Source organism: Zingiber officinale, chromosome 9B (assembly GCF_018446385.1).
Source record: "Zingiber officinale cultivar Zhangliang chromosome 9B, Zo_v1.1, whole genome shotgun sequence".
Classification (NCBI taxonomy): Eukaryota; Viridiplantae; Streptophyta; class Magnoliopsida; order Zingiberales; family Zingiberaceae; genus Zingiber; species Zingiber officinale.
Window position 1 is genome coordinate 117,449,024 of NC_056003.1, and position 72,089 is coordinate 117,521,112.

The following is a 72,089-nucleotide window of genomic DNA, read 5'->3' on the forward strand; positions in this document are numbered from 1 at the left end:
TGGGCTAGACGGTCTTCAAGCCGGGGCTTTTATAGTCGCCGGTTCGACTCTACGGTTTAACGTCTAGGCTAGACGGTCTTCAAGCCGGGGTTTTTATAGTCGCCGGTTCGACTCTACGGTTTAACGTCTGGGCTAGACGGTCTTCAAGCCGGGGTTTTTATAGTCGCCGGTTCGACTCTACGGTTTAACGTCTGGGCTAGACGGTCCTGAGGGCTAATTCAAACCCGCCTCGCCTGGGCTTCGCCATCGAGCCCGTGGCTCAGATATAATCCGCCCGACCGCTCGGGGTCTTCGCCATCGAGCCTGTGGCTCAGATACAATCCGCCCGACCGACGGCTCGGGGTTCGCCATCGAGCCCGTGGGCTCAGATATAATCCGCCTACCGATCGACTCGGGTTCGCCATCGAGCCCGTGGCTCAGATAATCCGCTCCCGATCGGCTCGGGGTCTTCTCCATCGAGCCCGTGGCTCAGATATAATCCGCCCGACCGCTCGGCGGTCTTCGCCATCGAGCCCGTGGCTCAGATATAATCCGCCCGACGATCGGCCCGGGGTCTTCGCCATCGAGCCAGTGGCAGATACCGGCTCGTATATACCGGGGTCTTCCCATCGAGCCCGTGGCTCATATATAATCCGCCCGACCGATCGGCTCGGGTTCGCCATCGAGCCTGTGGCTCGATATAATCCGCCTACCGATCGGCCGGGGTTCGCCATCGAGACCGTGGCTCGATATAATCCGCCTACCGATCGGCCAGGGTTCGCCATCGAGCCCGTGGCTCAGATATAATCCGCCCGCCGATCGGTTCGGGGTCTTCCATCGCGTGGCTCGATATAATCCGCCTACCGATCGCCGGGTTCGCCATCGAGCCCGTGGCTCAGATATAATCCGCCCGACCGATCGGCCGGTCTTCGCCATCGAGCCCGTGGCTCAGATAATATCCGCCGGCCGATCGGCTCGGGGGTCTTCTCCATCGAGCCTGTGGCTCGTATATAATCCGCCCGGCCGATCGGCTCGGGGGTCTTCGCCATCGAGCCTGTGGCTCGTATATAATCCGCCCGGCCGATCGGCTCGGGGGGTCTTTGCCATCGAGCCTGTGGCTCGTATATAATCCGCCCGGCCGATCGGCTCGGGGGTCTTCTCCCGAGGAACTAATACAAATCATATAACTGACAGAATAAATAACGAGAAAACTGACCGGGGTCATGAGAATGGCAGAACTCTCCGGCATCGTTCATCTTCACGTTCCAGATCAAGCGCGTTCCCACAGGCGGCGCCAAATTGATCCTGTCGGGAAGCTGAGAAGACGAACCTGCCTGAATGATGTGTCTGGAAGGTTGACCGCACCCCCATGACCCGGTTGATGATCTGTCCACTGCGTTGACCGAGTCGTCTGAAGTCCTCCGGGCAACTGTACCTGCAGCCAGTGACCGGGTTGCCCCGGTCTCTGGTACCTCGGTGCTCGAGGAGGATCCCTCAAATGCATAAGCAAACGCATAATAACATGATAATAAAATAAGCATGAAACGAGTGCAATGACGTACCCTGGCCCAGGGGGCGCCCTCGGATGGATGGATGAGCTGATCGGACCACTGATCGAGTCGTAGCGGTCCTGCCTGATGGATGGATATGAGTCAGCAACGGAGCCGGATCTAGGAGCAGCGAAGGGGAATCCGGTATGCAATGTATCCACAAAGAGGCCTCCAAGTCAAAACATATCCTCGGCTCGCAGGTTGGGCCACGACACACACTGACGGCTCATAGACCAGCTGATAAAATGTCTCACCATCATAGCAACAATACAAATAGCATAGCATCGCGGCTCGATGGCCGGAAAACACGACGGAAGTCCGGAGACACCGCGGAGGGCCGGATCTATGCCAAAAGCAGTGGAGACAACTACTATACAGCCAACAGAGTTAACTGTGGGAGTGCCGGAGTCTGCTGTAGGCTCACCGGAAATGGCTGGCGGCCTGCAGATGTGCCGGCCACTGGAGGGGACAGTGCTGACCCCTTGAGATGCTGGGTGCCGGAGATGCTGTAAGGGGCAGTGGCTGCCGCTATAGGCGGCGGTGATCGCGGGACTCAGCGCTAGGAAGGAGTCGCCGGCGCTGTGGAGCGCGGTAGAGAAGAAGTCGATGCTGTTTCGCGGCGGTCGCGGCCCGAAGAACACCAAGCGCCTCCTGTGCTTGACGGCGATGCTCAACCAAAAACCACCCCTCTGTGGAGGGGAGAAGAGATGGAGACCAGCGATATGTGGCGGTCGACGATCAGCATCGGCGCTGGTGCTGAAAGGATGTAGGGGAGAGAAGAAAAGCAGCGTCGGTGGCTGCGTCAGGCGCCGGCGAAGTACGCAAGGAGCAGCTCCCTCCTTGGCTGGCGGCGGTCCCAAAAAAAACCTGCCCCTCCTGTTTCCTCTTTTCTCCCCTCTTAAAACCTAAACCCCCCCTCTTCAAAGACCAAAATGTCCTTCACTCATTCCCTAATTACTCTCATGCCATAAGGACCACATCCGTATCAAGTCTATAGAAATCTTTTATGGAACCAGATTAATAGTCCCAAATTCATATTACCTGACCTGGTAAATTAATAATTATCTTTTGATTTCTTTTTTAATTTTCCCTTTTAGTGCTTTCCCATAAGTTCGCGTTGTATCGCTATCTTTTATAATTCTAATTAATTTAACAAATTGAAGGACTTACTAATGATATGGTATGTTGTTGTGAGCTGATCTAGAGGTGATGTGACACTTAAAGTTAAGATGAGGTGATGGTTAAAATTAGGATGAGGTAATCATCAGAGTCAGAGTATATATAGCTAAACGATTCACTCACACCGGGACTCAGCTACTCACTACTAATTGTTTGAGCATGAGTCCCTCAATATACAGTCGGTCGACCCGAGAGTCGATCGGACTTAGGAAACTTAGCGATTCACTCAGTGCTAAGATAAATAAAATAAATCCGAACTACCCTAAACTTCGATCGAGCATATGGGATCTAGCTCCCCACGGTCACAATGCAACTCAATCTACAATCGGTTGACCTAAGGGTCGATCAAATTTATGCAGTTCAGCCCCCCTTATTCTTCAAGCACAAGCCTCTCAGCATACGGTCGATTGGTCAAAGAGCCGATCAGACTTAAGAGTCTTAGTGCTCCATTCATTGCCAAGATAGATTAAGTACACCTGGTCGGTCCCATCACCAGTCAGATATATCGGGCTCAACTCTCTACTTCTACAATATAACGCCCAGTATATAACCAATGAGACAAAGGGTCAGTCGGACATATGGGGCATAGTTCTCATCTCTCAGCATTAAGACAACTCTCAGCATATAGGCGTTCGACCATAGTGTCGGTTAGACTTAAGGGACTTTGTTCTCCACTTCTCTTGCTAATCTCCCAACATACAGTCGTCAGGCCAGTCTGACTATCTCCAAGAGACAACATTATCAGGGAATCACAATAACTTGATAGAGAATATTCCGCCACCAAGGTGTATATAGGAAATGGAACCTTCCTTTGAGGGTGTCTGTGCAGCTTCCAATTCCGCCACCAAGGTATATACAGGAAATAAAATCTTCCTACGAGGTTGTTCGTATAGCAGCTTCCATTACCTGACGTTACTTAGCATATTCTGACATTTGATATTCTTAGTCGCCTTATTAATACAAAAGTTACAAAAGACGATTCATGTGCATAAAACAGAACCTTTCTCGAAGGTGACTATTGTACATATTCCATTACTCGACATATTTTGACATCAGATATTTTCTGACATCTCATTATTATGAGATTCTGAGAATCATATAAAAAGGGGTCATCTCGTTAGTCAGGTACGTTTTACAATGTTAGAAAACGCACACATCTGTTGTTCATTTTTTTCTCCACTTTTTACTTGATCACCGTACTCACTTGAACATTAGAGTATTTGTGCCAAGGACCTTCTCCCCGATTCTCACTCTAACCCTTCTATTTGCTCTGTTTTACAGTGTACATCAAAAAGAGCGCCCCCAAAAAATATGAGGTGTTATTTATTTTTATTTTTTCTATCTAGTCTTCTCTAAATTAGAGTTATCTGCATAGCGTACCATTTTCATGGTTTCTGTCTGATCCGCCGAAATACATGTCGTTCATAATTATATTCTTGAAATTCTCCGGTCCTTTCAATAATTAAAGAGATCTCCTTTTAATCTTCTGTCCATAATTATTAGCACATTATTTTCGTTAAAGGACTGAGTCTCTGGTTTTTTTTCTTATTGTTACTATAGTTTAGCATCGGTACAAAATTAAATTAATCGAATTGAATAGATCAAAATAAAATAAAATAAAATATTTTATTTTTTACAAATAGGATATAAAATTTATTAATTTAGTAGATTATCAAATTAATTAAAATTTTCTTACCATTACTATACATTAATCAATTGATATGAACAGTTAGTTTATTAATCATCAATTAGGAGTCAAAGCGGTGCGATGATTAAGACATACAATATTGTTATATAAAATTTTAAAGTCGAAATTTGACATGTTCGAACATACCTCCTTCCATATTTTACCATCTATAAAATATGAGAGGAGGGTATGTGCTGAGCTGAGCCTAATCAACTTTTGATACAATGTTTTTTTTAAAAAAAATTTAAACATCAATTCAGTATATCAATGGACCACTCATAGTATGACAATCAACTATTTAGTAGATTTAATTAATTTTTAAATTTTAAAATTAAGATCAAATCCAATAAACTAAAATAATCAGTTTAAAAAAAATCTGAATTAAATATTTTACTCACCCCTCATTATCAAATATAGTTGCATTAATATGGTGAAAAGTGACGGATTCCTTTTGAAATTATAAGCCAAGTGGAGAGTTAAATTTTAACATGTGCTGTTGGTCAGAACTGTAAAAATTTTAATACTTAGATCTTCCATAAGAACCGGTTTGTTTTATTAATGAACAAATCATGCTGTAGGTCAACGCTCGATCTTGTTCACTCCAAAAAAATTTAGTTACTAAATCGGGATAGGGACTATTTTAGCACCATTGTTAAAATACGTCGTCTCAGATCGTGCGAGGACAGAAGTGTAATAAAATAAATAGATAAATTTATTATCGCCACACTCTATAGAAGAGAGTACTGCCGAATTAGCTAGAAGATAGTAGATTTACTACATATTTGGAGCATATACATTCAAAAAATATTCCTCCCACCTCTTAATTATTTGATGATCAATTATAAATTGACTTTATAATTTATGAACGTAATCATATTCCACGAACTGCTACTAAGTCAACGAATCATCACCCAAAAGAAGAGAATATTTTCTTATAATCCAGATAATATTTTAAGAGAAGTCTTAAAACATGATCGACAAAATTATAATACACAGTACGACTATATATAATAATCCTTCCTAAAAATCTCATATTGACATCAACTTATTACACCGAATTACCTTTTATTCAAGACAACATCACTATTACTACCTCACACTAGATAGCATTCCAATTGCATACTTCTGAACTAGAAGACAGCAAATTTACAAAACGTAGCTCCATTAAAAAATAAAAATAGGATGATCTAACGTGGCTCCATGAAGCACCATATGATGGTAATGCATGTTACAAAATTTATTTCCATATACAAAAGTCCATATATTATTTGATATCATTTTGTTTTCGAGTTCTGACCTGTAACTTCGATGCAAGTTCGTTCTCGACATAAACCTATTTCGGTGGCTCTCTTGGAGTTTTTATTCCTTCGATGTACTCAGCGCTCAGAAAGCTTGGTTGATTGGTGGAGGATAGAAGCCTTGCCCACATTCTGTCAGTGATGACCACCTTGTTTCGCTTTTGGGTAACCCTCTGGAGTTGTATTTGTAAAAGTAAGAAAGATCAACATGTTAGAGAACTACAACAGCCGGAAACAGTTTTCGTTGCTCCATGATTTGTGATTGTGAAGCAATTCTTTCGACTATAGCCTTATGTCGCTTAAATAGTGAACTACTTTTACGTTGTGAATGTATAACGAAAAATAAAATAAAATTCTTACATGGAATGGTATGTACGTGTGCCTGCCATTAACTAGGCCAGTTGTAAAACCAGTGTATCCTGCCATTGCCCCATGAACAGCACTTTGTGCCAAAAGAGTGCAGTAGACATTGTCAGAGGCAATACTGGGAATAGCTCGGATCATGTAGGTCGGATCTGGTTATATAGCTGCATGTTAGATTCAGTTTTCTACAAGGACAAAAGGCTAAGCAGTCACTTTACCTATGTACTTGAGATTAATCACCATCTTTTGGTTGCTTGTGAAATAACCCTACACGACACCGACGAAAAACACCAGTCAATATATAGCATTTATTATTCAAGTTTAGATGGATGCTTCATCTTATGTCATGCAAAGCGCCATAACCTTTTTTAAAGCAAGCGAGAGAGTTTTTAAGTCATGTGGCAAAGCATAATGTAAATCAAGAATATTCGTGGTGATTTTGTTGTGAACTTTTACCTTAATCTTTTGAGATAACCATAATCCTATATCAAGAAGCAATTTGTTTCCAGAAGCATCTTCGTGACCTGTGGGTTGAATGCTTTCGGCGACAAGTTCTTGTCCAGCACCCTCGGCAACAACAATAACCATGTGCCCATTGTCTTTCAACCTTTTTTCTATATATTCAAAAAGTCCACCTTTCCCTTCCAAATAAAATGGTGATTCTGGGATTAAGCAGCAATCCTGAGAAAACACAAAGGGGGAAGGGCATTTGAAGACATTGGCAAAGAGGCAAATGAATACGAAGTAATCATTTATTGAGATTGTATATCTATAAAACAGGATAACTGATAACATATTAGAGGCATACCACATCCCTACTGGCAAGAGTAGCATACATAGCAATGAATCCTGCATCATGGAATCTCATTAAATACAACATATGACAGTATCAAGTAGTTGCTAGATCCATCTAAGAAATAGTCTCTTGATACTGGAGAAAGGAGCTTCTTGACGTTTTTAAAAAAAAATCTCTCCCAATTCCTTGGCACGAATAGTAGAGACAAGAATATAAATTGCAATTCGTTACTGTAATTTTCTTTTTTCATTTTCCACTATTTGAGAATTTATTTTTAACATTGGTTGCAAGTAGATGGCATTGCCGCTTTAATTAGGACATACAAACAAAAGTAGAGAATGAATCGTACCACTGTGGCGACCCATAAATTTGACAACTCCTATGCCATTCTCAACACTTTCAGCTTCTACATGTGCAGCATTGATGGCACGCTGGGCCTCTTCGACAGCAGTATCAAAACCAAAAGATTTGTCTATGACCTGAGGAAAAAAAGAGTAACCGTTGAGTAATGCTCTTATGCAATTTAAACAAATAGAAATAATAAAACTAATGAAGTACCATAATATCATTATCTATTGTCTTTGGAATCCCAGCAACAGCAACTTGAAGGTTACGTTTTCGTATTTCCTAAAAGGCAGAACGGGAAGGTTATACTTGCTTGGATTATCTCATAAATTCAAGGGCTTAGCAAGAAAAGGAATTCATATGAGACACAGGACAAGCATTTGCCGACAAAAAACGAAAAGAGGGAACAAGTTGCAGAAATCTTGTCATCAAGGACCAAATGACCCATGAGCTATGCTACTGAAACAAATTACAATAACACACATGACAAATTCTAAGGATGCAAATGAGGGTCTCTAACTTCAGAAATGCTTCAATTAGAAGGCATGGTAGAGTATTTTATGTTTTATTTTATTACCTCAAAAATCAGAGAAGCTCCCTTTTGTGTTCCATCTCCACCTATAATATAAACCTGAAGAAATGACAATAACCCGTGAATCCTTCCAAAAATACAATATAATATTTTTATTAAAAAAGAACATGTATGTTTACCTGATTAATACCACGATCTTGAATGTTGTCAACTATTTTCATAGCATCATGCCCACCTCTTGATGTTCCAAGGACTGTACCACCACGCTTGTGAATATCATTGACAATCTTTGGTGTCAAAGGCATAGTGTTGCGAGCATAGAATCCCCTATAACCACCCTGTATATGCGAACTACTCATAGGTATGTGACAAAAATAATTTGACAAGAAGACAGAATGGATGAGATGAAAAAGATACTTCTAGGTATAACTTGTTTGAAAATGGAGCACATGTTATGTTTGAGAGATGTCATAAGACAATCGCTGTTTGTACTATTTATTTTGATAAATATAGATTCACTATTTGAGCGCACTTTACTTATGTGTTTGAATGGTCTTAAACTCATTTACTGAATGTCCGCAATACGATTCATAATATGAGAGAACTTGTGATTGGATCACAATTAGTGAGAATCCCTACATGTGTAAATTATGAAAGTATTAAATGAGACTAGCACGGGTTATACTCCTTGATCTAACCAAACAGCTGTTACTCATTAGCTGGAGACATTAAGATGTCGAGAGTTAAATGGATGCTAATTATGATAACCAGTTCATTAGAGCGACATGTTATAAGACTTTATATAATACTCTACATATATGGATAGTACTCATGCAACTCGAGTGCAAGTTTTCTCGACTTGAGGTATTCAAGTCACCTTGGTCACGGAGGCTTATACTTTGACATCTTAAACAAAGCATCTTCTTGGAGGTGTGAACCCAAGATGATTGAGAATAAATCGAAGTGTCCGAAGATGTTTTGATAGCCCACAGAGGATTCACCACTCTTTGCGAGGAGACGTATACTCTATGACCACTTGTTAGGATTATTACTCAAAATATTTGCAAAACATCACATATTAAGAGTAGACTCTTAAACACTTGTAGGAGTAATTTGAATTCATATACGAGGAAATATTACTTGAGCTAGGTGTGACGGAGTCAGTCTAGTGGGAACAGACACATAGACTATGTCTTAAACGAAATGGGTATAAGATGAGTGAAAGGAACAAGGCACGACTCACTGTAGCTGCTAAAGGGTTTAGAACTAGTTCAACTGTGATTTTCTGATTAATTGGGAATCATGATATACTACTTGGTATCACTCATGATCGATCCATAATTAAATAGTTAATTATGGACAACTAAGATAAATCGGGAATTTATTGGGTCACACACACTACAAGTATCTAAAAGACATAAAGCAAGTTTGAGAATTCGATTTTCAAATCAAGAGATGAGATGCTTGGTTGGACTAAACAAATGGCAAATATGGAAGATATTTTGTCAGAATGAAAGCGCGGATGGGCCACATCTCTTATGGAAGAGTTAGATCCTATTTGGTTTAGTAATGAACCAAATTGGTTTGGTTTCAACTAAGTTGGTTTGTTTGTGAACCAAACTAAAAGGTTATTGGGCCAAATTTTGGTTAAGAAATTTGGACCAGGTTTGGACTTTTTAATCCAACCCATTAAGAGAACCTATATATTGATATAGTAGGGAGAAATTTGTAAGAGATTTTCATTATTCATTGGTTTAGATTTTTAGAAAAAACCTAGCCTCCCTCTCTCTCTCCTCTCCTCTCTCTGTCGCCGCCCATCTCAAGACAAAAGGAAGAAATTCTTCTTCCTTAAGCTTTTTGCTTCTTTTTCCTTCTCTTGGATCACTTGCCTCTACGCTTGACTAGTATCAATAGGAGGCAAACCTTGTTATTCACCGGAGTTGTCTTGAAGAACTCGACGTGGATATGAATAGAAGCGAGGTTCGTGAACCTCGCTAAAGTTGATGCCCTTTTCCCTACGCATCATTCGTAAGGTACACTTGAATAATTGTTATTCTTAAATTTTTATTTTACGATTTGGCTGCATGATTGTATCCTACATGCATGTAATATGTGTTGTAATAAAACAGTTTTATTATCGTACTTTTGCATATTTTGCAAAACGCGTTAAACACACTACATCAGACATACTCAACAGTGATATAAGAGTCTGATCATGGTTCGACATGATCGTAAAATTGTTTTACTAATCATACTTGGTCATAGATTGATTTCTGAATTCTTTTCTATTTTTTTTTTAAAATTTTTTTGGAAATTTTCCTAATTGGTTAGGAAATTCAAATTTTAGAAAGATTACGAAATAATTTAGAAAACTTCGTTTTGAAACTATTCTAGAAATAATTTAGAAAATTTCAATTTGAATAATTCTGAATTTTTAAGAATTCTTATTTTTGAAAAGTTTCCTAATTTGTTAGGAAAATTCAATTTTAGAAAATTCTGAAATAATTTAGGAAATATCATTTTAGAAATATTCTATAAATTAATTGCTGAAATTTTTCCTATTTTTATTATGAATTTCCATTTTGAAAAGTTTCTTAATTTGTTAGGAAATTCTAATTTTGAAAAATTTTAAAATAATTTAGAAAATTTCATTTTGAAAATATTCTGTAAATTAATTTATGAAATTTTTTCTTTTTTTATTACGAATTTCTATTTTTTTGAAAATTTTCCTAATTTATTAGGAAATTCTGAAATAATTAGAAAATTTTCAATTTAGAAATATTAAGTAATAATTTAGAAAATTTTAATTTGAAAAGATTTTGAATTAATTAAAAAATTTTATTTTTGAAAAGTTTCCTAATTTGTTAGGAAATTCTAATTTTGAAAAGTTTCTAAAATAATTTAGAAAAGATCCACATATAAAAGATTCTGAATTAATTAAGAAATTCTAATAATAAATTTCTTAATTTATTTGGTAATTTAAAATTAGAAAATTGTTTTCTAATTGATTAGATCTAGAATAATTTTCTAGATAAAATATATAATTAAAATTTAAAAATTTATTTCCTAATTTAATTATAGGAATCTTGATTTATTAAAATTAGATTCTTAATCATATTTTATTTACGAATAATATTATGACAATTATGACATAATTTACTGTAGGTCATGTCATATCGTATGTTATATAGATACATTAATTATTAATTAATTTTAATTCTATATCATGATTAGATGTAATTATGTTATGTGTGTGATGTCATCATATTTGTCATGCGTGTGATGGCATATAGATAGATCATGTGCATGATGACGATGAGACCTAAATCCCTTACAAAATATTAATACCTAGAGTTTGATTACTTGTTTGAGTTATTGTGCCAAAGCCAAGTTCAACGTGAAATTAAACATGTTCGAACTAAGGTTTAAAATCTCGACATGTGCCGAGGTTTCGATCCCAGACCGGAACAATATGGTTTCGATATCGTATCGTGTCGTGCCAATACGATTTCAGTATTTTTTATATATATATAGTAATTATTAGATAAATATATTTATCATGTATAATTTAAAAATAAGTTATATATTGATTTTATATAAGTTCTCCATTATTAAACAATTTAATATTGTTAGAAAAATAATTAAATATAATTTTCTTGAAAAAAAAGATCTATCAATCATTCAAATTAAAATTAATACATCATAATATATTACATTACTAATACTAAAAGGAGTGACGTGAATCAAATTGAAGGGTTCTTATAATATTTTACTTAAATAACCTTTATAATTCTCCAATGTCCAGATTAAATAATTATAATTATATAAATTAATATAAAATAATATTTTATATATAATGATCATATAAATTAACTATTTATTTATTTATTTAGTAATTTAAATAATATATATTTAAAATAGTAAAAAAAATTAGAACATCAATTAAACATTAAAATAATAAAAAATACAAAATAATTAAAAAAAATATATAAGAATATAAATTTGATTTATTATAATTTTTATAAATTTCTATAATTTTTTAAAAACTTTTTAGAATATTTAAATAAAATTTAAAATAGTAAAAATAATTTTAGAATATTATTTAATAAAATTTATTAATTTTTTAAAAAATTTAAATATATATTTTATTAGGATAATTTAATTAGGATTTATGAAAGTTTCTTTAAAATATCATAGTTAAGTAGAAATTGCTTAATTTAATTGGGGTTAATTTTGCACAGTAACGCCACGCCCCGCGCCTATGACCACAACCGCGACGCGCCAAAAACCCACGAATGCCTCCGACTACACCGGAGGCGTCCGGCGGCACGAAGGCGTTCGGCGACGCTTCTGGCGCCGCCAGAAACGTCGCGTCGCGACTCCTGCGACGCTTCAAGCGTCCCACGACGCTTTTAGTAGCGCCGGAAGCGTCTGGCGATGCTATCCACGCTATCGCGCACATGCGCGATTCTTCCTAGCGCACGCGATGACGCAACAAAATCGTCGTTGGCCTGGTGCCGATTTTGGTGCACGAGTGGAACGGTAAGTTTCGCTCGTTCTGCCAACGCGGAACAAAATTTTGAGCCGTGGTTCGAACCATTGAGATCTCATGATTAACGGATTGATTTTAACTTGAAGCATTGATTTGTTATGCCAAAGTCAAGGTCAACGTGGATAGAGGACAAGTTGAATTATATGCATATGATGTATACTTGTTAAGGAGTATGTTTATGCAAAGATCAATTGGTTGATAACATAATATGATTGTTGCATATACACAATATATAATCGGTATATTTGATACCTACCACTGCAGCTAAGAATGACTTATTGTGTCAAGCCAAGGTTGTACTTATCTGAAGGGGATATCAACCCACTTGAAGAAAAATTTATCATCTCCTATTATTACAAGGGCTCTTAAAAAAAAAGGGCAGCCCGATGCATGAAGCTCCCACCATGTGGGGTCTCGGGGAATGATTCATTGTACGCAGTCTTACCATACTTTTTGCAAGAGGTTGTTTCTAACATTCGAACCCATGACTTTTAGGTCATAAAGTAAGAACTCTTGAATTCGAAAAATAAACAGAAATTTTATTATATGTAAATCATTTACATAGAAAAATTATCTCTCTCATGTATTCTCATTTTTATATTTCTAGGTTTATCATTTAATAATGACGTCTTTGAATTTGCGTTCATTAATGGATTCGAATAAATTGACTGGACCGGACTTCTTAGACTGATTTTGAAACATAAGAATTGTTCTCAAGACTGAGAAACTAGTATATATCCTTTAAAAGATACTTCCCACAAATATAGCAGATGATGCAACACTAGACCAGATATTAGCCTTTGAAAAGCAAATGGTTGATTTTGAGCTTGCGAGTTGCATCATGCTGGCCACGATGTCTTCTGAACTACAAAAACAACATAAGCATATGGATGCTTATACAATTGTTTTTCATCTACGTGAGCTATTTGATGAGCAAGCTAGATCCGAACGGTTCGAGGTTACCAAACTACTCTTTGCTCCAAGATACAAGAGGATTCATCTGCAGTACAATTTGTGCTGAAGATGAATGGCTATTGAGCGTTTGAGATCACTTAGATTTGCATTGGACATGAATTAAGCATTGACTTAATTTTGTATTGTTTACCCGCTAGCTATTCACAGTCTGTGATGAACTACCAGATGAACCGCATTGACTTAGATTTGCTTTGGCTTCATCTTAGAAAGGTTCTAAGAAGAAATAACCGCATTGAATGGACATTGATGTTAATAGACTCTTTAAAGAAAGGTTCTAAGATGAAGCCAAAGCATCAAGCCACTAGAAAGAAGAAATAAGCCAAGACAATAGAACCGGCAACAAAAAGCCCATGTCATCATTGTGACAAGATGGGACACTGGCAAAGAAATGGTAAGATTTATCTTGAGTCCGTGAAGAATAAAAAGACATCTGATGTCCTATCTGCTTCAGGTATTTTCGTTATTAATTGTCATGTTATTTCCTCCGACACTTGGACATTGGATATCGGATCTGACTCACACATATATATAATGATATACAAGGGCTAAGGAATAGCAGAAGACTCGTCAAGGAGAAATAAATCTGCGAGTTGGCAATGGAGCAAAGGTTGCAACTATCGTCATCGGAACATATTTGTTGAAGCTTCCTAGTGTAGTTGTCTTAGAACTGAATAATTGTTATTTCGTTCATGCACTAATAAAGAACATTGTATTCAATATCGAAACGAGCAATAAGCGTACTCGAAAAGATGATCGATTAACTCCTACTTGTGACATTGTCGCCTTCGCCATATAAACAAGAAACAAATGTCCAAATTGTAAAGACTTGCAATTCTAGAATCATTTGAATTAGATTCATTTGATACATGTGATTCATGTTTAAAAGGCAAGATGACAAAGTTACATACCGATGTATGTGGGTCAATGCCAACTCAAGCACTAGGAGGTTATAGCTACTTCATTACCTTTATCGATGATCATTCACAATTTAGTTATGTGTATCTTACGAAATACAAGTCTGAAGCCTTTAAAGTAGAGAAACAATTTGGTAAAAGTATTAAGATACTTCGATCCGATCGAGGCGGTGAATATTTAAGCCAAGAGTTTTAAGATTATCTAAGAGACAATGAAATATTGTCTCAATGGACTCCACCTTATACGCCATAACATAATGGTATATCTGAAAGGCGAAATCGAACTTTGTTAGACATGATTATATCAATGATAAATATTGCAAGTCTTTCCAAATCCTTTTGGAGTTATGCACTCGAGATAGCTATTTTACTTGTTAAATAGAGTTCCGAATAAGACAATCTTTGCTACTCCATATGAAATATGGACTAGTAAGAAACCTCATTTATAAACTAGACACTAAATCTGATAAGTGTCTATTTGTTGGTTACCCTAAGAAAACAAAGGGCTACCAATTCTATAATTCCTTGGAACAAAAAATATTTGTTTCAAGGCATGCAACATTACTAGAGAAAGAGTTTCCCTTACAAGAAACAAGTGGGAGTATGGTTGAACTTGATGAAGTTCAAAAAACTCCAATAGACACTAAAAAGATGCCTGGTCAAAAACCACAGCCGATTACTCATAGTGATGAACCATCGGTTGAACCTATGATAACACAACTTCCTCGTAGATCTCGTAGGACACGCAATATTCCTGATAGATATGGATCTTTCATAAGTGAATCGAATAATGTGTTACTCATTGAGGATGAGGAACCTACCGATTATAAAGTTCTGTAAAGTTCAGAAAGGGTCAATACCTATAGCCATGAAGTTGGAAATAGATTCCATGTATGAAAATTAAATTTGGAACTTGGTGGATCCACCTGAAGGCATTACGCCTATTGGGTGCAAGTAAGTTTTCAAGAAGAAAATTGACATAGATAGTAATGTAATTACCTACAAAACAAAATTGGTGGCAATAGGCTATTGCCAAAGGCAAGGAATTGATTATAACGAAATCTTCTCACAGTAACTATGCTTAAATCCATTCGGATACTCCTAGCCATATCAACTCATTATGATGATGAGATATGACAGATAGATGTGAAAATAACTTTCCTTAATAGAAATCTGCTCGAGTACGTATATATGATACAACTCAAGTGTTTCACATCTGTTGATAAAAATAAAGTATGCAAGCTTCAATAATCCATTTATGGATTGAAGCAAATATCCCGGAATTGAAATATTCATTTTGATGAGGTAATCAAAGAGTTTGATTTCTCATAAAATCCTTACGAACCTTATGTATACCAAAAGGTTTGTGGGAGTGTAGTCGTATTCCTAATATTATACGATAATGACATATTACTCATAGAAAACAACTTGTCGGTTCTACAGTCAATTAAAGTTTGACTGTCTAAGACATTCTCCATGAAAGATATGGGAGAAGCAACTTACATCCTCGGGATGATTGGTTGGTCTAGAGATAGATCAAAAAGGTTGCTTAGTCTTTCACAGTTTACATATAGACAGAGTGCTAAAATAGTCTAGCATGTTTGAATCCAAGAAAGGTTTTATACCCATGAGGCATGGAATGCACCTTTCAAAATCTATGTGTCTACGCAAAGAAGATGAGAGGAATTGCATGAATAAGATACACTATGCATCGATGATAGGATCTATCGTGTATGTTATGTACAAGGCATGGTGTATCATATGCTTTCAGTGATACCAATTAGATCCAGGAATAGATCATTAGGGCAGCTGTCAAAATAATCCTTAAGTACTTAACAAGAACTAAGGATATGTTCTTGGTAAATGAAAATGGTGATATGGTTATACGCGGGTATACGAATGTCAGCTTCCAGACAAACAAGGATGACTCCAAGTCCCATTCTGGATACATATTCACATTGAACGAATGCACAGTTAACTGGAAAAGTTCCGAACAAGACACCGTAACATATTCTACCTGTGAGGCAAAATACATTGCAGTTTCGGAAGCAACAAAGGAAGCGGTTTGGATAAGAAGTTCATCGCTAAACTAGGAGCGATTCCGACCATTGTTGAAGCATTACCCGCTTACTGCGACAACACTAGAGCTATTGCACAAGGAAAGGAACTCAGGTCTCACCAGCGATCCAAATATGTGATTCGCCACTATCATCTGATCAGGTAGATCATCAGTAGGAAAGAAATACAATTCAAGACAATTCTCACCTAAAGGAACCTAGCGGATCCTTTGACAAAGGCTCTACCACAAAGCAAGCTTGAGAGTCACGTCCAGGCTTACAGTTTAGGACACCATGGCGATTGACATTAGGCCAATTGGGAGTATGTTATGTTTGAAAGGTGTCCTAAGGCAATCACCTTATGGTTTGTACTATTTATTTTGATAAATATAGATTCACTATTTGAGTGCACTTACTTATGTTTTTGAATGATCTTAAACTCATTTACTGAATGTCCGCAATATGATTCATAGTATGAAAGAACTTGTGATTAGATCACAACTAGTGAAAATCTCTACATATGTAAATTATGAAAGTATTGAAACATTCTCTAGTCAGATGTATTCGAACATTATCAATTTTGTAAGACTAACGGGTTATACTCCTTAGTCTAACCAATTAGTTGTTACTCACTAGCTGGAGGCATTGAGATGTCGAGAGTTAAACATGGATGGTACTTATGATAACTAGTTCATTGGAATGACCTACTGTAGATTTCATATGATTCTCTATATATATGGATATGTATGTGAAGTACTTAGCAGTTCGAGTGTAAATTTCTTTCGACTTGAGGTATTCAAGTCACTTTGGTCATGGAGGCTTATACTTTGACATCTTAAGCAAAGCATCTTCTTAAAGATGTGAACCCGAGATGATTGGGAATAAATCGAAGTGCCCAAAGGTGTTTGGATAGCCGGATTCACTGCTTCTTGCGAGGAGACGTATACCCTATGACCACTTGTCAGGATTATTACTCAAAATCTTTACAAAACATCATATGTTAAGAGTATGAGACTCTTAGACAGTTGTAGGAGTAATTTGAATCCATAAGACGAGGAAATATTACTTGGGCTAGGTGTGACGTAGTCAGTCTAGTGGGGACAGACACATAGATCATGTCCTAAATCAAATGGGTATAAAATGAGTGAAAGGAACAAGGCATGACTCACTGTAGCTACTAAAGGGTTTAAAACTAATTCTGGAATCATCTGCGATTTTCTGATTAATTAGGAATCATGATGTACTACTTGATATCATTCATGATCGATCCATAATTAAATAGTTAATTATGAACGACTAAGATAAATCGGGAATCTATTGGGTCACACACACTACAAGTATCCAAAAAACATAAAACAAGTTTGAGAATTTGATTTTCAGATCAAGAGATGAGATGTTTGGTTGGACCAAACAAAGGGCAAATATGGAAGATATTTTGTCAAAATGGAAGCGCGAATGAGCCATATATCTTATGGAAGAGTTAGACCCTATTTGGTTTAGTAATGAACCAAATTGGTTTGGTTTAAACTAAGTTGGTTTGTTTGTGAACCAAACTAAGAGGTTATTGAGCCAAATTTTGGTTAAGAAATTTGGACCGGGTTTGGACTTTTTAATCCAACTCATCAAGAGAACCTATATATTGATATAGTAGGAAGAAATTTGTAAGAGATTTTCATTATTCATTGGTTTAGGTTTTTTTGGAAAAACCTAATCTCCCTCTCTCTCTCCTCTCTCTGTCGACACCCACCTCAAGCCAAGAGGAAGAAGTTCTTCTTCCTCAAGCTTTTGCTTCTTCTTCCTTCTCTTGGATTACATCATCTCCACGCTTGGCTAGTACCAATTGGAGGCAAATCTTGTTGCTCACCGGAGTTGTCTTGAAAAACTCGGTGTGGATACGAATAGAGGCAAGATTCGTGAATGTCGCTAAAGTTGATGTCCTTTTCTCTACGCATCATCCGTAAGATATGTCTAGAATAATTGTTATTCTTAAATTTTTATTTTACAATAATGTCTATGTGATTGTATCCTGCATGCGTGTGGTGCGTATTGTAATAAAATAGTTTTATTATCATATTTTTCCTTCCGCTGCATGTTTTGCGAAACATGTTAAGCACACATCGCATCGGACATACCCAACATCACATACATGTTGTCACATGTATACATGTGACAACACTTCCTGTAGTTGACAATACTATGCAAACTCAGGATATGAGATAAGAAATCATACTACCACATCAAGTTTCTAGCCCATATTAAAGTTTACAAAACAAGCAATCCATGGAAAGAAATTATTTGGCTTCCAATTCTCAAGCATTTGTTAGTTCAATTCACATAATATTTATCCCTTCTCTGAGTAATTCTATGAATAAGGTTATATTGCCAGTAATACTTAAATAAATTATTAACATTGACTAATCTTGGCTTTGATCTTCCTTACACCTACCACTCTTAATAGATTCAAAGGTTAATATACAAATCTAGCATAATCTTTTCACTTTTTCTCAAATCTGGCATACCCTTTTATTTATTTTTTTCAAATCTAACATAATATTCAAAAATAATGTTAAAATCTAGCACCTGTTACCGTTAAAAAGATGACATATTATCCACAACATTTTGTCAAGTCAATGAAGTTCACACATGAATATTGACATGGATAAATCAGGTGTTGCCTCTTACAACATGGATGTCAATGTCAATTACCAAAAATGTTACAAGAAACAAACATCTAATTTATCCATAACTGCATGCATGTGCATTTTTACTGAATTGGAAAAATATTATCCATGAGCCATATCACCTTTTGAATAGAAAATAGATTGAATTTTATCGGGTTCTAGAATGCTAGTCTCAAGATTTCAACCGTAGATAAGGATGCTAAGTGAACATGTTATTAAGAAGTCATAAGTAGAATAACCCAGGTTTGGTTATCTAGATAGGAAATTTCCGGTTCTTATTCAGTATCAATATGCTACTCGAAGCAGTCATCCATTATGTGTTTGATACCAAAAATCTGGAACTCAAAAATGTAAACACATGCATAACTGATCTCTCTTATTTTCACAGGGACATCTGCATGCAAATATTGGAGCTTGGTATAGGGTATCAAAGGTAGATCCAAGTAGGACCATTACAAAGAAATCAAAGGTTATCTTTTCAATACCAAATAGAAATATCATAGTCAAAACAAGTAAAATTAATGGTCATTGGAGATGAACATCTTGATCATGTGAAGTTATGTAAAGGTGCCACATGTTCTGTGTTTACACTTCACACAGAGATAACACAACGATTAGTGTACTACCAAAACAATGTTTAGGTAGGGAACAAACCACATGCACAACTACCAAAGAAACTAATTCAACCTTTCAGCTACACTTGCAGGGATACATTAAAGCTTGAAATTATATTTGTGGAGACTGAAGCCATGCCACATAAAAATGACTAACATATAAAATTAACATGACCTGGCCATTTTTTTGTTATTTACATTATATAAGACAAGAGTTCTAAATGGTGTCTGATCCCAGTCCAATTTATTTAGTACCACCCTCTAATTTGCTTCCACACAAGAACAGAAAGAGGATTAGACACAGAGGGGGTGGGGCGCAGGAAGGAAAAGATTGTTGATAGAGAATATGGGGAAAAGGAAAGATAGTAGTTTGAGAGAAAAGTAAGACTCTTGAATGCCTCTAGATTACCCATATGCTTGAGAGTTCAAATAGATCCCCATACAAATTTTTATAGTTCTTATGCAATCTAGAGTTCCAATAAGTCTCCATAAAATTGGAGTTAACATTCTGATCCCGAAGCTTCCCATGGACACAAATGTTCAAAGCCTTTATCTGCTTATTTTTTACATTTAAAATAGGTTCTTTTGAAGAACTTAGCAATGGTTCTCCATCACTGAATTAGCCTAAATATAATTGGTAGGTAATTGAAAACTACACCCTTTGTGGAAAATTCTCAAAGTAGATCTTAGGCAAAAAAAAAAAAAAAGGCATTATACATGCTTACCCATTCCATCTTGAACATAGGCATGACCATAAATACAAGGATCATAGACATAAATTTCCAAATTAGGGTTCTGGATAGACTATTTTAAGGCAGTTTAGTTCAAGTAATCCTCACCTGTATGCCAACAATTTTTTTGACGCCATACATGTAGGATAATCCACATACTAATTCCCTGATCACAGTATTAAGCCCAGGACAAAGGCCTCCACAAGTTACGATGCATGCATAAACATCTTCTGATTCAAAGTATACCTAGAATTATGTTCAAAGCATACATTCATTAATATCTTCCGTGACACTTAACCGTTCAGCAATGCATGCAACAGAGTACCATACCCTTTGACGAGGACCAGCTCGTCGAAAATGAATGCCTCTTGGGCTGCTTTTCTGAGCCACAACCTAAAGATGTAACAAATACAAATTTAAATAAAACTTCCCTTTTAAGGGCACGATGAAAATGATAGCAGAGGTTTTAGCTCACCATTTCATGTTAAAAGAAAAATACCCATTTCCAATATTTATGAAGAAAGTGTACTTACCTTCTCTGGAACAGTGTCATCCGCGTTAACAAAATACTGACTGTAAAATGGATATTTTACTTAGTTATTGCTGACAAAATTGTAATCAATAAAGAATAATACTAGAACACATACTTTACAACGGAATAAGCTGGATTATCTTGGAGAGGATTTGAATATGTCTGCAAGAGAAGACATAATTTTGCTTCAAAAAAAAAAAAAAAAGGAAAACACAGATGCATACATGTACTAATAAAAAATACTTGACAATCATCAGAGCATAATATTCATACCATAATCATGAATGGCATGCAATGTTTGTCCATGTTGATTCATTTCTTTCCCGTTTCAGTTATTGTGACCTACTTATCTTCACTCTTGATAAGCAATCAAACAATTAACTGATTTAGGCTGCATAGGCATGTCCTAAATTGGATCAGGATTCCTTTTCTCATAATTACTCAACCTATGTCAATGTCATTTTGGCCATTATTTAAGTTGGGCATCGTCTAATCATCTCTAATCCAGACCAGACCTGACAGTCCACAGCATGATGTCTTTTAGATTTTTGGGGAATCGTAAATATTTCAAGTAACAGGATAGCATATCTTGCATAACCGATATGCTAAGATCAATTCATGGCCCTCAAACTAACAAAATTACATAGCATACACTACCAACAGAAATAGACTCCAACGCCACGCCTATGAGCCAAGAGAAGAAGAGGAGACCAAGTCTCCTTAAGAGTTCTCACCAACAGCACCATTCCAAGGACTAGGTCATGTCAGCAAGTTAAATATTCACAATAATTCCAATTTTTAAACAAAAAATGAATAATCTTAAAACCTAATCGAAGCAGCATAAAGGCACCAAAGGCAAAGAACACGATCTCACAAAATTCAACGGATCAAGCAAGACTCACGGGCAAATCGGGAAGGTAATCTGTGAAATGCGGTACATCCTCGAGAACGTAGCCGAACTCGCCTTCCACGATCTTCTTCTCGGATGGCGCGAGGGTCGCCATATCCCCCACCGACCTAGGCCTCAGATTGGCGTAGCTGGCGGGCGACGGGAATCTTTTTCCACCGACCGTGGCGCTGAAGTCGCTAAGCTGCCGCCAAGTTGGGGAATCCTGTTCCGCTTCGACGGCAGCTCGTTGGGGATCACCGGATCCGGTGCCGGTGGAGAGTGGCGGAAGAGGAGGAGGGTGCATGGTGGCGGAGTGGTCGGAAGAGAGGAGCAGAGCGACTGAGACTATTTCTAGGCGGCGGGGAGAGGTTGGCTGAGGAATTTTGTCGAACAGACGGTAGCGTCTGGAATGGCGGCCCGCGTGGACGCGAAGCTACTTCCAGTAGTTTGTAGAAATCCGCCACCGCGATCCGATTAACGGGTGAAAATACTATTTTGACCTCAACTATTTTGAAAATTTTCATTTTACCTTAATATTTGGATTATATATTGAAAATAAAAAAATGTCATATATTTTTGGTAAAAATTAAAATAATAATTTTTTATTTTCATTGTCATTAAAAACAAATGCCCCTCATTTTTTGTTAAAAAATATCAAATAAATATTTTATCATATTTTTTATTTTAAAAATATTCTTATTTGAAATGTTTTAACTAAAATTACTCTAACACAGAACAAATTTAATTCAAATTATTCTAAAGAACTTTATTCAATTGTTTTACATTATAATAATTTTAATCAAAATTATTCTATATTATATCAATGTTATCCAAAATTACTTTTAGGTTTTGTTAAATATATCAAATTAAAATAATTTTAATCAATATTTAAATTTTTTTATTAATACTTTAAAAAGGGGAAAAAAAGAGGTAAATTATAGTAAACATTTTACGCTGATGGGCTAACGATGTTAAATTAGGTGAAGCTGAAACTTCTTTTCAGTGTTGATCATAAGGCTGTTAAGATAAGGGGTAAAATAATATATATTTGCAAAGTTAAAGGGCAAAATGTGACTCACGGAATCTAGAGGGCGGGAATCAAAACTGTGGTCGGGGCCGCCAACCAGCAATCCGCCTTCCTTACCCCTTTTTGCACTAGATATCCCGTCGAACACCATCGATTCAGCCTGGATTCAGCCTGTTTGTGAGCGTCAACGAGTGAGTCACCGAAGAGCTATGATCAAATTATCATAATAGTAAAAGATGAATACATTTGTCTTTAATATTTTTATCAATTTATCTCAGGATCAATACGGAAAAAATAAATCATAGATAACTACTAACTTTTGAAATAATGACTAACTATGACCAAATCATCATGATCAGAGAGGAAGGTGGGGCTGCCAAAGAAACCTACGAAGCGGTAAAGGGAGTCGTCGAGCATTATCGGGAGGATTGAATCGCTTGGAGAGCCTGCGAGGAATAAAAGAGCAACAGAAAGGCTTAGAATGGAGGCCGAGGATATCTCAGCTCGTCCACTACGACTCTCAAGTTAGTTTGCGATGAGAGAGAAATGGAGAAGAATAATAGTACGCTAATGGAAATGGATGTGTGTGATATATGTGTATCTCCATCTGCAAGATCAGACGTATTTTATAACACGAAAGAGTGGGATGTCATTAGGGATGACAATTTCACCCGAATCCGATGGAGGATCCGACATCCGACCCGAATGGAGGAGGGTATGGAGGGACTATCAATACCCGATACCCGACCTGAATACCCGATTAAATAATATATATACATATATTAAAGAAAATTTTCTTTTTCTAAAATTAATTTACTAATTTTTGTTGATATTAGTAGGCCTATATAGATGTTTAATCTATTTTTTTTAATTATATATATATATTTTAATAGGATGTTAATTTTAATATGTTTTTGTTAAATGATAATAGCTCGATAGAAAGAAGAAAAAAATTACACGTATAGAATATATCCGACCCTTTAATGGGTATGGGTATATCCATTGGACATCCTATACTCGATGGGTATGGGTATGGAGGATATAGAATCTGACCCGAACCCGACCCATTGTCATCCCTAGATGTCATATGATGGTAAGAAGGATATTCTATCGTTGTATCAAAAGGTTGATAGAAATAAAGAAAAATAGAGAATAATTATTTCTAGATGATTTAATTAATAAAGCTAAAAAACTTATTTATATAAATTATCTAACTAATAATGGAAATATTCAATATAGTATATAATAATAATAATAATAATAATTATTATTATTATTATTATTATTATTATAGTAATGAATATAATAAATTTGAAAATATTATCTTTTACTATTAATATTTGATTACAATGTGAAATATAATAATCACAATTTGATTGGACTTTGACACACCCTATATGCATGCGTCGAAATGCGTCGAAAACTTGGACCCCCACATGGTATCATATAATAATAATAATAATAATAATAATAATAATAATTATTATTATTATTATTATTATTATTATTATTATAATAGTAATGAATATAATAAATTTGAAAATATTATCTTTTACTATCAATATTTGATTACAATGTGAAATATAATAATCTCAATTTGATTGGACTTTGACACACCCTATATGCATGCGTCGAAAACTTTGACCCCCACGTGGTACCAGAGGCCTGTGTTGGATCGAGAAGTGCTAGAGGGGGTGAATAACGCTCGTGGCTTTCACTTGTTTCGTATTCGGAGAACGTTTGAGTTAAAGTAGCGGAAATGATAAATGAAATAAGCACAAACACAGAGATACACCAAGGGTTTACTTGGGTCGGAGCCTAGGGTGACTCCTACTCCAAGGCCCGCAATCGTTGATCGCTTTCGGTGGGCAACAACTATAATATCGCAAAGTATACAATTGAGTATTACAATGAGTGCAATAAAAGAAACTATACCGACAACTCAAAAATAGAAATCTGGAAGCTCCTGGTCGTCGGGGACTTGTCGTAGCTCAGCCGGATCGTCTCGTTAGCAGTATGCGACTTAAAGATGTCTTAGAAGGTTGTTCTTCTGCTGCTGCCTCGAGACTGCCTTTTATTGGTCGTTGAGGGCGCCTCCAATGCCCGATGGAGGCACCTCCAACATAAAATCTGATCCCGAGTTGACCGCTGTGATTAAGCCTTCGCCGCTGTCTCTTATCCACCTGAGGGCGCCTCCAATACCCCATGGAGGCGCCTCCAAGAAGCAGTCCAAGGCGCCTCCACTATCTTCTAAGGCGCCTCCGAGCTCACTGCGCAGATAGCTCCAGCCTTGTACCCGAGGCGCCTCTAAGCTCCACGGAGGCGTCTCAGACACTGTTCATCCGAGGCTTAGTTTGCTCCTTTTGTATCTGCAAGACATGTTAGTCCAAAAATAACCACATACCCTGCAAGACAAAGTTAGAACAGATATAAATATGATAAATCAAGTGATTGACAGTCATCGGACTGTCCGGGTCTGACTTCGGATTTCCTTCCGGAAACCCTAGGTCGACCCGACGCCTATTGTTTCCTCTACGGGGAACGCGTCCTCACCTACTCCCCTCAAGAGAGATTACCTGATGCTAGTTCAGTCCTCCAAACCAACTGGACTTTTCTGCCTAGGGTTACCACCCCCTAGGACCTAGGGTTACCGCCACCTAGGGTTTTTCTCCACCTAGAATTATCATCCCCTAGGACCTAAGGTTACCCCCGTAGGATTTTCCTCCGCCTAGGGTTACCACCCCCTAGGACCTAAGGTTGTCGCCCCTTAGGGTTTTCCTCCACCTAGGGTTACCACCCCCTAGGGTTTTCCTTTACCTAGGGTTACCATCCCCTAGGGTTTTCACCTGCCTAACCGTAGTTAGGACTTTCCTGAAACATCATTTAAGCACGTTAGATAACAAGGAATCTTAACTTTGAATCCCTTTGTCATTATCAAAACCTAGGTTCGATCGTCGGATGCTTCCCGCACCAACAGCCTGTGATAACGGAATCGGTGGTACTTGGGTCCTGCACGGACCCAAACAAGCACACGGAGTGTTAGAGACAAAAAATCAGGGAAGGGGTCCCTAGCGCCAACCCTCCGATGCTCAAATCAGGTCCTTTTTCTGCCGAAGTAGTGTACGAAGGAAGGAAGAAAAAGGAACTGCTGAAGATGCGTATGGATGTGCGTGTACCTAGCCAATGAAGAGGATCTCTCTTTTTATATGATTCTGCTTGCCTTTTGAACCTGCATGCTGTCAGATCATGTCTGGTGTCAAGGCGTATCAGGTGAGGGAGGATGTCTGGCATCCTCCCATTGGTAGGAGGAAGGTTCCACTCTTAGTGTATGGCAGAATACTGGAATATTCCCTAACTTACGGCAGTTATTCACTGACAGGAGGTTACGATTCTCTGACACTGTTGTTACTTAGTGTTATCCGTCCTGCCCAGGTTCATCTGTAGACAGCTTGAGATGATTACCCAAATGCGGTGCAAGGACTGAGCCTTGATGCCCTGATCCATATACAGCCCGCGAGGGGCTATCAATGGACTACGCCTGATCGAGATGAAGAGAATGAGCTGTGCGGAACCGGCCAGGAATCAACTGAGACTATGACTAAGGACTCAGCCTACATGACTCGACCGGGGCGGATTTGGTTGGGGATTGTCTGACATATGTGCCAAGGTCATATGTAGAGACTGAGCTTGGATAACCTTAGCAGTAAGTATCCAGCCGGGAACTAATTAAAACCCCAGTCCGGGGCTCAACCCTGAGGGCCTGACCTGTCTGTGACCAACCGAGCATTATACCGAGGGTGAAACAGGGAAGCTGAACTGCCACCTTCCCTTGACTGTTGACTACCACGCCCTCTTGACCATTGACTTTCTGGCATTATCGGCCCCCCCATTTACTCACCATATCATAAGTCTCCCCTACAAATTTAGTCGAAGAATGTGTAGCCGACTGACTAGACTCAAACTCTAGTTTCATTTACTTCTCCTCTCAAATCGAACACATGATGTGTTGAAGAATGCGGCATGTGTACAAAATGATGATTAAGGAGGGAATCGTATCAGAGAAAACACCCAGCTTCATAATAAGTAGTCGCGAGAGTCATGCATACTGACCGAGAGGTAGTTGATCACAAGAGCCATGCTCGCTTACAGCTCACACTAGGATGAGAGTCTGGAACCCAACCGAGAGGTCATTAGTGTTGGTTGCTACTCGGAAAACCTAGAGGTTCCGCTGTACAAAAATTTTGTACAAAGGTTTGAACCTTTTCCTAGCTACCATGTGTTCTTTTAAATTAAATTTTGGATCGCCTGCGGAACTTAACACGTTTGATCTAAAACTTAATCTATTTGTTCTTTTAGGTTTTGACTTGGATCTCCTGCGGAACTTAACACGTTCGACCCAAATCGCCTTAAGTTATTAATTCCATTAAATATTAATTTCCATAATTGGTTCCCAGTATTGACGTGGCGAGGCACATGGCCTTCTTGGATATGGGAGCAACCACCACCGACTAGACAAAACCTTTTATAGAAATCTAATATTTAATTTCCTAAAATAACTTTAGGTTAACCGAAAAGAACAATCAAATCACAAGGAAAAAAAAATAAAACAAAAGAACACAACTTCGAAAAACATATTCGAAATACTAGAATCGTAAGTCTCTTGTATTTGGTATTATTTCCATAAATAACTAGCATGACGCGGAAAGAAAAATTACTAGTTATACCTTCTAGAAAGACCTCTTGATCTTCTACCGTATTCCTCTTCTAACCTCGGACGTTGTGTGGGCAACGATCTTCCGAGATGAGAAACCACCAAGCACCTTCTTCTTCTCCTAGCTAGGTTCGGCCAACACAAAGAAGCTTCACCAAGGACGAAGAACAAAACACCAACCAAGCTCCAAGGGATACAAGCTTTCTCTCCTTCTTCTTCTTCTTCTCCAAGTAGTATCCGGCCACCACAAGAACTCCAAGCAAGAGATAGGTTTCGGCCACCACAAAAGAGAAAGAAAGGAAGAGGATGGCCGGCCACAACAATTTTCTTCAAGGATGAAGAATTTCGGCCACCACCAATGCTCCAAGGGATGCTAGAGATGAGACTTGCTTTCTCCCTGTGTTTTGGGCTCCTTCTTATTATGAGCGTGTTAGTCTCCCTGTGTTTAAGATATCGAATGTCCACTAATTAAGTGAGTTACTGACAACTCATTTAATTAATATCTAAGTCCAAGAGTAGTACCACTCAACCTTATTATCATGTCGGACTAAGTCCACCTGCAGAATTTAACATGACAATCCTTATGAGCTCCTCTTGAGGACATTATCAACCTAGTATCTCTAGGACACAGTTTCCTTCTATAATCAACAACGCACACTATAAGTGATACCATTTCCCAACTTATCGGGCTTATTGATTTATCGAACTAAATCTCACCAATTGATAAATTAAAGAAATAAATATCAAATATATGTGCTTGTTATTATATTAGGATTAAGAGCACACACTTCCATAATAACTGAGGTCTTTATTCTTTTATAAAGTCAGTATAAAAGGAACGACCTCAAATGGTCCTACTCAATACACTCTAAGTGTACTAGTGTAATTATATAGTTAAGATAAACTAATACCTAATTACACTGCGACCTTCCAATGGTTTGTTCCTTTCCATCTAGGTCGTGAGCTACTGTTTATAATTTATAAGGAACCGATAACATGATCTTCTGTATGTGACACCACACACCATGTTATCTACAATATAAATTAATTGAGCAACTACATTTATCATAAATGTAGACATTTGACCAATGTGATTCTTATTTCTAGATTAATGTTTATACCAAAAGCTAGGCTTTTAGTATACACTCTAACAATTAGTCGCGAGAGCCCTGCTCGCTTATAACTCACACTGGGGCGAGAGTCTGGAATCTGACCGAGAAATCATTGGTCGCGAGAGCCTTGCTCACTTATAACTCACACTGGGACGAGAATCTGGAACCTGACCGAGAGGTCGTTGGTTGCGAGAGCCCTACTCGCGTATAGCTCACACTGGGGCGAGAGTCAGAAACCTGACCGAAAGGTCGTTGGTCACGAGAGTCTTGCTCGCTTATAACTCGTACTGGAATGAAAGTCTAAAACTTGACTGAGAGGTCGTTGGTCGCGAGAGCCTTGATCACTTATAACTCGCACTGGGACGAGAATCTGGAACCCGACCGAGAGGTCATTGGTCGCAAGAGCCCTGCTCGCTTATAGCTCACACTGGGGCGAGAGTCAGGAACCTGACCGTAAGGTCGTTGGTCGCGAGAGTCTTGCTCGCTTATAACTCGCACTGAGATGAGAGTCTAAAACCCGACTGAGAGGTCGTTGGTCGCGAGAGTCCTACTCGCTTATAACTTGCATTGAGGCAAGAGTCTGGAACCTGACCAAGAGGTCATTAGTCACAAGAGCCTTGCTCGCTTATAACTCGCATTGGGGCGAGAGTCTGAAACCTGACCAAGAGGTCGTTGGTCGCAAGAGCCTTGCACGATTATAACTCATACTAGGACGAGACTCTGGAACCTGGTCGCGAGAGTCGTGCTCACTTATAACTCGCACTAGGGCGAGAGTCTGGAACCTGATCGAGAGGTCGTTGGTCGCAAGAGTCATGCTCGCTTATAACTCACACTGAGGTGAGAGTCTGGAATCTAACCAAGAGGTTGATGGTCGCGAGAACCCTGCTCGCTTAGAGTCATGTTCGCTTATAACACTAGGGCGAGAGTCTGAAACCTGATCGAGAGGTCGTTGGTCACAAGAGTCATGCTCGCTTATAACTCGCACTGGGGTGAGAGTCTGGAACCTGACCGAGAGGTTGATGGTCGTGAGAGTCCTGCTCGCTTATAACTCGTACTGGGCCGAGAGTCTGGAACTCGATTGAGAGGTTGTCGGTCGCGAGAGTCATGCTCGCTTATAACTCGCACTGAGGTGAGAGTCTAGAACCCGACTGAGAGGTTATTGATCAAGAGAGTCATGCTCGCTTATAACTCGCACTAAGACGAGAGTCTAGAACCTGACCGAGAGGCCATTGGTTGCGAGAGCCCTGCTCGCTTATAACTTGTACTGGGGCGAAAGTCTGGAACCTGACCAGGAGGTTTATGGTCGCGTGATCCCTGCTCGCTTATAGGGGTGTAATCGAGCCGAACCAAGTAGAACTCTTGAACGTTTGAGCTAGGTTCGTTTATAATCGAGTCGAGCTCGAGCTTTATTTATCGAATATATTCATGGCTCACGAGCTTATATCGAATCTAAAAGAATTTAATAAATATAAATTATAAATTTAAATATGCATTAAAAACTAAATTATATATTTAGAGAAAATTATAATATTCTTATTAAAATTATAATTTTATTCTAATAAATAAATTTAATATATTTACCTATATTTTTCATAAGTAGAGTGTAAAATCTATAAATTCAATATCAAAACTATTATTTTTTTTATTTAAAAGTTGATTTATGAGCTTAACGAATGTGATCACGAGCTAACGAGCCGAGTATTGTGAAGCTTGAGCTTGGTTTGTTTATCTTAACGAGCCTCATTAAACGAGCTCAAACGAGCTTTTATCGAATCGAGCTTCGAATAGCTCACGAGCGGCTTGGTTCATTTACACCCCTACTCGCTTATAACTCACACTGGGGTGAGAGTTTGGAACCAGACCGAGAGTTGTTGGTCGCGAGAGACATGCTTGCTTATAACTTGCATTAGGGTGAGAGTCTAGAACCTGACTGAGAGGTCGTTGGTCGCGAGAGTCATATTCGCTTATAACTCGCACTAAGGCGAGTGTCTGGAACTTGACCGAAAGGTCGTTGGTTGCAAGAGTCATGCTCACTTATAACTCACATTGGGGCGAGAGTCTGGAACCTGATCGAGAGGTCGTTAGTCACGAGATCCTTGCTTGCTTATAACTTGCACTAAGGCAAGAGTCTGATACCTGACCGGGAGGTCGATGGTCACGAGACCCCTGCTCTCTTATAACTCGCATTGAGATGAGAGTCTGGAACCCGACCGAGAGGTTGTTGGTCGCGAGAGCCAAGCTCACTTATAACTCGCACTGAGGAAAGAGTCTGTAACCTGACCGAGAGGCCATTAGTCTCGAGAGTTTTGCTCGCTTATAACTCGCATTGGGGCGAGAGTCTATAACCTGACCGAGAGGTTGTTGGTCGCGAGAGCCCTGCTCGCTTATAACTCGTACTAGGACGAAAGTCTGAAACCTGACCGAGAGGTTGTTGGTTGCGAAAGCCTTTCTCGCTTATAACTCGCACTGGGGCGAGAGTCTAGAACTTGACCGGGAGGTCAATGGTCGCGAGAGCCCTGCTCGCTTATAACTTATATTGGGGCGAGAGTCTGGAACCCGACCGAGAGATCATTGATCGCGAGAGTCATGCTCGCTTATAACTCATACTAGGACGAGAGTTTGGAACCCGACCGAGAGGTCATTGGTCACGAGAGTTATGCTCGCTTATAACTCGCACTGGAGAGAGAGTCTGTAACCTGACCGAGAGGTCGTTGGTCGTGAGAGCCTTGCTCGCTTATAACTCACACTAGGGCGAGAGTCTGAAACTTGACCGGGAGATTGATGGTCACGAGAGTCCTACTCACTTATAATTCACACTAGGGTGAGAGTCTAGAACCTGACTGGGAGGTCGATGGTCGCGAGAGCCCTGCTCGCTTATAACTCGCAATGGGGTGAGAATCTGGAACCCGACCGAGAGGTCGTTGGTCGCAAGAGCTATGCTCGCTTATAACTCACACTGGGGAGAGAGTCTGTAACCTGACCGAGATGTTATTGGTCACGAGAGCCTTGCTCGCTTGTAACTCGCACTAGGGAGAGAGTCTGGAACTCGACCGAGAGGTCGTTGGTTGAGAGAGCTATGTTCACTTATAACTCGCACTAGGGCAAGAGTCCGGAACTTGACCGGGAGGTCGATGGTCGCGAGTGCCCTGCTCGCTTATAACTCACACTGGGTGAGAGTTTGGAACCCAATCGAGAGGTCGTTGGTCGTGAGAGCCTTTCTCGCTTATAACTCACACTGGCGAGAGTCTAGAACCTAACCGAGAGGACGATGGTTGTGAGAGCCCTGCTCGCTTATAACTCGCACTTGAGGGAGAGTCTGGAACTCGACTGAGAGGTCATTGGTTGCGAGAGTCATGCTCACTTATAACTCGCACTGGGAAGAGAGTCTGTAACTTGACCGAGGGGTCATTGATCGCGAGAGTCTTGCTCGCTTATAACTCGCACTAGGGTGAGAATCTAGAACCTGACCAGGAGGTCGATGGTCACGAGAGCCCTACTCGCTTATAACTCCCACTGGGGTGACAGTCTGAAACCTGACCTAGAGGTCGATGGTTGCGAGAGTCCTGCTTGCTTATAACTCACACTAGGGAGAGAGTCTGGAACCCGACTGAGTGCGAGAGTCATGTTCTCTTATAACTCGCACTGAGGCGAGAGGATAGAACCTAACCGAGAGGTCGTTGGTGATACTCCGGTCTGAGACTAGTGACGATACTCTGGTCTGTGACTGGCGGCGATAATTTAGTCCGAGACCAATAGTGATATTCAGTCCGAGACCGGTAGCGATATTCTAGACTGAGACCAGTGGCTATACTCCGGTCTAAGACCAATGACGATACTCTGGTCCGAGACCAGTGACGATACTCTGGTCCGAGACCAGGGAAAATACTCTGGTCTAAGATCGATGGCGATATTCTGGTCCGAGATCAGTGGTGATACTCTGGTCTGAGAACAGTGACGATACTCTGGTCTAAAACTAGTGGTGATACTCCGATCCGAGACCGATGGTGACAGTTCGACCCTGAAAGGGGGAGATTGAACCGTAATATCAATGAATGCAGAGACCGTAACAATGACTGAGCAGAGCCCATGGCACACATGATCAGGGAGTTGAGCACCTTGTCCTTGATCGGAGAGTGACGCCCCCAACCCATAATCGAAGTGCGAGGCCTCTAGATCATGATCAGGAAGATGTACCACTAGTCTTTGATCGGGGAGCTGTGCCCCTAGTGTCTGATTGGGGAGTTGTATCCCTAATCTAGGAGCTATGCCGTCCGACTGAGGATCTATCTCGGTCTCTTAACTCCCGAATACCCGTAGAGCTGGGGAAAAAATATAATGGAACAACTAACTTGTCGGCCTGCTGAAGCTCTAAGCCAATCCCTCGACTCTCGAATACCCTTGGAGTGAAGGGAGAAGATAATATGTTCGTCGGAATCCTCTGGCATTGTGATAATGGCAGAGAACTTTACGACAAAAGCCCGTGAGCCAGGTGGGCACGAAGCCCATGAGCCTAGCGGAGAGTGGGATGAGTGTGAGTCTCGGGCAGAGGAGCAAACCCGACCAACTAGTTGTTGTGCTCGATTGAGAGGTCATTGATTGCGAGAGCCAAGCTCGCTTATAACTCAAACTGGGGTGAGAGTCTGGAAAACCTATCCGGCGGTCATTTTGATCTAAGAAAACATGCCCACAGACTTGACCCCCGCTACCCTTGGAGAATTATGTGAATATCACTTCTACTGCATAATTAGATGTTGGCTAAATTTGACCCTCAATCCTGTTCTGATGATGGGATGAGGCATTAGATCCTGACCAACTTTTCTCGCCGCCACCTGCTCCTTTTCCCAATGCAGCCGCATGGAATTGTCGGTTGTCGAGGTATGGTGCCAATGGCCCCGTATCAGTCTCATGATTTCCTTGTCTTTTCCATCATAAATGTCATTTCATAGGAAGTTGACACGTGTCTAACTGACTCATTTTGATGTGACGACTGACGCACACTTTCTGCATGAGACTTGATAGTGCTCCTTTTCTTCTGATCCAACGGTTATCTTTTGCAGCCCCATTTCGATAGCCTGGCTCACTTCCCCAAATATCTTAAAAGTTTTAGTTTAAAAACCCTAAAGACAATGGGCAGTTGTTTATCTACGGTTTCTCTTCTTCAGACTTCCCCTTCTTTGCTTGCTTATGTTAGCCTTCATGTGCTTCCTCCGTAAGTGTTCACTTTCCCTTCTCGCTTGCTCTTACATTTTTCGATTATGGCCTGAGAAACTCTAGTCCCCTGGTACGCCTTCTTTAATTCCGATTTCGATAAGAGTGACCTTAAGTTAGTGCAATCTATCTTAAAGCTCTCGAACGCCTACAGCCTTCGCATCCCTGGGTCCGACGACTATCCTTGTCATCCACCTTCAGGTTTTGTTACTTTCTTCAAGGACCAACTTCTTGGTGGTCTGTGATTCCCCATCCCTCTTTTTTTCTCTGAGCTGAGTCGATATTTCTGTATCCCCTTGTCTCAGTTTGCTCCTAATTCCTTCCGTGCTATGTGCGGGATGATAGTTCTATGTCACCTGTATGGCATTCCCCTAACCTCTCAACTTTTTCATCATTACTATTCCCTCAAATGATCAGAGCCCGATGTTTTTATAGTGCAATCTCGACCCGGGTGTATGTTTTTTAAGGGCATGTCTTCCTCCAACAAAGGCTGGAAGTCCCGCTTCTTCTATGTTCGACTACCCGAGTTTGTATCTTGGCCCACTGAGTAGCGTTCGGGTCTTTCCTCCCCCTCTGAGCTAAGCGACCATTAACATGTGCCAGATTACTTTACTGCTTCTGGGAAGTTGGACGGGGTGCATCTCTTTCTTTCTTCCTTGCTACGGGAGAGTATGCTATATACCTTCGAGCTGAGTCCTATCCGGACACCCTTGGCTGCTCCTTTTTGTAAGATCAAACAACTCTATTTTATATCTTCACTAATTAAGGTATCTTCTTTTACCTGTAGAGGTCGTCATGTTTAGAGCTTTCACCTTCGACTCTTCCACTATGCCGGTGAAATTTTACGGAAACGTGGATAGGAGATTGTGCCTAGCCAAGAGGTCCTTCAGGTCGATTCCTCGACTGGAGCCTCCTCCCATCAGATGGGAGAGCCCGAGACTCCCGAAGACGAATTTTAAAAAAATCAGTACTTAATTTTTTTTTTGAACAAGATAATATTAAAAAAAATTATTAGGAACAAGATAATATTTTTTTGTTTACTTAGTGTTGCAAATTCTATTATTGCAATCCTTATACTTAAAATGTTAGTTTAGTAATTTCTTTAAATTACTACTTGTCTATTTTTTTTACCCTAACTTGAACTTAGATTGATGCACATCAAAAAGGAGGAGATTGTTGGACCCCGTGGTTGTTTTGATGTGATCAACCAAGTTAAGTTAGGTCCTGTTTGATTTTGATCCCTGTGTATAAGTGTGCAGGAGCGCAGGAAGTCGAGCGAAAGGCGCAGCTAGCAAGAAGGACGACACAGGAAGGGAGTCGACGGGCTTGGTGCGTCCGAAGGACGAAAGAGATGTGGAAGAGTACACCGGTGGACGAGAAGAACATATGCGACGTTCGAGGGATGAGAAGCCGGGGCGGAAGCTTGCTCGAGGAGAAGGCCGGAAATTGGGTTCGGGTGAGCCCTATTTCGGTTGATCGCAATCACCCAAGTTATCGAGACTTCGGAAGCTAAAGTGAAGACGAAGAAGTGCTGGAAAAGCAGCTGGAGGCGCCCTCAACAACTGTTGAGGCGCCTCCACCCTCACCAGAGTGAGGGTGCCCTCAACTACATTGAGGGCGCCCTCAACAACATTAAGGGCGCCCTCAAAGCTGTTGAGGGCGCCCTCAACTGGGTCAACATGGCCATTTACGCAGGGATAAAGTTTTATCTGCTTATCTACTTAGAGACGCCCTCAAAACTCGAGATAGGATTTCCATGAGCTATATAAAGGCCCCTGGAGCTAGGAAATTATTCGATCAACTCTGTATTCAATTTCTAGCAACATCTGAGCTTTCTTAGTGTGTAAAAAGGCTTCTCCGCCTACAGTGAAGGAGACGTTTCTAGTGGAGTTGTTCGACCGCCTTGGATTAACAACCACCTAGGTTGTAACCAAGTCAAATCCCTGAGTCTTCTTTCTTTCCTTTCTGTTAGCTTGTTTTTATTTTATTATTGCTATTTTAGAGTTGAAAGCACGAGGCGGGTAGTTCTTATTTTACAAGCAATTCACCTCTCTCCTCTTGTCGGTCCTGCTGCACCAACATGGAGAAAAGGTGGAAGAGGCATGAAGCTCCATTGTAAATGAGACTTTAGTCCTACATTAGGAGCTTCAAGGCATATTAATTGATTTTTATTGATTCATATGCATTGATGATGTGAACAAATGCATGAGGAGAGACTCTCTCTCACGCGTGTATACACAGGGGGGTGCAAATCCATGGCCCGGATTGCAATGAATCAAGTTGACTCGTGTGCGAGTACAACCTGCGCACACCGAATGTCGGACCGATTAGGGCAAATTTGCCTAAGTAGAACAACCAACATTTTACCGTATAAATCTTTTTGTTGCTTATTTAAGTGTATAACGGATGCATTAAATTAAGGATTACAGAATGAAAATGGCTGAGTAACGTGGGTGTTTCACTGCTCAGCGAATAATGATTATTAATCAATTATTAATCGATCATTAACATAAATATGAATCATAGTACAAACATAAACATACCTTCCAAACAGGTTATGTTTGGGATGCCTCCAACTATTCCGGTTGTAGCGAAATAACTCATCGTTGTTGTCACGAGCTCGTACTTCCTTCGTCTAATCCGGTCCAAGATCGGAGTCCTCTTTCCAACACTTGATCGCACTAGAGATCAAGTGTCGTTTTTCGTCGAAAAGATCAAAACGATTTCCTCGAAGATGAGGAAGGGGCTGCCAACTTATCCTTTCGCAAGGGGTTGTCTAATAATCCTCAACAAGGGACTATGCCTTCCAAAATTCTACAAGAAGGTGGGGCGCCGGTAATACTTCTCGCATAGAAGTAACAAACAAGGAGATCGGATTTTTCGATGGAAGAGAGGGAGAAAACTTCTATCTTCTACTCTTGAAAGTGACTACCAAAATTCTCCAAGTAGATGAAGAACCTTGCTGTCCGAATTTTGCAAGCACTCAAAAGTTGGCTTCTGTATCTTTTCTCTCCATCGAAGACACTCCACGAAAGAAGCAACTCATTCTCTCTTCACACAAATTGTTACTGCCGTAGCAATCATCTAGTGCCACACAAGAGAGCTTCTTGTCTCTTATAGTTTCAAAGAACAAGAAAAATAAAACTCGGAGAAGTGGGAAAATGGTCAACGTGCATGAGTGGAGTGGAGAAAGTGGTGAACGTAGGTGGGAAAGTAGAGGAGAAGGAAAAAAGAAAAAAAAAAAAAATTCTTTTCTTTCCTTAATCTCATCACGTTGAAAACAAATTAAAATCCCTCTTTTTTTACGAAGCAATATTTAATGTATTATATTTTCTTTTTGCTTAAACTTTTAAAGTCCAATATCTTTTTCATCTTTATCTATTAGATTTTTAAAACTTTTTTAGAATTCAATAATACAAGTCCCTTGTAATCATATTAACGATCCAATATCATTGACACGACAAATGCATTTGCTCATTATTACAATAATATAAATCTAATTTATATACATTGTGTGGAACTCTTCCATTCTCCTTGTTTTCATTGATTGGAAATCAATCTAACATTTGATCATATCAAACTTTATTTGTCAATTCACTGTTTGATCACATCAAACTTTATTCGCCAAATTCAACTACTTGAATTTGACTTTCTCAACGGGAAATAGGAAAATCAATACTTGTGTGACCCTCAATGGTTCAGGGATACAGCTAGTCGTGGGTTCACAACTCTTTGTGATTCAGGACTATACTTGTCCTTTATTCGGGCATACCCTTAACCCCATCCTATGATTAACTCTTTAATTATAGGACGTCAGCACTAATTCTGATTAACACCCAACGAATCATGATAAGAGCGTCTAGCAGCACCGCCCCATGATTCCCTAGGTATCACTGAATAGTGTCTGCAAGAACCAGTCGATTATGGTTAACGTACAGTCCAGTCCCTTCATCTCATATATCCCGATCTAATCTACAATCATTGGTACATCGAGGATTGTATATTGATTCGACAACCATGTGATATATCTTATAGTGATATCACATGTGTAATTAGGAAACTCCTTTCCTAAAGTACATCTTACAGCCCTGATCAGAGACTTCATTCACTATAAAATAATGTATTACATACGATATCCACACCTATAGGTGTGCGTTGAATCCCCGACTACAATACATTGACTTCTATATGTTTCGTTACTACACTCAATTTCACCACCTAATGACCCTAATAAAGTCGGTAAATGAGTCAAAGTGCAGCCCCAGCATATAGAGTCTCAGAGTTGTCCCGGGTCATAAGGACTACTAGTGTACAACCATAACTAAAGACTTATCCACTCAATAAATGATAACCACTTGGAAAGTCTGTGTGAGGTGTTGGGTTTTTCGGGTCGCAAAAATCACTTTTTCGCGTTGCGGAAACCCCGAAACTCCCTAGCCAATGGATCCGTGCGAAGAGTATAGAACAAAATTTTACATGTACGAGTTACTAGATCTACACTTAGATCTACATGTTTAGAAGGTTACCCTTGTTGCGTGCCTTTTTGCGAATCCCGCTCGTCCAAGGTGCGCCGGATCTCGAGTGTGTTCAAACGTACATACTTCTAGTAGTATCCACACGAACAAGAAGTGTTCTCTAACACTCAAGGATGGAGAAGAGAACACCACAAGTGTGCTAGCACTTCTTGATGCTCTCGGATAGGATTGGAAGATGAAGAAAGGAAAAGAAGAGAACATACTCCTCTAAAAACTCTATGTGACTTTCACTAACGTTTCTTCTTGGATTAGATTCACTCACCTTTCTTCTTCCTTGCTTGAAACCCACGGCAACAGTAGCAAAGGAGGAGGAAGAACCCAAGGAAGAAGATGCAACAATAAACACACATCAATGCCACAAAACAAAACCTCTCCACAAGCATTAGTGTGGCCGGCCACATCTTGTAACCCCCTCATTTAATGTGGCTGACCACATTAAGTGAATGAGATGCGTAACCTCCATGAGGTGGCACACCATAATAAGGTGGAGATGATGTGGCAAGATTAGTCATGCCATGTAGGATGAGTCAACCTTCATGATGTGGCAGTACATCAAGTCAAACTTGATGTTTCAACTTCTATTTGGTTAAGTCAAAATTGACCAATTTTATTCCTTGTTGAGTTAAATCCAACCTTTGATTTAAGTCAATTTTTAATTTAATGAATCTCAATTCATTAATATAAATTGACTCAATGAATCAAATTTAAATTAGACTCATTCAACAATTGAATCTAATGGAGTTTAACTCAATAAGTCTAATTTGAATTAATCTGAATCCAATCTTTGGTGCATCATATGAACCTAATCTCCATCCACTTGTTCTTTATGTGTGACCCAATAGGTTCTTGTAACGTTGGCAATGTTTCTAAACTCCTTTAGAAACATAAGCAATGAGCGACATCTAACAATACATCATTGCTACCCAAGTTACAAGAATGTTGAGATCCAACATCACCTTATGACTACTAATTGTGACTCCTCGCAATATATGGCAAGTGTCCTTCTATCCTAGACATCTAGATTGATCAATGTGAGGCATAGACCGTGTCATCCTCTTATCAATCTAAATCTTGAACTCCAAGTAGACTCACTAAAACAAATGAGCTCAATATCTCATATTGACTCATTTGGGCATGGTCATGCATTTCGTGGTCTCACTCTATCAAGAATACCGATGTCTCTCCCGTCATATAGGAGGGATAGATCTCATCTACATCACTCACATCCCTCTGCATAATTCGTTACATACCCAGTAATCGCCTTTATAGTCCACCCAGTTACGGGTGACGTTTGACGAAACCAAAGTACATAACTCCTTATGTAGGGATCCATGGTGACTTCAGGTCCAAGGACTAGTAGTCATACTAATAGCCACATGAGAAAGTATATGACACTCATATAACGATCCATGATACTTTCTCATGGCGGGTCATTCAGTATACATTCTCTAATGCATACTCATGTGTCAACTTGATATCTCTATATCCATGACTTGTGAGATCAAGTCATCGAGTTGACCTACATGCTAGTCTTCACTACAAGAAAAAAGTCTAACAACAACGATTTTTCACCGTTGTCGTAGCCCATTTTGAACTGTTGTTAAAGGCCGTGTTGTTAAAAGGGGTGCCCAAAGACAACAGTTTTTAACCGTTGTCTTTGAAGGCAAAGACAACATTTTTACAACGGTGAAAAATTATTGTCTTTTCCTTCAAAGACAACAGTTTTTCACCGTTGTCTTTGAGCGTCTCCCTTTAACAATAGGGTCTTCAACAACAGTTTTAAACTATCTACGACAGCGGTGAAAAATCGTTATCTTTTTTAGATAAAAAAAAAATTAATACACAATTTTCTAATATTATAAATCATTCAAAATATTAAATTTCAAAATAAAATTTAATATACAATTTTCTAACATTCAAAAATAATATCTATAACATTCTGAAGAAATTTCATAAGCAACCAACAAAATGATAACACTATTAAAACAAAGGTAGAACAATATAACACGAGATTTTCTACTTAGATGTCGGTGAAGAGGAGGGACTGCAGCTCCTAGTGCTTCTTAATTTGTTAAAGTCTCTCCATTTTTTTGGCTTGTCGGCATTCTTCCCAGTACTCTTGAGGACACCTATTCGAATAAAGATATATATTACAAATTAGAAACTAAACTGTACGCGTGATTCTAATTGCACTGCATAAATGTTACATAACCATAAAAACCATTTGATCTAGTCATCTAACAGAAGTGCAAAAAGCGTTATCTATGTAATATAAATGGTAACCTCTTGAAACAATATGGTGGCTCTTAAAGTCATGAACATGTTAAGGGTTTCACCAACTATAGTAGGAATGACTACAGTAATTACCTGAAACAACATAAATCGTTAGTTTTGAAGGCAGAGTAGAGAGACGTCATGCAACTTTTAGAAATCAATGCAACATAATCTTAAAGAATAACATTATAGCAGGATAAAGATGTCAAAAAGAGCAGTAGATTGAAACTAAAAAAACCACCAAAGAGTCTTTAATATGTACAAAACACCTTTTAGCTTCATGTTGAATACAAAGTGAACATAATCGAATGAATCGAGATGCAAATATTGCAAATGTAAGTTAAAAAAAAAAACTAAGAAATGATAAAGTAATTGTAATTTAATGTTCACAGATTGCAACAATAACTTCACCTTGCTTGGTGGCTGAGGAGGGAATGGAGTATATGGTTTCTTCTCCTTAGCCTTTACTTTCCTTTGAACATTCTTCCTTGATAGTGATCTGCAAAATTATATTAATTATCAAGATGCATGCTATAAAATTGTTCAAACAATCACTTTTTACAGATAGTTTATCTGTAAAAAGAACTAAACTCCAATAATAAAGCTAACTTAACATGGCAATTGGTACTGAAAAAATTTCTTCTATAAAAGAGCTAAACTCCAACAATAAAACTAGCATACATGGCAATTGGTATAGAAAGAATTATAGAAAAACTAAATCTCCAACATGTTGCATTAAATACTAAAGGAAGTTTTCTACTGGATCAGAATTAACTTTAGAAGGAAGAACCACATAATTTTATATCTGCTACTAAAAGAGCTAAAAGTGAGGTTGATGATTCTATCAGTACCAACATTCTAATTGGTGCAAAGGAAAGATAAGTAAAACAACTAACAATTAACTCTCAATAGTAGAAAGAACAAACATTCTTCCTCCAAAAGCAAGCATACGTTCACACTAACCACTTCTCATTAACACAAACCTTTAATGGCACTTTTGGATGTCAGTGTCATCCTTTCGCATTTATATCCTTATGAACAAATTTCTTTTACGACCTAAGCTAACAGTTAAAGGATAAGCATAAAGACAATGGAAAAGTTGTGAGAACGGCTCGCTTCTAGTCATTCTCTAAAAATCAAAAGCTTGAAACTGTAAAATCATGAGCTATAACGATCAAACTTTTCGCAGCCTAAAATAAAATGGGATAATTAATTGTCTATGTGCCCTAATCAACAAAAGATGGATGAAGAAGGAAGACATTTGAGCGAGTACCTCGAACACCTAGGACTCTCAGTTTCCTTAATTCAGACCCAACTGTGACAAGGGAAGTAGAAACCTGCAGGTGAAGATCTCCATACTGTGCGATTGAGACAGTGAGAACATCACCGACATACTTGAGACGGTCCACCAAGCTTTGGAGCTGAGCGAGATCAGGGACCTGAACCAAAGTCTACAAGAACAAGCATAGCAGCTAAGCTACTACACAACCATTCAATTAAAGCCCAAGAAAATACTACAGAACATCATCCCAGTATATCACTTCAATCCAATTGAATCAATTTACAGGACGCAATTATCACCAAAAGATCTATTTGCAAAGTACATGTAGCATAATTTGGATTAAAAGATTGGAATTTGACTGATACCTGAGGCAGATCTTGAGAAGCATCCAAGGCCGACTGGATCTGAAGCACGTCGGACCGGGAAAGGGGCTTGGAGATGGGCACGTCCTGCACAACGGCGGAAACCCTCCCTTTGGTCTCAAAGGTGAGAAAGGGGGCAGGGTTGCGGGAGCCGGTGGGGAGCTTCTTGACGAGCTTGATCTGGATGGCGGCGGTCTCGTCGCGGGCCTGCTCCTGGATGGTGAGGGCGCTGCGGAGGGCGCGGTGGAGGAGGGAGGCATCCACTGCGAAGGCGATCCGGGCGGCGTTCTGGCTGGAGATGCGATAGTGGCGGAAGAGGACGTCCTTGTCGAACTGGGTGACGGACTGGACTCCACCGCCGCCGAGGAGGTTGTGGAGGAACATGGCGTGGTCGGGTGTGAGGTAGACATGGTAGATCCGGCCGAGCTTGTCGAGAGCGGGGAGGAAACCTGCAAACGTCGTGCAAATGCAGTGTTTGCGGAAATGCAAGAGAGAGATCTCTACGGAGAAGACTTACTCAAATGAAGAGGAGATTGTGGTGACAGTGAGATCGGCAGGAGAAGAGGAGGAATGGGGAAAAAATATGAGATTGTTTAGATTTATATGTGTAGGTTATTAAATAAATAAACTCCCACCTTTATGATTCAACAACATTTAATAGACAACAGTTTAATAAAACTGTTGTATATTATCACATAAGCAACACTAAAAGACAATAGTTTTTTTAAAACCGTTGTCTTTGACACACATTAGACAACAGTTTTTTGAAAAAACTATTGTTATTTAAAAAATATTATGGTGAACAACAACAGTTTTCAATAAAACTGTTGTTAAATGGAAAAAAGACAACAATTTCTTGAAAAACTGTTGTCTATTAGGTGTGGTTAAATCCAAAATTTCTTGTAGTGCTTATTGCATTAACATTGTCCCTGAATGTTAATACTCGACTAGGAATGATTAAGAGTAGTGTTCCCTATATCATCTCACTATCGGTTCAGCTAACCGATTGATATAGGTAAGAACCTTCTACTCAAGGACGTTATTATACTTAGTTTATTTGGCACCAATACAAGTAAGTATAATAAACAAAAATCAAATGTCTTTATTTATATAGAATATGATACAACAAGTCCATAATATAATTATCAAATGATTGGCTCTAGGGCTCTAGCTAACATGAGGGATGTTCGATGAACTCATCATATGATCATCCGTCTGTATGTTTGAACATCTCTATGTCCTTATCAATGAAACATGGTACACTACATCACATATGCTTGTCTCTAGCTCAAGCAGCCTTTTATCCTTATTTATTAGGCGACCCAATTGACTAGTGATCCTGTCCGAGTCGCCGAACCAAGGGACGCTGGGCACGCGGCGCTCTCCTAGTCAATGGCACAGGCCTCCGAAGCTCCGGCGTTCTTGCACAGAAGTCGGGCCGGGAAGGTGTTCCCGGCGGCGACCCTCCGACGCTCAAGTCAGGTAAGTAGTGGAAAAAGGAGCTCCCAAGCTTGTAGAATGCGTACCTCCGGCGAAGTCTACGGTTCTTTATATAGGGCGATGAAAAAGCTCCTACACGCCTATCGAGGCGTGTGCGTATCCTCAGCCCATGCCTCGGTGTGTGCCTGTCAGAAAACTTACCTGACGCCATACTGCAACAGTCCCATCGCGCCTTCGATGGGACAACAAGACACCCCGTTGTCAGACTAAGAGTATGGCTTAGTCATGTGACTTGACGGCTATCAGGAGATGTTCCTGTTCTCCTTTACCGCCGGCCGGGACGTACGTCCGGCCGGCTGGATGGAGAACATCGTCCGGACGGCCTTCATCCCCTGCGCCGGCCGGACGGCACGCCCCTCATATCTCGCCTGTCGCTTGTGCTGCGATGCCGGGGAGACCTCCAGGCGAGTGACTTCCTCTCGGCTCTGAGACATTATTTCATTGAGCGTCGGAACCCCGACCTGGTCAAGGCGCCTTTTACTACCGAATGTCGATTGGTCGGCCGATCGGCCTTATCCATGTCTTCCAAGTCCGGTCGGCTCACCCTTCTCCGGCGGGCTACATGGCCATTTGGCCTCCACGTGGTGTTGACCCCTCGTTAGGGGGTCCCGGGCTCTTACCACCGGATCAACTAGGAACAAATTTAGAATATACAGTGAATATTGATGTATTTCATGATGACCATCATATGCACAATCACATGACTATAGTATATTCAAGGACTTTATCTATGCTTATAGCATGGGTATAAAGATAAAGTAATGCAAAACTGAATAGAATTATATTAAAATAAAGGTTATTTATTTACAAGAGTTCATAAAACCCTAGCCAATAGTTGGCTTTGCAGGGCACCTACTCTAACACTCTCAGTTCGTCGTGACCACTAGTGCTTGGTGCGCATCACGGTTAACCATTGTATCCTGGAAACATATGAAGCGAGAAAACCTCGAAGCACAGCCGGAGATGGGGTGAATCTGTTTCAAGGAAACTATATACATCGCAGGTCTCGACCTCTTCGTCTGCTCGGCTGCACGCTCGCTTGGCCGCTCACCAACTCGGCCTCTTCGTTTGCTCAGTCGTTCACTCAGTTGGCCTCTCTATCCGCTTGGCTGATCTGCAGCTTGCTCGATCGCACTACCTGGTCGGCTCTTCTACTGGTTGACCACTAAGCCTGATCGGCCTGTTCTGCTATGCTGCTCGTTCGATCGCACTGTTCGATGGGCCGCTTCGCCTGTTTGGCCTTCTCCACTGCTCGGTTGATCTGCCAACTCTGCCACGTGTCAACTCTGCCTCACAACCCGCTCAGTCGATCTGCCCACTCTGCCAATCTGCGGTTTGCGCTCAGTATTTAGCAGAAAATCATCTTTCGTTGATAGCCTGAAATTATCAGTTAAGGTCATTTCGACATATAAGTAAATTTAATTCTATGTATATAAATTCAACTGATTTTTAAAATCTCTGACATTATTTCTCGAACAAAACTAAGATTTGAAAGAATAGTTATATAGTCTCAAAAATACATTGATCCACTTTTAATTTAAACTTTGACAAATCTAAATTCGTCCATGAGTTTTTGTCAAAATTGATTGATAGTTGTATAAGTTCTAGAAACCCTAGCAAGTTAAATAGAATGTCAAATTAAAATTAGATGGCTTAATTACATTTATAAGGAATCGATTTTGATTCAAATTAATTTAGTTATGTCTAATATCACGTAGTTTTTATAAATTAAAATTCATTATATTTTTATATTTAGATGACATCATATATTTAACTTAATTAATTTTGAAAATCATCAACATAATCTGATGAAAATTTTTAACACATCATCTGCACAAAATATAAAAATTTACTAATGAAACCCACTAATAACCAATAGCTAAGCGGTCGGCAACCAGCTCAAGGCGAAGCCACCATGAGCATGAGACTTAACCGTTGCGAGCTTCTGTAAATGTCGACCGAAGTCTTCTTCCTTTCTTTTCTTTAATTTCTTTTTTTTTCCGCTGATTTATTTTGCACTTTAGATCCCTTTCCTAATGTTTCTCAAAGCTCCTTTTACTGGTATATATATATATTTTTATTTTTTTAATTGACATCATATCTTACGTACGTACACAGATTAATCATGTGAGTCATTGGTTTAATCTTATAAAAATTTTCTATTAACCACCGAATAAATCAGGAAGCAATGAACCATCAACATTCTTAAATCAATTATCCATTAAAAATAATTAATCCGTTAATTCATTGAAAATGAGACTAGATCCTTATATGTCAGAAAAACTAAGACATTTTACCGTTGTATCATTACCTGAGACCCTTTTACCGGTATAATAATATTATACGAGGAGGATCAATTTTAGATTTAATCAAAAAGTCCTCCGATTGAATTTTAGAGTTGAAATTCACGGTGTCATTATATGTAAATAGTTAGAGTCTCTACAAAATAATGTCAAGTTGGTTAGAGATGATAGATTTATTCAATGAGGTAAAGATTAATTCTCGACGAGCATATATTTTCGGAGAAAAATTCTTTCTACCTTCTAATCATTTGACGGTCGATTATAAGTTGACTTGATAATTTACTTTCTTTGAGATAATTTAATGATGGGACTGTAAGAAAAAAAATATGAAATCATCACATCAGCGACCTCCGTAGAGCTGATCTCACGGATATGGAGGGAAATAAATACAGATACACAGCTGAAAGTGTATAGTCGGGACGCTAACCCCAGGCAATGACACCCCGAGGATCGAACTCTGGATCTCTTAATCATGAAACTATATGCCCCCAGCTGTACTACGCCCTGGGACTAATGATGGGACTGTAAGTAAGGACTTAGGGTGAGCAAAATCAATTTTTTTTCTACAGTGCAAACATCCAAACAACATGGGGATCAATAGAGAAATTAATGCTAAGGATAAATTTTGACCAACTCGCCAAGAAGGAATTAATAAACAGTATCAAAAGAAGGTGGTCTTCGATGATTCTTCTTGTTTGGGATATTGTGATAAAAGATAAATACGTTCGTCCTTAGTGTCCCTGTCAATCCGTCCCAAGATCAATACGAAGGAGATAAATTACAGACGACTATTAATCTTTAGAATATTCATCATCTACAATAAATTGCTAACTAATATTCATATTTACTAGTCCGGAGGACGGATGACAATAGAACGATAAGAATTCACGGTGGAAGAAAAAGAAAAAAGAAAACTAAAGACTTAGTTTAATAACTGAAAAAAAAATGATAGTTTGTGCATAGATTATGTTCCAGATTTAATAGACGAATTAGAGAAGAAAGTCGTCTATCTTCAATATTAATTAAGCGAAAATTTGGATAAAAATAAAATAATAGTGGATGATTTCAAAACACTTGGAGATCTGTTTGGTCTGATGAAGTCAAGAATGCTCTAGATGGTTGTAGCAAAAATTATAAATAATTTTTTTTAAAAAAAACAACAGTTTGATTCTTTTCTTTTTCAAACGTGTTTTTTTTTTCTTCATTTAATCGTCGTAGTGTGATGGAGTTGGATCCATCAGCCAGTTTTTCAGTCTTGGAGTATCGCGCGAGTTGCCGTGGTAGAGGCGTCTGGCAACGTCAAAATCAGCGAATTAATTGCGAAGGCTCCGTGTAGGACTGGACGGTTCAAATAACTCTGCTCTGTGATTGTGAACGCGTTCATGAATTAATTAACGAACGGCCGTGACCACTTTGACTAGCTCCTATCCATCGATCATTTATCTATAGATATCTATCGCTCTCCTTGTTTTGTTCCTCATGTATTGCGTGGGATCATCCTAATTAAGACGATTACTTCGTTTTTCGCCATTAGCTTTGTAGAGCATATGCAATAATTAAAGTTCTCTATGAGTGTTTTTTTTTATAATTTTCAATATGTTATATATTATTGACGATTAACTCATATCAATGAAACTCAATAAAATAAAGAAATGATGAAACAATTCTATTAAGATTTTTTTTAACATAATTCTATTAAAAAATTTCCGTAACAAAATTCTATTACGATTTTTTCATAATAAAATTCTGTTATGATTTTTCGAATTTATTTTGGTATATTAGGGTTTGGACACTATTTATAGGGATTATTATAAACTTATTAGTAGTATCATCATTATCATGAGGATTCTTTTGTGTAGAGAGAATTCTAATAAAGCTTCGACCGTTTTGTAAAGTAGACACGCCGTCCAATCACGGGAACTCTTCTCCTTCTCATTCTTCCTCATTGATATGGGTTGTAATGAGCGGACCCAGAAGATGATGTCGTAATCATAGTCAAGGTGATGTGATGGTTAAAGTCAATGGAACAGAATGTTCCCTACCCAACTTGGGTAGTCACTAAGCGCTAAGGTTCTTGGGTCCAGCATAACTGGATTATAAATCGCTCGAGATAAGACCGACCAACCCTCAAGCTGGTTGAACCTAAGGGGTTAGATCGATTGACCCTCAAGTCGGTTGAATTTAAGGGGTTTAATACTTTACTCTTGAATTTAGAAGTCAGCACGTACGACATTCAATAGCGAGGATAGATCAGCTGGAATGTCTAACCCATCTCATAATCAGCTAGTCACAGGATTGGGCGAGGGAGGGGTCAAACTCCTTATTTCGTGCAAGCCTCTCTATACATGCCCGGTCGAGCATATTACTGGTTGTCTCTATTGGTTTCCACACGACAATATGCCTATGTATCTAGTCAATAATAGAACTGGACGGGTGTATAGGATTCTATGCCCGCCTCTTATATGAATGAAGGTAAGATAGTTTCCTTTGCAAATCTGACCAAAATTCCAAGTGCATTTTTACCTCCAAGTTTTTATACGCCCGATCGAGCAAAAGACCGACTGAGCTTAAGACACTTAACTTCATATTACTGCCCAAACAGATGTCCAACCATCACAGGTTATCAGATGGATTTCCAGAGCGCTCAGGACATAACTAAGCAGCTTAACTTGAGGACATGCATAAAAACGACCGGCTTTATATAGGTCGACCGAGATATACTCAATCGATAACATAAATAGAGAATCCTAACAACTTGTTAGAGAATATTCTGCTGGAACCTTCTTCAAGGATTATTGTGTCTCCTATCAGCCGACCACTTATGACCGCATATTCCTTCAACAACCTTAGCAAAGATATAAGTTATAAATGACAAAAGAGGTATACATATAGGTGAATGGAAGATTTCTCGGACAATTATTGCATATTGTCTAGGTTGTATATTTTCCTTTACCTAACAACCTCTGATACATTTCTCCATCTCATGATTGTGGAGGTTATGAGAGGTGGTATATAAAAGGGGTTCTCTCTGTTGGCAAGGTACATTCTCTGAACATCTGAACTCTACTCTCACGCGCACATTCCATACTATTCTTCATTCACTCATCCAGATTTGTACTAACTTGAGCATCGGAGGGCCTTCGCTAAGGACTCCTCCTGGTTTCTAGGCACTGATGTTTTGTTGGTTCATCTCTGTGTGCACAGGATTGAAGAAAAGCATCTCCTCTAAGTAAAAAGTTTTCTCCTAGTCAACAATCAAGATACCATGCCCAGCGTGTTATCTCTGCAACTTTCAGATAGGATCACTTGTGTCTGCTCTTTCTTGTGTGTCTTTATCTCATTACTTTGCGTGATCTCTTTCTATCTTCCTTTTCTTCCGCATTAAAAGTTGAAAGGTGATGTCCCCTTCCCCCTCTTTGTGCAACGATTAGTATCAGAGTGAGGTTTTACGAATTTCTTTAACATATCGAGGACGTCTTCTATGAAGTTTGACAGAACCAGGAACTTCAGATTATGAAAGAGAAGGGTCAAGGACTTATTGGTGCAATAAGGTATGGTGACAATTAGTATCAGAGCGAGATTTTACGGATTTCTTCAACATATTGGGGATGTCTTCTGTAAAGTTTAACGAAACTGAGAACTTTGGATTATGGGAGAGAAGAGTCAAGGACTTATTGGTGCAAGAAGGTATAATGAATGCGCTAGGAGAAAAGAAATCGAAAAGTATAGAGAGATCGAATTGGAAAGAATTCAGGCAAATCCAATGGCAACAATTAGACTTTGTCTTATGGATGATGTGATGTACCATGTTATGAATAAGGAGTCACTAGTGACAGTTTGACAAATGTTAAAAAGTATGTACATGTCAAAGTTATTAACAAACAAACTGCATCTCAAGCAAAGTTATATGAACTAAAGATGACAGAGGGAATCGATCTAAAATAGCAATCAACTTATTCAATCAGATCGTGAGTGATTTGAAGCGAGTTGATGTAAAGATCAAGGATAACGACAAGACACTAATGTTACTAATTTCTCTACCTTCATCTCCTATGTACGAGAATTTGATCACTACTTTGATGTAGGATAAGAAAATTCTTAAATTAGAGGAGATAACAGGTGTGTTATAGTTTTTTATCAAAAAATAAAACAAGCAATGAAGTTTCTCAGAGAGGACTTATGATAAATAGCAACCAAGAGCATGATAGGAGTAAATCTCAACATAAATCGAATAATAATAACAAGACTTGTTCTAAGTCAAGAAGGAAGAAGGTGATTACTTGCTACAAGTGTGGAGAAAAAGGTCCTATTTGTTAGGACCAAAAGTAGCTAGAGGGGGGTGAATAGCTCGTCGCTCGCTCGTTGCTCGACGTTGCTTGTTTCTTCTAAGATGTGCAGCGGAAAATACAGAAACAAATCACACAACGCTAACACGGTTGGTTTACTTGGTATCCACCTCACAAGAGGTGACTAGTCCAAGGATCCACACCACGCACGCACCCTCCACTATGATAACACTCCTTTTCGGTAACTACCGAGGGCGGAGAAGCCCTACAAGACTCTCAGTACAAGAAGAAAGGAAAGGGAAACAAAATACAAGCGCAAAGCTTACAATGAGTACAGAAAACCCTAACCCTAGCTTCTCTTCTTGCCTTTGATCCGCCTCTTGACTTGGAAAGCTTCCAAGATCCTTCAAGAACTGGCGATCTGATCTTTTAGAGCGCTGTGGAGGAGTTGGCGAGGGATCTGAAGTGAATCTGCGAAGAGATACCGAAGGAATCGTGCGCCTGCGGCCTTTATCGACGCCAACGGTCGGATCCCGATCGATTCGAATGTTCCCAATCGATCGGGGAGACTTTGGATCGATCCACGGATCGATCCAGAGCGCCTCTGTGCTCTGGGAAAAACGCCTGGATCGATCCATGGATCGATCCAGCGCTTATCGCGCGAAGCAGCCGCGTCCCAATCGATTCACTGATCGATTGGGACATCTGGATCGATCCACTGATCGATCCAGAGGCTTTCTGTTCGCTGAGAAAGGCCTGGATCGATCCACTAATCGATCCAGATCCTGGATCGATCCACTGATCGATCCAACACTCGGTTTTTGCCCAAAACCAAGTTCCAAGCCTACCAAACCAACATCCGGTCAACCTTGACCTGTTGGTACATCATGCCTAGCATCTGGTCACTCCTTTGACCTGCTAGGACTTCCCACCAAGTGTCTAGTCAATCCCTTTGATCAACTTGGACTTTTCTATTCATGCCAAGTGTCTGGTCACTCCCTTGACCTACTTGGACTTCCACCAGATGTCTGGTCAATCCCTTTGACCTATTTGTATTTCCTCGTGCCAAGTATCCAGTCAATCCTTTGACCTACTTGGACTTCCCAACATCAGATGTCCGATCATCTTTGATCCATCTGGATTTTCCCCTGCCTGGCTTCACTCACCAGGACTTTCACCTAGCTTCACTCACTAGGGTTTCCATCTGCCTAGTTTCAACCACTAGGGCTTTCACCTGGCTTCACTCACCAGGACTTTCACCTAGCTTCACTCACTAGGGTTTTCAATCTACCTAGCTTCACTCACTAGGGCTTTTACCTGGCTTCACTCACCAGGACTTTCACCTAGCTTCACTCACTAGGGTTTTCAATCTGCCTAGCTTCACTCACTAGGACTTTTCTTCTGCCTGGCTTCACTCACCAGGACTTCCATTCTACCTAACATCCCAGTTAGGACTTCCCAGTCAAGTATCCGGTCAACCTTGACCTACTTGACTCTTCTTCTATCAATTTCTTATTGTCAAACATCTAAACTCAAACCAAGACTCAGCTTGGTCAACCAGGTCAACCTTGACCTGAGGGATGTTGCACCAACAATCTCCCCCTTTTTGATGTTTAACAATACCACAATAACACTTACAATACCACATGTAAGTTAGGCTAATCCTATAGCCTCATTCTTCATGCCACTAGGTAATGAACACATAAATTAAGCTCTTCATTCTCCCCCTAAGAGGGCACACTCCCTCTAGGTGATGAAAGCCTAACTTACACCCTTTCACAGGTCCTTTCATTCTCCCCCTATTGGCACACATCAACCCATCTTTGGGCACACATCAACCCATGCCCCAATTTTGGGTACACATCAACAAATCCATTTGTTGACGACTCTCCCTCTGAAGTGTTGCTCATCGTTGTTCACAACATTACTCATTGTGATCAACACGATAATGAAGATCCCATACCCTTCATTTATCCTTAACTTCTCCCTCAATGTAGACAAATACCCAACCTTGAGCATTTTCTAACCACTTGAGTTCCCACTTGAAATAATGAGGATATCCACTCCCCATTTCAGGTTCAAAAGCTCATACATGAGCATTTTCTTTAAAGAAGGTTAACCACCTTCCAAGGTTCATGAAAAATAATTTTTCATGTCTTTAAAGAGTCCCTCCCCCTAAAGACATGGTGGTAACTTCTGTCATTGCACCAACAATGACTTGGAATCCCTAAACCTTTAGGAAACCCAAATTTAGAAGTTTTGAGGTTCAAATACTCAAAATTTGAAGCAAACCTCAACCTAAACTTCAATGAAGCCTTCCTTAACCAATCCATCCTTGTTTTCATATGAAAACACCCTGTGTATGTATACAAATGTATTTTAGGGGTTTGGAATGGTTACCTAGACTCAAAGAGGTTCAAAGATGCTGAAATCAGACCTTCCCAGCCAAGATCAGCAACTTGGATCGATTGAATCGATCCACCGATCGATTCAGATTACCTGGATCGATCGGTCGATCGATCCAGCGAGCTTCTGCTCGCAGGAGACTTGCCTTCCGAATCGATCCATGGATCGATTCAGCACTCCAATCGATCCATGGATCGATCGAAGCTCGATAGTTGCTGAAATTCCATTTCAGTCAACTTCGAAAACCCTAGAAAATTCTACAAAAATCCAAAAATCATAAAATTTCGTGTAGACATTATTTAGGGCATACTTAATCATGGAAAAATAGTTTTCTATGAAAATACATCATATTTTCAAAGATTGACACAAGTTTGAAAACTTGCTAAAATTTTAGCGTTTTCTTCAAGTTTGTGTCTAACTATTCAATGGTGATTACTATCAAAAGATAGCCTTCACCATGGTTTTCCAAAAGCATTTTAAAAACATTTTCAAAACCAATATCCCATCATATTCCTTGGGCATGATGCACATGACTTGTACATTAGCTTTCCCAATGATGGGAAAACACATAACTATGTGTTTTGATGAACCTAAAACTCAAAAGAATGCACTAAATCAACATCTTGAGTTTTGTTCATCTTCCTAACATCTCACTTGTATCTAATGTGCACTAAAGCACATACAAGTCACCTTATAGTCTTTGTGAGATGTAGATTTTGGTTTTGCCCTAATCTGGGGATCATGCATATCTATCTAGGCATTTTAAAGATATTAGACATCCACCTAGGATGTCACTTGTTAATAAGTGATGTTAAATGTCATTTGTCCTTAATTACAAGAAAATAAACTAATGCATGATAATGTTATGGCATACATCAAAATAAAATAACTTTCAAAAGAAAGATTCCTATAACTACATGATGTATGAATGTCATGACATGGTATTTTTGGATTTTGCATAATAAAACATGAATGCAAAAATAGATATGATGTCATGGCATATGATGGGCAAACAATCATGGCAAGATTTAGCATAAATAAAGTATACCTAGATTAACTATCTAAGTATCCTTAAAATCTTAGCTAAACTTACAACTTAAACCTAGATTGCCCTAAGGTGCTTCAAGAAAATGCTAAAGCCTAAATTGGCATTTCTAATTCCCTTGATTAATGTATGTCAATTGAAAGTAAGCATATCCTCAAATGTTGGCATATTTCATTTTTCCACAAGAGTAGCACTTTTAAATTAAGGCCCGGATTGCCTTAAATTTCCTAAGAACATACCAAAATCCCAACTTGGTAGTTCTTATGAATTTCCCAATATGTGCCATTTAAGATTAAAATCAATTCTTCCACCATTAGGCACATTTTACTCTTTCAAGGAGTAAATAATAATTCCATTTCATTTTCAAAGGTTAACAAAACCTTGAAAATGCTCCTTAAGTGTCAATTTCCTCAAAGTTGGGTTAACTACCCTTCTAATTGGAGTTGACACTCTCTAACCCATTTATGGGGTAGAGAAAATGCTCCTAGGAACCCAACACCTATTGGTGCTCCTTGGATGCTCTAGGTACTCACTAGGGATAACTTCCCTAGATACCTTCCTAGTGACCTTGTTGGGCTTCTTAGAAGCCTTGGTCACATTTTCTAGGTCAACTCTAGGGATAGCCTCCCTTGTGACCTTGTTTGTGACCTTGTTAGACTTCTTAGAAGCCTTAGTCACATTTGTTGCAAAAACACTCTTAGGGATGACCTCCTTAGTATTTTTGACTTGCCCACTAGACCTAGGGTTTGTTCCATAACTATATGGAACCCTATGATAACTAGGCACATCCTTCTTAGCCTTTGGTTTGTATCCCAAACCTCTATTGCTATTGGATGACTTTGATTTTCCTAACCCTAAGTTATGCTCATTTTGCCCTAATAGGATATTTTTCATCCTTTTTAGGGTCTTTTCCATTTTATCAAGTCTTGACCTCAAGACTTGATTTTCTATCATTAAGTCCTTAGGTCTTGATCCATGAGCATTTTTGTTTCTAGGCTTGTATCTAAAATCCTTAGAATTATTGCCTAGATTTTTACCTACATCCCTAACCTTAGGTGTAGTAGTCTTGGCATGTAGGGCCACATGCTTTTCCTTAAAGCCCTCATGCTTCCTATTCTTATGGTAAATTGTATTAAAATGATAAAACTTAGAACTATCATGCTTTTTACCATAATGTAAAGGGGTAGGCTCAATAAAAGATACCTTCTTCTTTACCTTGGAGGCTCCCCCTTGACTAGTGCCTCCTTGAGCCTTGACCACCTTCTTCCCCTTGGGGCATTGACTTCGGTAATGTCCCTTTTGATTGCAAGAGAAGCATATAATATGCTCCTTGCTCTTCTTTGTGTTAGGGGTGATCTCCTTGGGCTTCACCTTGCCTCTTTGTGCCACTTGGCCCTTCTTCTTGGCCAATTTAGGGCACTTGCTCTTGTAGTGCCCATGTTCCCTACACTCAAAGCATATAATATGATTTTTATTATTAATTGAAATATTTATACCTTTGCTTGTAGGGGTGGCATCTTTTCCTTTGGATCCGGAGGTAGAAGCTTCCTCTTGATCGGACCTTGATTCTCCTCCATTTGATTTTTCTTGACTTGTGGAGGTAGAATCTTCTCCCTCCTCTTCGTCTCTTGATCCGGATGTAGAAGCTTCTCCTTCTTCTTGATCCGGCGTCACCAAGGATTGCTCCCCCTCAATCCTAGAGGTGGAGGCTTCATCATCTTGAATATGAAACAAGGAGTATGCTCCCTCCTTGTTCCCTTCGTTGCATTCCCTTGAGGATGAAGCTTCTAGGATTTCCTCTTCTTCGAAAGTTGAGCATCTCTCAACCTCGGAGTCCTCCTCTTGGTCTTGCTCCAAAGAGTCACCCTCTCTGGATTCTTCATGATCTTGTACAGTGGAGGGGATCTCTTCATGAAGCTTGTCCAATTTGCTCCATAATTCCTTTGCATCTTCAAATTCTCCAATTTTGCAAAGGATGGTGCTTGGCAATAAATTGACCAAAAGCTTGGTCACTTTGTCATTGGCCTCGCACCTTTGGACTTGCTCTTGGCTCCACTTGCTCCTCTTGAGAACTTTGCCCTTTGAATTTCTTGGAGCCTTGAAGCCTTCCATTAGAGCAAACCATTGCTCTATCTCCATCATAAGAAAATTTTCGATTCTTGATTTCCAAGAATCGAAGCTTGTGGATGTGTACAGTGGAGCCACCCTTGTGTCAAATCCAAGTCCATCTTGGAATTGCATCTTGAAGTTGAGCTTGATAAAGTCTTGAACTTGAAGAATTTGCTCCAACTTCTTCACCCTCTAGCTTTTCTTGTTATGCTTGACCCTTCCGGCGATGATTCCGGTGAAGAGCGGCCTCGCTCTGATACCACTTGTTAGGACCAAAAGTAGCTAGAGGGGGGGGTGAATAGCTCGTCGCTCACTCGTTGCTCGACGTTGCTTGTTTCTTCTAAGATGTGCAGCGGAAAATACAGAAACAAATCACACAACGCTAACACGGTTGGTTTACTTGGTATCCACCTCACAAGAGGTGACTAGTCCAAGGATCCACACCACGCACGCACCCTCCACTGTGATAACACTCCTTTTCGGTAACTACCGAGGGCGGAGAAGCCCTACAAGACTCTCAGTACAAGAAGAAAGGAAAGGGAAACAAAATACAAGCGCAAAGCTTACAATGAGTACAGAAAACCCTAACCCTAGCTTCTCTTCTTGCCTTTGATCCGCCTCTTGACTTGGAAAACTTCCAAGATCCTTCAAGAACTGGCGATCTGATCTTTTAGAGCGCTGTGGAGGAGTTGGCGAGGGATCTGAAGTGAATCTGCGAAGAGATACCGAAGGAATCGTGCGCCTGCGGCCTTTATCGACGCCAACGGTCGGATCCCGATCGATTCGAATGTTCCCAATCGATCGGGGAGACTTTGGATCGATCCATGGATCGATCCAGAGTGCCTCTGTGCTCTGGGAAAAACGCCTGGATCGATCCAGCGCTTATCGCGCGAAGCAGCCGCGTCCCAATCGATTGACTGATCGATTGGGACATCTGGATCGATCCACTGATCGATCCAGAGGCTTTCTGTTCGCTGAGAAAGGCCTGGATCGATCCACTGATCGATCCAACACTCGGTTTTTGCCCAAAACCAAGTTCCAAGCCTACCAAACCAACATCCGGTCAACCTTGACCTGTTGGTACATCATGCCTAGCATCTGGTTACTCCTTTGACCTGCTAGGACTTCCCACCAAGTGTCTAGTCAATTCCTTTGACCAACTTAGACTTTTCTATTCATGCCAAGTGTCTGGTCACTCCCTTGACCTACTTGAACTTCCGCCAGATGTCTGGTCAATCCCTTTGACCTATCTGTATTTCCTCATGCCAAGTATCCAGTCAATCCTTTGACCTACTTGGACTTCCCAACATTAGATGTCCGATCATCCTTGATCCATCTGGATTTTCCCCTGCCTGGCTTCACTCACCAGGACTTTCACCTAGCTTCACTCACTAGGGTTTCCATCTGCCTAGCTTCAACCACTAGGGCTTTCACCTGGCTTCACTCACCAGGACTTTCACCTAGCTTCACTCACTAGGGTTTTCAATCTACCTAGCTTCACTCACTAGGGCTTTTACCTGGCTTCACTCACCAGGACTTTCACCTAGCTTCACTCACTAGGGTTTTCAATCTGCCTAGCTTCACTCACTAGGACTTTTCTTCTGCCTGGCTTCACTCACCAGGACTTCCATTCTACCTAACATCCCAGTTAGGACTTCCCAGTCAAGTATCCGGTCAACCTTGACCTACTTGACTCTTCTTCTATCAATTTCTTATTGTCAAACATCTAAACTCAAACCAAGACTCAGCTTGGTCAACCAGGTCAACCTTGACCTGAGGGATGTTGCACCAACACTATTAAGAGAAATTATCCAGAGATAAAGAAACATGTTACAGAGAACAAAGGTAGTTTGGCAAAGTCTGCTAACATAATTGAAGAGGAAAATTCAGAAAGCAGTGATGGAGATATGCTATCAGTTATATCGAGTTCGGAGCAGCTAGCAGATGAATGAATCTTAAACTCTGCATGTTCATATTACATGATTCTAAACAAGGAATGAGTTGATACTTACAGGACAATGAATTCTAGTTCAGTGTTGATGGAAAACAATGAGTCGTGCAGAGTTATCGTCATAGGAAACGCTAGAATCAAGATATTTGATGGTGTGATAGAACCCTATATGTTGTCAGGCATATACCAGAGCCAAGAAAGAATTTAATTTCACTAGGTACACTGGATGGTATTAGTTGTAGTTACAAATTAGTGACCTGAGTAATAAAGGTCTGCAAGAGATCTTTGTTGGTAATGAAAGGACAGAAGTTAGCAAGGAATGTTTGCAAGTTGGTAGGGATTACAGTTGTAGGTGGAGTCACCTCGATCGAGTCTGAATCAAATAGTATCATCTTGTGGTATATGTGGTTAGGGCATGAACGAGCATGGGATGCTAGAACTTTACAAGAGAGATTTGTTGAAGGGTGTTAAGACATGCAAGCTTGAATTCTATAAATTCTATGTTATTGGGAAATAAAGCAAAGTATAATTTAAGATAGCAACATATAAGATGGAGGGAATTCTGGACTATGTATATACAGACCTTTGGTGACTGGCCAATGTAGTATCACGAGGAGGACACTTGTATTTTGTGAGTTTTACTGATGATTACTCATGAAATGTCTGGGTATACTTTATGTGTCACAAATTAAAAACTATTTTAAAGTTTAAACTGTGGAAAACTAAAATGGAGAACCAGACCAGAAGGAAAATCAACTGCCTTAGGTCAAAATGAGACTAAGTATACATATTCAAAGTTTCAGAAATTTTATAACCAGTATGGCATTATGAGACATTTCTCAGTTCGCAGGATACCACACCAAAACGGTGTGACGAAAAGGTTGAACAGGATAATCATTGAGAATGCAAGATGTCTCAGGTTGAATGCAAGTCTAGCAAAAAATTTCTAGGCAGAAGCAGTTAACATAGCATATTATCCCATTAATAGATCACCAAGGGCAGTACTATAAGGCAAAGTGAGAAAGATGTTACTTTCATCTTTGAGTTTTTGGATGTCCAGCCTATATGCATATATCTAGTGAGGAAGATTAAAGCTAGATGTGATTCAAAGCAATGCTTTTTTCTAGGGTATCAAAAAGGAGTTAAAGACTTCAAACTTTAGAATTATAGAGCAAACAAGGTGATGATCAGCATAGATATTATGTTTGACGAGAAGGTCATGTTACAGAATACTTAGGAAGATGAAAAGAAAACATCACAAAGCAACAAACAAAAGGGCATTGTGCATGTGGAGCTAGAGACTCATGGCTTTGATAATAATAGCTCAGGGCACACGGAACATCACACTATAAGTGGAGGTAGGATGAGACGGATCATAAAGCCACCCACCAGATATGATTTTGAGGACTTAATTTCTTATGCACTCAGCGTCAATAGCAGAAACCCTACATATTTTCAAGATATGGTTCACAGTTTTGAAAAGGACAAGTGGACAAGTGCTATGACGAAAGAGATGAGTCACTGCATAAGAACCAAACGTAAGATCTAGTGAAACTTCCTGAGGGAAAACGAGCTATAGGGTGCAATTAGTTGCTCAAGAAGAAGACAAAGTTCAACAAATTAAAGGGGCTACTAAGTAAGGAATTTTTACATGAAGGATTTGGGTGAGACCAAGAAGATTCTTGGGATAGAGATTCACAGAGATAGAGATACAGAGATATTATGGTTGTCTTAACGTAGCTATGTGGAGAAGGTGTTGGATAGGTTTAACCAGAATAATGTAAAATCGGTGAGCGCATCCCTAGTGCATCGCTTCAAGTTATTTAGTACACAGTGTCTAAAGATAGATGAGGAGATCCAAGAGATGTCAGTGCAGTTGGTTATCTGATGTATGTCATGGTTTGCACGAGACCAGATTTAATGCAAACAGTTAGTATGGTAAGTAAGTTTTTCTCAAATCCTAATTGATCACATTGGGATGCAGTGTAGTAGATTTTTAGATACTTGAGAAATACAATTGATTATGTCATCATGTTCAGTAGACAATTGAAGTTCATTTAGTTGTTGGGTACGTGAATGCAAACTATACAAGATATTGAGATGATAAGAGATCTACTATAGAATACGTGTTCACTGTGACAGGATGACCTATCTGTTGGAAGTCTATGATACAATCTATTATTGCATTATCCACTATACAGTCGGAGTAAATTATAGCAGCTGAAGAGACGAAGGAAGTTTTATGGCTTATAGGATTGGTCAGAGAACTAGGTATTCAGCAAGATGTAGTCAAGTTGTTATGTAATAGTCAGAGTGTTATCTATTTGACGAAAAATCAAGTGTATCATGTGAGAACCAGACACACTGATGCGAGGTTTCACAAGATCAGACAACTGATTACTTCCGAGAACATTCAACTAGAGCGGTTTCACACTGCAGACAATACTACAGACATGTCAACAAAGCTAGTAACCGGTGATCCATATCTCTAGATGCAAGAGAGAGGAAGTTCATACCCAGAGATCTATGTGGAGTTTTGCTTAGATACTCATGTTCTTCGAAGGAGTGAATATCTGCCAAAGTGAAGACTGTTAACGGGTAACTCATATTTGAGTGAAAGTCAATGTGAGGGATGACACAGATGAAGGAAAGAAACAACGGAAAAATTATGTTAGGATTTTTCGTAATATAATTCTAGTAAAATTTTTTCTAATAGAATTTTGTTATAATTTTTCGTAACAAAATTCTTTTACGATATTTCCGATTTGTTTTGACATGTTGAGGCTTGAACACTATTTATAGAGATCATTATAAATTTATTAATAGTCTCATCATTATCATGAGGACTTTTTTATATAATTTTATGAAATAAATATGTCACCAACTACGATAACTATTCTCCTTCTCCTTTTTCTTACATGTATTTACTTTTTCTTATACCTCTTTATCTCGTTATTCTGTACGATCTTTTTCTAGCATCTCTTCGTTCACCTTAGATGTTGAAAGGTGTTTACCCCTTTCTCTCTCTTTGCACAACACCTATCATGGATATAAACACTCACGGTATAAAAAAAAACTCTCTATAAATCATAACTTTTATTCTTAATTAATTATTCACTCCACTCATATTATTAATTTAGAGAGAAAAAAAATAATTTTAAATTTTCACTAATTTAAAAAACTCATATCTCATATCTCATATCTCATGCCCAATTCCAAATTTTTTATTCGAATTTTGTTTTTGAACTTTTTGATTTTACAAACCTTTCGGAGATTTGTCAAGTCTAATTCTTTGATTTCTGACGGCACCAACTCCGCGTAATATCCGTGGCATATTATTTTATTATTATTATTTTTTTAACCTACACTTCCAAATAAACAATAATACTTTTGTTACGTGCACTTCGGAGTTGGACAGGATCGTTCACATAACGTCTGTGAACACATTAATTAATTAATACGGCCGTGGCCACTTTTAAGTGGCTCCTATGAGGACACTCGCCGACAATTAAAACAAACTATGTCTGTGAGTCTGTCTGGTACTCTCTTAATTTTGTAAAGTCGAATTCTTTGAAAGTTATTGGAAATCATAAATTTTTGTCTATCGTTTTCTTAACTTTGCTAAGTCTAGTTCTTTGATTCGCACCAACTCCGCGTAACATCCGGTAGATATGGAAAATCATCGCAATCTAAAAAAAATTGAGAATTAAATTATTTTTCTTTTATTTATCTATTATAAAAATTAATCTACAGGTATTCTAAATAATTTTTTTTTTATAGTGAAATAAGATTTTCTTTCTAATGGTAAAAGCTCTAATGAACAAAAACTCGGGCTAGCATCCGAACCACAACCGTCATAACCTTAAGCTCGAGACAGGCTATGAATCACCTATGGCAATCGCAAGCTCACAACTAGGTTGTGAGTTGCTCGCGGCAGCCACAAGCTCATCGAACAAAGTTGAGTGAACTTATCATATTAGTAGTCAATTGGTTTATTAGATTAGTTGAGTGAACTAATCAGATTATTGAAACCCAAATGCCAAGTGAACCAAATCAAGCATAGTTCACCGACTTTATTTATTTATTTATGAGTATTATTTATGAATATTTATTGATAAATATAAATAAATTGAATATATATTCAAATTTATTCATTGAATTTAACAAATTACTCAAATTTATTTATTTAATTAACTTTATATATATATTAAATGAATATAAATAGATTCATTTATAATTCCAACTATGAGTCAACTAGACTCAACCTAAATGCCTTTACCATTCAGATCTTCATGCTTGTCTTCTTCGAATAGTGTTTCCAACTATTTAATTCCAACTATGAGTCAACTGCTTTGGTCTTTTTTTTTTTAATTAATTAATTTATTTTTAAAACATGGAGGGCTTAAATTAAAATATGCCGTTTACTTCGACTCCCACCACTACACGACACGTTTACATACGCGGGGTCGGAGATGAACAAACAGAGCTCTATTTATATCCGGTTGGCTCGACGACTCTGCTTTGAGCAGCTCCCGCCGGAATCCATGGAGAGGAGGCCATTCGATCTTCTTGTTCTTCTTCTCGCAGTGCTTCTGACGGCGTCGGCGACTTCGTCCATGGCGTACACCTTCTACGTCGGCGGAAGAGACGGCTGGGTCGCGAATCCGTCGGAGAGCTACGACGCCTGGGCCGGCAGGAACCGGTTCCGAGTCAACGACACGCTCGGTATGAATTTGCAATCGATCTCCTCTTTCTCTGTTCTTTGATCGATCGGAGGAGCATGTCCGCAGTGTTCAGGCCCGGCGGCGGCGGCGGCGGCGGCGGCGGAGGAGGAGATTCTGTTCTGGTGGTGTCGAAGCCGGACTACGACGCGTGCAACGTGAGCAGCCCGTTACAGACGCTGCAGGGTGGGAACTCGCCGGCGACGTTCGCGTTTGACCGCTCGGGGCCGTTCTTCTTCATCAGCAGCGTGGCGGAGAACTGCCGGAGGGGGCAGAGGGTGGTGGTGGTCGTCTTGGCCGTGAGGAACAACCGGCCGAGCACCCCTCCGCCGGCGCCGCCAGCTTCTCCTCCCTCGCCGTCGCTTCCTCTGCCTCCCCCTTCTTCCTCTCCTGCTCCGTCCGTAAGTAGTACTCCTCCAGCTCCGCCACCGGCGTCCACTCCTCCTCTTCCGCCTTCTTCCTCTTCGCCGTCGCCTTCTGTTATGGCATCGGCTCCGTCGCCCACAAGTACTAGTCCACCGGCGTCCTCTCCTTCTTCCTCTTCGCCGTCGGCTTCTGTTACGGCACCGGCTCCGTCGTCCACAACTAGTTCACCTTCCGCTCAGCCACCGGCGTCCTCCCCTACTTCTCTTTCACCTCCTTCCTCTTCGCCGTCGCCTTCTGTTACGGCACCGGCTCCGTCGTCCGCAACCAGTTCACCTCCAGCTCCGTCACCGGCCTCCCTTCTTACTCCCTCCTCATCGCCGCAGCCTTCTAGTTCTACCACCGCTTCTGCTCCCTCGTCCCCTACTAGCACACCTCCAGCTCCACTAGCTACGTCACCGGGTTCTGGGAACTCTTCATCGGGAAGCGAGGTGTCGCCGCCGCCGCCGCCACCGAGCTCCTCCACCGCGCTGCAGGCAAAATTCACTCTCCAGCTGCTCGCCGCGGCCCTCTGCGGCGCCTTCCTCCTCTGAGAACGAACTCATACGCCTGCTGCCATGTACACGAGTCATTCAATCGTACGATCGCGTCTATTCTTGTTCTCGATTTGCTTCATATACCAATAAAAATCGAGCTTTCTAAAAAACAGAATCGATCGAGTGATCCCATCGCCAACACACCTTAAACAATCAAGCTCTGACGTTAGCGGCAAGTCGTTAGTGGATTCACATACAGCATCGTTCTAAATCCAATTGGGGACAAAGGAAACTTTTACATTCACGATTGTGGAGGCACTAGTTTGCAGAGTCGTGATCGTCCTCAGTGTTCCGTCAATCTATCCCTAAGTTAATACGAAAAAGATAAATCATAAATGACTACTAACCATTAGTACAGATGATCAAGACGTGTCTGAGTTTTTACCTCAAAACTTCATACGATCCAGAATGTAGATCATATGATCCGAAAGTACCAGATTAATTTGGGATCATTTGGAATCACTATTAGAACTACTTTGTTGGTTCTAAATTGCAAGACCTGATACTCTAAAAATCCAATTCTATTGATCCCATCTTTATAAATTCGATCAATCTCATCTTAACTCAAATTGATCATATAGGATCACGATCCTACAAAACTTTCTCGGTTGCTATGATTTATCTTCTCTGATGGTCTTGGATGAATTGACAGGGCACTCTTTTACTTATTGGCGTGAAGGGGGATCATCGATCAAAGATGGCGACGCTGATAATGATGGTTGACGATAGACGTTTTCGATGGGCGTTCGGAATTGAAGAGAAGAAGACACCTCAAGTAGCCTTCGTTGTCTTCTTATGCCGACAGACGAAAGCAAGCAGCCAGCGGCTGTTTTTGTTCTTTGAAAATTATGAATATTGATAAATTTATCACGGCCATAAATTTTTTTTTTAAAAAAAAATCAAACAACACCTTTAATATTTATCATTCCAAAAATATTTTTAATTTAATGTTATTATAATAATTAGGATCATAATTACTTTATAATATAAAGTAAAATTAATCAACTTTAACTCCCGGACCATGATGCAACATAATCTTCCAAATACATTCAAATCCAACTACAACATCCTGCATGGAATTTTTCAGAATGAAGAATCTAAGATGTTGAGTGCTAGGTGAGGAACTACTCGTGCTTAAGGATTTACCTGGTAGTAGGGACGGATACAATAATTAGAGTTGGGAGTTGAAGTTAATGTAATAAATAATATATTATTATTAAAAATATATATAATAAATTATATAAATATATAACAAAAAAAAAAAGTATATTATTCAAAGTTATGTTATACGATATTTTGAAATATAAAATTCATCTATAATAAAATCTACATCTATTTCTTTAGCTAAATCTTGTTCAATATAGAATGCAAACAACATTCAAGAAAATCATCCTCCATTTTATTACGAAGTGTCGTCTTCACATGCTTCATTGTTAAAAAGGTTCGCTTAGTAGTAACGGTAGAAATAGGTAACTTCAAAACAATATGAATCAATCTAGTCAAAATAATATAAGTCTTTGACTGCCCACTTTCAGTCAATTGCTGACACAACTCAACAAGTATTGGAACCTTCAAATTATGCATCACATCAAGTTTAGAATGTATCAATTCATACTCCAAAGCAACAATGTTTCGACTTGTGACATCGTTAGGATAAAACTTCTTTACAAGTTTACAAATATCATCATTGTTAATTGAGTCAAATGAATTTTTAGGATTTAAAGTTGTACTAAGAGAACAAAGTGCCATTGATGACTCATTGAACCGAGTATTTAACTCCGTCAAAATGAAATTTATTGCTACATTAAAACATCAGTGCGGTAATGATGTTCAACTGTAGTTTGCTGATGAGAACAACCAATCTTATATAGGCAATTAAGGTTAAGCACATAAATTTCATTTCTCGAATAAAAAACTTTCACTTCATGAAGAAATTCTTCCCATCCGCATTCTCTAAGTTTTTAAAAGATAGTTTTGGTAGTAGAAACAAATGTAATAGCAATCAAAATGTTTTAAGATTTTCTTTGAAGAATTTGACAAAAAGTATATATTATTCTCATAATTTTATGCATTAATTGCAAATGAACACAAATTTAAAACTTGTATATTTCTATAAATTTCTCAAACTTCAGCCTTAGCTCTTCTATTTGGCAAATAGGCACTAAGAACTTCAAAAACTTTGTAAGTTGTAGCGTACATACCTATTAAATTTTTTACTGAGTCATAGTGAGAACTCCAACGAATAACTCCTACCCACTACAAATTACTAATCTGATTGACCCCACTTTTATAATCACGTCTCCAATTGCCAACATATGTTTGATTTCATTTCTTTGTGCAGTATGTAACTCAATAATACGCTTAGTAAAAGAAGTGACAATATTGATATTATTGTCCAAATGAGAAAAGAATTCCAAAATAATATTAACATCTTTGGTTGCAGAAACCAATATTAGTTGTAATCGATGGGCAAAACAGTGGGCATAGAAGTCCATTCCATGCGCCACACATATTGCTAACACCATCATATTCTTGGACTACGATGTTCTTAACTTGTAGGTCATTTATGAATAAGAACATTTGATATTTCTCTTTTCAGATTCGATGAGTTAGTGTTACTAACACTTTTGATGGCAAAAAATCTTTTTCTCAAAATCCCATGATTATTCACAAATCTCAAGATAATGATCATTTGCTCTAGTTTAAATATATCTCATGTTTTATCAACATGAATACAAAAGAATTTATTTTCAACTTCTTCACGAACCATCTGTCGTACTTTATTGGTCATAATATGTAAAATCTCTTTTTGAATTTTTGGAGCGATATATTGGGCAATTTTTAGAGCATTCTCAAAGTATAACTTCATCAATTTCTATACTCATTTTTGCAAAAGTCTTCACCAATTCAAGAAACTTCCCATTATTAGATGAAAATAGTGATTCACCATTATCACTAAAAGCACAATCTTGAAGTGCTAGCCAACGAACAGTGACAATTGAGGTCCTTAAATGTAAACAATTTTTCTCTTTTTCCTCTTTAGCTTGAACATGCATTATCAATATGTTAGAGAGAGTCTCATTAAATTTTTAGCCATTCTCTCACACATAGTATGAAGCGAGAAACTGCAAAACCATTATGGGCAATAAATGCACATTTTTTTTCTTAAATTAATCTTTTCTAATTGTCAAATATTTCATTGACTAATACCGAGATATTATATGAATTAATATCATTCAGAAAAAAAAAACAATATGCATTATTTGTTGAAGACGAATACTTCAACCAATGAAATTTCTAGAATCATTTTTTTGGAACTGATGATTTTGACTTCTAAATTTTATAGCAGGATACTCAAATATATCTAGTTGATAAGACCCCATTTTCAGATATAAAAGTCTTATCTCATTTCGTATATTAACATAATATTCACATATTTATTTTCTTTTTTCTAAATCTTATTCAATACAAGCAGAAGATAGGATGATCAATGGTCATCGCTAGGAGAAGAAATTGAAGGAAGTTGGATGCTAGGAATGAGAAGACTCTCACTAGATTGATTTTCTATTGTAGTAGGAATTGAAGTGGTTTCACAAATTTCATGATCTCCATTTTTAAATAAAGAAGATATTAAGGTATTTTCTTTCTTGATAGCCTATTAATGTTCCATTTTGAAATACCTCAAATTATATCTGTCTACCTCGAGAATTAATGGGATGCCTATAATTGGATAAAGATTATTATATATCGAGATTGTTATATTGAAATATTTTTTTATCAATTTGATTGGATTTATTGTTTTAATAATTTTGGAGTGATTTTATAAGTTAAAATAATTTTAGTCACTTTTAAAAAAAATTGAGTTAAGTATTTTGATATGATAATATTTTATTTAGTAATTTTGATTGAACTTGTTTGCTTTAACCGATTGTAGCAGTTACATTTTATTGATATTGATGGCTTTTTTTATTATAACTATATTATTAAAATGTCCTTTTTCCAATCTTGATAAAATCTTAAGTTTGACAAGGAAATCATAGATAAAGAGAAAAAAAAATGGATTCTAGATCATAAAAAAATGAATTTTGAATTTTTTAACTCTCCTGGATCAATGGATCTTCTATGCTTCAAGGTGAAGAAAACATGAAAACTGTATATGCAAAAGTCCCATAAATGTTAGGTGTGATTTCCTTTTCAAGATGGAATATTTGGGTCAGAATAAATTATATTGATAGACTGTTCATTATATATATATATATAAACTTAAACACTAATATATTCTATTCTTAAATAAAGCTCTGAATGAATAAACTTATATATTAACTTGTTTAAAATATTAATTATAAATTTTTCTTTTTATTTTTTCAATCAAAGAATAAAAATATAGTAAAATATAAAATTTTACATCTTATATTGTTAATAATACAGTTTAAAATTGAAAACAATATAAGATTCATATATTACATGAACATTTTATCTAAATGATAAGAATAAAATTTTTAATAAATAAGTTTAAATACGGTTAACCAAAGTATTTTTAAGCTAACTAGCTAAGTAGTTGAGATCCTCTGTCCCTAAAATGGTGTGTCCCCATGTCCCTTCGTCGATCGGACGGTCATGATGACCTCGTGATGTGCACTGTATCCTTGAGATATAATTTAATCCGTCCGATCGACGAGGAGACATGAGGACACACCATTTTAGGGACAGAGGATCTCAACTTCTAGCTAAGGGCATAGACAATTCAATCGACTTTAGAGTTTAGAAGTTAGATTATAATATTAAGAAACAAAATTACATATACACAGGGTGTAAGGCCCTTAGTATATCAAACCTCCAGTTAACCACAACTTGATTTGTTTATAACCTTAATCATGACCTTAATCATGGAAGAATGTTAGGCGGCGTAAATAAGAAGGTACAAAGAGAGCGCAAGCTCAACGTTATGTTGTACGAAACTTCGGCCATTGGATGTTTGTGAAATGCCCAAACCCTTCCTTGTACATGAAGAGTTTGCAAAGATAATCTATACACATAACAGTAATGATAGTAACTGCTACAATAACTTCCAGATATTGATAATTTAATTTTGTAGTTTTTTTCCTTATTCTCTCAACCATTTCATAACTAGTGAAAACAACTTATTTATTCACACACACACACAGTAGAGGATAATTTCTACATAGCTAATCTCACTTAGTGAGATAAGACTTGATTTATATTACAATCATAGCAAAAATTACCTAAGGAGAACAGAAGGTGCCAGTTTAGGCAGCAACAAATAGAATAAGGAAAAGAAGAAGAAAAAATTCTTCTCAAAAGTCATTAGCTTCAAAGTAGTTGGGTAATTACAGCTTGCTAATCATGCCATTTAAATAGAGATTAGATGACTTTACTGTCTTACCAGTGATCCATAATGGTTTCCCAGCAGAAAAGAATATGTGCATGAGAATTTCTGCTTCGAGTGTTCGATTGCAGAGGGATACTCGTTTAACTAGCTGTTCGTATCGTGTCAAAACTGGAGCAAGTCCCTTTCGGTGTTGTGAATGGATCCTGCGAGTAGTTGGAAGCTCACATCATCCTCGGGGTCGAAGTGATTGGACGCAGCATCTATACTCGAAGCATGGACCATGAGGCTTTGGCTTTCGCCTGAATTCTGTCGGAAAGTTCTTGTAAACCCTCCGGATCTCAAGCTGTTAGCTGATGCGCTGACTTTCAAGAGAAATGGTTGGATAGGGGTCTGACCCTCAAGCAGGCTCACCACCTTCGACATGGTCGGTCTGAGTGTGGGCGATGAGTTAGTGCACAGAAGAGCCACATTCAACATTAGAATCACCTCGTCCTTCGGGTAGGCTGATCCAAGATCAGGATCTACCAGTTCCATAAGATTGCCTCTATCGTGTAGAACACACGCCTAGATGTCATCAAAAAAAATCTTTTAGAAAAGCATATTGAGAATCTACAATGATTTTCAGTTTGAAATTTGTAAGTTACCCAGTCAAGAAGATTCACAAATTCATCCTTCGGCCGGTAGCTTGTGTTGCTTTTTCCACTCACGAGTTCTAGAGCAACAATGCCAAAACTGTATACATCGGCTTTATCTGTCAAATAACCTCGCATTGCGTATTCAGGAGCCATATAACCTCTGCATAAATCAAAAGGTTTGTACCAGAGGTATGAGAACATAATCGAAATTGTATTCAGCTTAACCAGAACTTGAATTGCAAGAAAGCAAGAAAGGCTGGCTATGTCAGAAGGTACATTGGCTATGTTATCACCTCTGAACATACACAGAATTCTTAAAGAATTTGATTCTTATGGTAGAGGTAGTTGTACAAAGTCATCAATCGAATGGACTTTACTATAGTAGAAAAAGGAGAATCGTATTGGTAAATTTTTTTTGAAAACAAATAACAAAAAATGAAACTGTGAAAACAACACCAATTTACAGTTCAGATTGTGGCATAGACTTTAAGATACATTCTAGGTTTAAAATATTCGAGGTTTTTGGTCCTTGGTCAAAAGGAGATGTGTCAATGCAAAACAAAGAATGGTGAAGGAGGAAGAGAATTGGGATATTGATCCCTAAGCTTCAAGGCCTTGTGTTGTGTTGGTCGCCGCAGAAGGTTTGCGTGCTCAGGGGAGGCTCCTCAGTCCTCACCACATCATGGAAGCCTCCAGCTGCATCACCATCGTTATGAAGTTTCACAAGGGAGTTCATCGTCTAGGGTTGTTCCATGTGTTGTAATGAAATGTTTTGCTTGTGTTTCAAGAACCAAGTAAAAAACACAAACCTGTGCTTATGTCTTCAGGCATATTGGCATTTGTAACGAGAGAATAGAAGAATTCTCATCATATTCTCTACATCCATGTATGAACTCTTCTTGTGTAATACATTTATCTGTATTAGAATGTGTTCTTATGAGTTTCTACAGGTGTGCCCTCGTTCATTAATCTACTTAACAGAATGGATAATTTACAATTTTACAAATCGATAGTTAGATCTACTATGTTTACAAAGCTAAATGTTGGGTTATGCCTGGAACATATAAACAAAAGATGAGAGTTAGAGAGATGAGAATTTTAAGGTGGATGTGTGGACATAGACAGGATAAGAAATGAAAATATTAAAAAGAAAGTCAAGATAACACCTATTGAGAGAAAATTCTAAGAGAGACATTTAAGATGGTACAAACATATAGTGAAACTATAACAAATATGCACATCAAACGAGAAGACCAAAACAAACTTAGTTAACTATAATAAAATAAAATAAAATTTATTTAAATAAAAATGATGACAAGTAGAGAATAGACCTCAATGGCGTAAAAAATCCATATAATTGATCCCATCTAATAGGATAAGATTTAGTAGTTGTTGTTGTTGTGCTTTGTGCTAAATTTCTACAGTTAACCACTAACGATTCTTCTATCAATAACTTGTGAATTTTAATAGAAAAAACCAAATAAAAAAAAAAAAGATAAAGCCCAAGATATTTCTTATCCACCATAGTACTTTTTTATGAATATCCTAAGACAACAGTTTCCTATCTGGAGAACAATTACTTTGTAATCATGGTGCCATTCAGGATAAAGGGCCATCTTATTTTTTGGAAAATATGACGAGTACAAAGTTAAATTGCTTTATAGAAGACGAAAAGTGGAAAGTGGTTACTTACATCGTTCCAGCTATTCGAGTGCTGATGTGAGTATGGTCTTCCTCATAAAGCTTAGCAAGACCAAAATCAGAAATCTTGGCATTGAGGTCACCATCTAGCAATACATTGCTAGCTTTGATGTCTCGGTGTACAATCCTTATTCTGGACTCCTCATGAAGATATACAAGTCCTCTGGCTATTCCGATACAAATCTTGCATCTTGTCGACCAATCCAGCTTTATTTTGTGCTTTACTCCTTTGCCTATATAATTCTTATGTTCTTCACTTCAACATAAACCTTTAAGATCTATAGTCAAAGGTAGGTGGTGAGTTTGGAATGCTTACCGAATAGTGCACGGGAAAGACAGTTATTCTCCATATACTCGTAAATCAACAAGAGTTGGTTGCCTTCCATACAACATCCATAAAGCTTCACAAGATTAGGATGCTGCAAGGCAGAAACCATGCCTATTTCGTTGATGAACTCACGGTTTCCTTGCTTGGATCTGGATGAAAGCTGCTTAACAGCAATTATCGTACCATCGGATAACAAACCCTACATTCACAAGATAATTTGTAGAGAAAACAGAAGCAAGAAACATGAAATGATCAGATGCTCTTACAGTAAGGTTTCATACTACCTTGTAAACTGAACCAAATCCACCTTCCCCTATCTTATTTGCAGAATCAAAATTCTTTGTTGCTGCTTTGATTTGGCGTAAGGTAAAACATCCAGTTTGCAGGTCGAGAGCTCCAAGTTCTAGTAGAAAAACAGAATGTATACGAGTTCTATGAGATGGATAAGAACATTTATGAATCAAGCTAATCTATTGGAGGAAAAAAACACATCTACTCCTTATCATGCAAAATATTGTTGGTACTTGAGTTTTGATGTTTGTGTAAAGGGTTTAAGTTAGATCTTGTGTATTTTATGTGTGTTTAGGTTGTGAAGAGACTAGTAGGGCAC

General features: G+C 38.9%; 4 protein-coding genes across 4 annotated transcripts in view; 1 reads left to right on the top strand and 3 right to left on the bottom strand.

Moving 5' to 3' along the window:
• Nucleotides 1-5,322: 5,322 nt before the first annotated feature.
• LOC122023406 (ATP-dependent 6-phosphofructokinase 6-like) lies at nt 5,323-22,121 on the bottom strand. The gene is made up of 14 exons (XM_042581495.1): nt 21,688-22,121; nt 20,901-20,947; nt 20,787-20,826; nt 20,584-20,646; nt 20,362-20,499; nt 7,909-8,067; nt 7,775-7,828; nt 7,411-7,479; nt 7,202-7,331; nt 6,865-6,905; nt 6,513-6,737; nt 6,275-6,323; nt 6,054-6,208; nt 5,323-5,866 (listed from the first exon to the last, which is right to left on the bottom strand). Exons 1-14 carry the CDS (start codon nt 21,976-21,978, stop codon nt 5,729-5,731), a joined length of 1,599 nt encoding a protein of 532 aa, XP_042437429.1. The 5' UTR covers nt 21,979-22,121; the 3' UTR covers nt 5,323-5,728.
• Nucleotides 22,122-40,360: 18,239 nt separating this feature from the next.
• Nucleotides 40,361-45,085, bottom strand: LOC122023331. Its single transcript, XM_042581385.1, has 6 exons — nt 44,971-45,085; nt 42,189-42,685; nt 41,937-41,992; nt 41,815-41,878; nt 40,953-41,040; nt 40,361-40,396 (listed from the first exon to the last, which is right to left on the bottom strand). The coding sequence occupies exons 1-4, from the start codon at nt 45,083-45,085 to the stop codon at nt 41,842-41,844; spliced, it is 705 nt and encodes a 234-aa protein (XP_042437319.1). The 3' UTR covers nt 40,361-40,396; nt 40,953-41,040; nt 41,815-41,841.
• A 17,164-nt stretch (nt 45,086-62,249) lies between these two features.
• On the top strand, nt 62,250-63,774 carry LOC122024314 (early nodulin-like protein 1). Its single transcript, XM_042582918.1, has 2 exons — nt 62,250-62,510; nt 62,576-63,774. Exons 1-2 carry the CDS (start codon nt 62,258-62,260, stop codon nt 63,460-63,462), a joined length of 1,140 nt encoding a protein of 379 aa, XP_042438852.1. The 5' UTR covers nt 62,250-62,257; the 3' UTR covers nt 63,463-63,774.
• Nucleotides 63,775-68,589: 4,815 nt separating this feature from the next.
• LOC122022700 (probable LRR receptor-like serine/threonine-protein kinase At1g07650) overlaps nt 68,590-72,089 on the bottom strand; it is an 18,560-nt gene continuing 15,060 nt past the window's right edge. Inside the window, exons 20-24 of the mRNA XM_042580771.1 lie at nt 71,764-71,882; nt 71,468-71,678; nt 71,144-71,384; nt 69,460-69,610; nt 68,590-69,379 (exon numbers count right to left, since the gene is read on the bottom strand). Of these exons, the coding sequence (XP_042436705.1) occupies nt 68,978-69,379; nt 69,460-69,610; nt 71,144-71,384; nt 71,468-71,678; nt 71,764-71,882 (1,124 nt within the window). The 3' untranslated portion in view covers nt 68,590-68,977. The remainder of the gene's footprint in view (nt 69,380-69,459; nt 69,611-71,143; nt 71,385-71,467; nt 71,679-71,763; nt 71,883-72,089) is intronic.

Coding starts and splice junctions, on each gene's coding strand:
- LOC122023406 (XM_042581495.1), bottom strand. CDS start 21,978: ATGCACCCTCCTCCTCTTCCGCCACTCTCCACCGGCACCGGATCCGGT. Junction 20,948..21,687: donor ATTACCTTCCCGATTTGCCC/GTGAGTCTTGCT, acceptor CTTCTCTTGCAG/ACATATTCAAATCCTCTCCA. Junction 20,827..20,900: donor CCAGCTTATTCCGTTGTAAA/GTATGTGTTCTA, acceptor TCCATTTTACAG/TCAGTATTTTGTTAACGCGG.
- LOC122023331 (XM_042581385.1), bottom strand. CDS start 45,085: ATGACCTTAACTGATAATTTCAGGCTATCAACGAAAGATGATTTTCTG. Junction 42,686..44,970: donor TGAGCGGGTTGTGAGGCAGA/GTTGACACGTGG, acceptor TCTTCTCCGTAG/AGATCTCTCTCTTGCATTTC. Junction 41,993..42,188: donor CTTCTCAAGATCTGCCTCAG/GTATCAGTCAAA, acceptor TTGTTCTTGTAG/ACTTTGGTTCAGGTCCCTGA.
- LOC122024314 (XM_042582918.1), top strand. CDS start 62,258: ATGAACAAACAGAGCTCTATTTATATCCGGTTGGCTCGACGACTCTGC. Junction 62,511..62,575: donor CCGAGTCAACGACACGCTCG/GTATGAATTTGC, acceptor GCATGTCCGCAG/TGTTCAGGCCCGGCGGCGGC.